This window comes from Miscanthus floridulus, chromosome 2, assembly GCF_019320115.1.
Source record: "Miscanthus floridulus cultivar M001 chromosome 2, ASM1932011v1, whole genome shotgun sequence".
NCBI classification, from domain to species: Eukaryota; Viridiplantae; Streptophyta; class Magnoliopsida; order Poales; family Poaceae; genus Miscanthus; species Miscanthus floridulus.
The window spans coordinates 154,333,081-154,405,169 of NC_089581.1; the positions used below are offsets into that span (position 1 = coordinate 154,333,081).

The window sequence follows — 72,089 nt, forward strand, 5'->3', positions numbered from 1 at the left end:
GACGCCCTCTCTTTCCAAAGTGCACTTAAGTGAGAAAGCGACGGCCATAAGTCGTGATCGGGAGTGAGGCGACAAGTTCGAACTCGCTCCGCGGCGCCATGCGCCATCCCCAGCGGCCCAGCGACGTGTCCCGGACGTGGATCGGACATGTTCCAGCGAGACGAGGAAAAGACTCGCGGGCGGGGGAAAGAAGTGTCGCTGTCGGCGAAGACTTGGGCCGCGGATCTAAGTCGGTCTCCGGCCGGGTCAGCTCCATCACTTCTTTAATTAATCCAGAAGGTAAGCCTGTTCGCTTGCTCGTAAATGATCGTAAATTTTTAGTCGGGAACAGTATTTTTCTCTCACACCAAACCAGCCAGCAGTAAATAATCCACGATACGATACGACCTCCCGAACAGACTGGTTGAGTTGTAGTTGTAGGCGCTGTGCTGTAGTGCTCTCCCCCGCGCGCCTGCATGCGGCTGAAGAACCGGCCAGCGCCCCGCTGCCGGCGCGTACATGGCTGCTCGCCTGCTACTGATTCGGCCAAAGCGTGGGCCGACTTCGCCTCTCCCTCTAGACTAGACCCAGGCAGCCGCCCACTCGCACTGCCAAAAGTGCCGACTGCACGTCGTCTCGTCTGCCTTTCTCCTTATCCTGCGTTGCTTGCTTGCTTAACTCTTTGCTGTTACAAACGCGTTGTGCCCACGTAAGAATTCCTGACTCATCTCATACGTATCATCTCACGCCATCTTCTTATCGAACTGGTATTAAACATGAGCTGCAGATGTTGTTGTTTCTGAGGTCAACCGCATACATACAAAGAATTGCTTGTTTGTTACTAGTTTCTTTAGTTTCGTACTACGTACAAGGGACTGCTTCTCGGCCATGCCGGCCAGGACATGGCTCGCCGACCTGCGCTCGAGGCTCGGCGTCGGCCCCAGGGACGACGTCGACGGGCTTGGCATCCTGGCCTTCGAGGCAGCAGCCACCATGTCGCGGCTCGTGTCGCTCCACCGGACGGTGTCCGACGTCGAGGTCAGGAGGCTCCGCGCCGACGTCTTGCGCGCCGAGGGCGTCGCGCGGCTAACGTCCGCGGACCAGGCTCTCCTGCTCCGTCTCGCGTGCGGCGAGCTCCTGGCGGACCTCGACCGCGCCGCCGACAGCGTGGCGCGCTTCGGTGCGCGGTGCTGCGCCGGCGCCGGCCACATGCCGCTCCTGCGGGACTTCGACCGGATCTACGCCGACGCGAAGCGGGGCCGACTCGCGCAGCTGGACGCCACGGTCGGGTTCTCCAGGGGCGCTACGAAGCGGTTCAAGGAGATGGAGCGGCATGTGGTCGTGGCGGCGAAGCTGTACGCGGAGATGGACGCGCTCAGCGAGCTGGAGGCGTCCGAGCGGCGGATGGAGCAGTGGAAGCAGCACAGCGGGCCCATCCCGGCGCAGTCGTCGGGGACGGGCAAGAGGTCAGCGGCCGAATCCGGAGAGAAGCTGATGAGCAAGCTCAGGGCACAGCGGCAGAAGGTGCGACGGCTCATGGAGGGATCACTCTGGAACGTCGCCGCCGGCAAGGCGGCGAGGCTCATGGCCAAGTCGGTCCTCGCCGTGCTCGCACGCATCTCCCTTGCCTTTGGCGCGTCCGTTCCAGGCCTTCCACCTTGGACGGTAGGACGCGCGTGGGCGCTCGGTCATCACTCGTCCGGCCCGTTACACCGGTCGGCGACGCCCGCGGCGCTCCGGCACTCGGCTCCCATCTTCGGCCAGAAAGACGCCACCCCTCCACTGTTAGAATCGATCAAGCCATCAGTGAGCACGGTCGGTGGCTCGAGCATGGAGCTGCGATACGCGAACGTGATCTTGGCTGCCGAGACGTTGCTCGCGGCGCTGAGGCCGCCGGCGGCAGGTGACAGCGAGGAAGTGCAGGAAGGGATGATCGACCTGTCGAAGAGAGACGCGCTGTACAAGATGCTACCCGTCAGCATTCGCGAGGCCATGAACGCGAAGCTGAGAGAGAGCTGGAAAGGGCAACCGGTGGACGGGCTGGCTGCGGCGGAATCGAGGGATGCGGTGGAGCGTCTGCTGCGGTGGTTGAGCCCGTTGGCGCACGACACTGTGCGGTGGAACGACGAGCGGAGTATGGAGCGGGCGCAGCGGTTCAGCATGCAGCCGCGCGCGCTGATGGTGCAGACGCTGCACTTCGCCGACCGGCAGAAGACGGATGCTGCTATCGTTGATGTCCTCATCGACCTCAGCTGCATATGCTGGTACGACGATGAGCGGCGGCGGCTGGAGTCTCATGACTGGGACGACGAGTAGCAGCTACAGATTTTGGAGCTGTGATTGTATCGTGTGTGAATATCATGGTATGTAACTGCGAGTCATGTGTACGTAGAGCAACTTAAGAGCCTTTCTATACAATCAAACTTTAGCCATTTAGATAATGAAAAACACCCTCTAACGACTTTCCTATAAGCTACTCCATCTGTTTCAAATTATAAGTCGTTCAGACTTTTGTAGGTACAGAATATATTATGGTTTTCGTAGCTTGTATTCTGTACCTAAAAAACCAGAGTAACTTATAATTTGAAAGGGCGGAGGTACATATGCCATATATTTTACACATTGTTGTATTCTACTTGAACTATAGAATGAGATTTTCTTTTCAACAATACGCATTTTGACTTCTCGTTTCACAACACATGATCAAGCTTCATAAGAGGGGAATTTGATATCGGTCAACAATGTCTGTTTTGATATTTCAAACTTATACTTGTCAATTGATTCAAGGTGAACTCCCAGATCAATCATTAATCATCCCCAAGTCATACTTCAAAGATTATCCATCACAATACATGCCTTGACTTGTCTTTACTTGAATCAATGATATCCGGGGCGGATCCAGAAATGGGCCAAGATGAGGCTAAATAATAGAAGGAGGCTTCAAGTTGGGCTTCGATGCGGCTGTTGGGCTGAGCTGAAGGCGAGCTGGGCTGACTTGCTCCTTGTATGCTCCATACGATAAATATATGCCGACAGAGTGAAAACGCATATATACATAAGTACATGTCCCTTTATCCTTTCACGTACTTTGGCTTGCCATTCTTCACGATATCAATCACATATGGAATGTGGTACTTGTTTGCTAATCATTTGAGCTTTGAGCCATAATGATTTATTCAATAATGCATTCTCAAATTCATATAATACAATCAAACTCACCTCAACGCTTAACAAACTTGTTAGATCTTTAATCATGTTGTTATACGATTCACCAAAACCCACTAAAGAGCTGCTAGTTGCACTTTCAATATGTTCTCTAGGATTCAAACCCAGAACCCCCTCCCCCCTCCCACACACTACACACACCCTCACACGAGCCATCCTTACCATCCCACTACACAATTATTGCTAATAATAACATGGCAGACATTCCTTTTGAACCATCACTATTTTAATGGTATCAAAGCCGGGTTGCCAGTGTGCAGATCTAGTATGGGGTAGAGAATTGAAAAGAAATCGAAGAGACAGAGGGTCATCGAATCCCTAACCCTAGTTTTGATCCGAATTTTCTAACCCTAACCGGGTAAAAGAAAATGAAAAGAGATCAGGGGGTGGCGGGCGTCACTCAACTGCCGGTCACCACCGCCACCGCATGGGGAAAGGTGTCGCACCGCCTTCTTCGCCGACGGGCGGCAAGAAAAGAACAGAAAACCCTAACCCTAACTTGATTTAACCCTAACCCTAATCCCCAATCGGATGAAATCCGAGAAGAAAATCCAAAAGCAGATGAAGGAAAGGAGAAAGGGGAAGAGGGGAAGGGGCCTACCTCGCCGTGCACGCGCAGCTGCCTCGCCAGCGCGTGGGAAGACGGTCGAGCCGTGCGAGCTCCGGCCAAGGGCGCCGCTGCTAGTCCGCTTGACGGCGGCGCGCTCACCCACGTGGGGAGCACGCGTGCCGGCGAGGGGGCTGGCAACGACGCCATAGTCGCTTTCGTTTTTGCTCGGTTACTCGCTGCGACTGCGCTGAGGAGAGAACAGAGCGAGGCGAAGAGAGAGAAAGAACATAAGAGAATGGCTAGGGTTTCAACAGGTCACCGCGGCGTCGGCTCTTATATCCCCGATCCACGCGCGCGGCCGTCCGATGCGATCTGACGGCCCGGATTCATTGGACCGACTTTCGGCCTAGGCGGGCGAGCGCGGCGGCCCACTTTCGTGGCCCAGGCCCAGGTTGCGGCCTGGGCGCGGGGGAGGTGCTGTGAGCGAGCGCGGCTACGCGCTAGGCCGTGGGCCGCGTTTCTGCTCTGCTGGGCCGAAATGGCCAGAAACACAGTGAAACAGAATTTTCTTTCGTTTTATTTTTCCAGAAACTTTTTGATACATATTTGATGAATTTTAATTGAATTTTGATGTCCAACTCTGCACAATTTTGATCCAATGATAATTTTGTTCAGAGAAAAGTACAGTACTATAAAGTTTCTGAAAAAATAATAATGAGAATATTTACGCTTTCCGTTACGTATTTAAAGTTGTTATTTTCATTATTAAATTCGAACCAACGAGAGAATTTAATTTAAAAAAATAGATATGTTTTTAGTTTATTATAATATTATTATTATTCTAACCAACGTTGATTAATGGCAATATTATGATGTTATTTATGAGTTTTGTCATGTATTAATTCTATTTCTGTCCAACGATGATGTAGAATTAGTGTATAGGACAATTGTATGTTTTAATTTTGATCAACGTTGTAATCAAGGCATGCAATTGTTGTTATTATTTATGTTCTCACTCTATATGAATAATGTTTTCAGGCGGATACAGCTTGATGGGTTGTATCAAAGAGATCCCCACTCTTAAAGGTGACAACTATACGGAATGGAAGAAAAAGATTGACCTGACCTTCATCTTGGCTGAGGTGGACTGGGTAGTCACCTCACCGTATCCCACTGAGCCTGTGGCACCGGTGAGGGAGACAAACGAGGCTGATGCTGCTTGGACAACTAGAGAGAGGGATTTTGAATCCCAAAAGATGTCCTATGACCTTGAGCATAGGAAGTAGGTCACTGCCAACAAGAAATGTTTGGCTGTGATAAAGAACATGATTGAGCCTACAATTATGGGCTCAATCCCAGAGTGTGACGGTCACCGAGTACCTCGATAGAATAAAGAGTCAGTTCACTGGCTCTTCAAAGATATATGCTACCCAGCTGATAAAGCAGCTGGTGACAGAGAGTTACTCTAGAAATGGTGGCATAAGAGAGCACATACTAAGGATGGGCAATTTGGTATCCAAGCTAAAATCAATGGATCTGGCTCTCAAGAAAGAGTTCCTTATCCATCTGATTTTTGCTTCCCTGCCAAAGGAATTGAACACTTTTGTTGTCAACTACAATATACAGCCCGAGAAGTGAGACTTAGAGAGGCTAATGGCTATGTGTGTGCAAGAGGAGGAGAGAATGAAAGCTGCCAATGTGGCACTATCAATTATGTGAAAGACAACAAGAAAAAGAATAATAATGCTACTCCTCCTCAAAGTCAAAGGAAAATGGTTCTATGCTGCATCAGCCTCAGCAGAATAAGTTCACAGTAGAGAAAGACCAATGTCTCTATTGCAAGAAGACGTGACATTATAAGAAAGATTATCCCGATTACTTAAAGATGATCATGGCAAAGAAATACGAGAACATTATTACATTCATAAATGAATCTCTGTATGTACAGTATTCGAAATCCACTTGGTGAATTTACTTAGGTGCAACTGTTTATGTTGCTAATTCTTTACAGAGATTCCGTTCGACGAGGACTACACAAAGAAGATAAAGACACGTTAAAGTTGCAAATGGAGTCCAAGCAGATGTTGAAGCCGTTGGTGATATTTCTCTAGAGCTTGTTGATGGCTTCACACTTTTACTTAGAGATGTACTTTATGTTCTCTCTTTACAGAAAAACTTGATTAGTGTTTCATGCTTGGACAATGATGGATATGATTGTCATTTTGGAAATGGCAAATGTAAGATAACATTTAATAATGCATGTGTTGGTCTTGCTATCTTACAAAATGAGCTTTATTTGTTATCACTACGTGATGATGTGAATGTTGTATGCGATGATGGGAACGTTACGTGCGACAATAAGAATATATCCTCATCTGTGAATGTAAACAGAAAACGAAAGAGAGCTCACGATGCGTTGTCGAAATTATGGCACTATCGTTTAGGCCATATTTCGAGGAGAAGAATAGAAAGACTAGTTAAGAATGATATTCTTCTTCCATTAGAGTTCTTAGATTTAGAACAATGCAGAGAATGCATAAAAGGAAAATATGTAAAGAAAATTAAAAAAGATGTCAAACGAAGCGCAGGAATTTTACAGATTATTCACACAGACATCTGTGGTCTGTTTTCTGTAAAGAGTGTGGATGGTTATGATTCGTTCATAACATTCATAAATGATTGCTCCCGTTATGGCTACATTTATCCAATCAAAGAAAAAACAGAAGTATTGGATAAATTTAATATATTTAAGGCAGAAGTTGAAAACCAACACAATTTAAAGATTAAGATAGTCAGGTCTGACCGTGGGGGGAGTACTACGGTCGGCATACCTCATATGGCCAAGTTCCTGGACCTTTTGCAAGGTTCTTACAGGAGAATGGCATAGTAGCCTAGTATTCTACACCGGGCGAACCTCAGCAGAATGGAGTAGCTGAAAGACGTAATCGTACCCTAATGGTTATGGTGCGCAGTATGATAAGTTACTCCACCTTACCGTTGAGCATGTGGATGGAGGCGTTAAAACCCGCCATTCATATTCTCAATAGAGTACAAGTAAGTCGGTACCTAAAACTAAACCACTTACGTGTGTGGAGGAGTCCTACTGAGGCTAAAGTATTTAACCCAAATATTGGAAAGCTAGATCCCAAAATAATAAGTTGTGATTTCATTGGCTATCCAGAAAAGTCAAAATGTTTTCGTTTCTACTATCCAGACAGACATACAAAGTTTATGGAAACGAGACACGCTGTCTTCCTAGAGGATTAAATGATGAGGGGGAGCATGGTAGCTTCAGAAATTGACCTTGAAGAGAAACGGGTGTATGCGCCCACTCTGATGATTCATGAACCATTTTTCTCACTACCGGCTGTCACTGCACCGACAGTGCAAGATACTATGGTGCCAGCAACTGTTGTTATTCCGCATGTGGCAACAATAAATGACGATGAGGAACCTATTCTTTAGGATCCTATAGAACCTATTGCCACATATGAGGGGGGCAACAACAGCCTCAAACAGAAGATGTGCCAAATGTGGAGGCCCCTAGAAGGTCTCAAAGAGTTAGAAAATCAGTTATTCCTGCTAACTATGAAGTATACAATACTGAGAAATTTCAAATGGAGGATGATCCCACCTCATTTGAAGAAGCCATGAGAAGTGATCATTCATCAAAGTAGCTTGAGGCCATGGAAGATGAAATAAAATCTATGAATGCCAATAAAGTTTGGGACTTGGAAATAATTCCTAAAGGAGCCAAAATAGTAGGCTGTAAACGGGTCTACAAAACAAAACTTGACTCTCAAGGGAATATAGAGAGATATAAAGCGTGACTTGTGGCAAAAGACTTTACGCAAAGAGAAGGGATTGATTACAATAAGACCTTTTTCTCCAGTCTCATGTAAGGATTCTTTTAGAATCATAATGACATTAGTGGCACATTACGATTTAGAATTACATCAGATGAATGTAAAGACGTCATTTCTCAACGGGGACTTGGAGGAAAATGTTTACATGGCACAACCGAAAGGTTTTATCATGGAAGGAAAAGAATGAATGGGATGCCGCCTAAAGAAATCTATTTATGGATTAAAACAAGCTTCAAGACAGTGGTACTTGAAGTTTGATCAGACAATAAGGAATTTTGGGTTTAAAGAGAATATAGAGGACAATTGTGTCTATGCAAAGTTTAAGAATGGGAAGTTTATCTTCCTTGTCCTGTATGTGGATGATATCTTACTTACTAGTAGTGATGTTAGTCTACTACTGGAGACAAAGAAGTTTTTGTCCTCACAATTTGATATGAAAGATCTTGGTGAAGCTTTGTTCATTCTAGGAATCGAGATTCACCGAGATAGAAGTAAAGTGGTATTAGGACTGTCACAAAAGGCATACATAGAAAAGATCTTAAAGAAATTCAATATGCACAAATGTAGTCCCTCACCTGCTCCTATAGTCAAGGGCGACAGATATGGGGATTTTCAATGCCCCAGGAATCAGTATGAGATTGATCAAATGAAAATGGTTCCATATGCTTCAGTGTCGGAAGCTTGCAATATGCTCAAGTATGTACGCGCTCTGACTTGGTATTTGTTATCGGATTACTTGGTAGATTCCAGATCAATCCTGGAACAGAACACTAGAAATTAGTAAAGAAAGTCTTGCGTTATTTGCAAGGAACGAAAAGCCTCATGATGATATATAGAAGATCAGATTCACTCCATATAGTGGGATATTCAGATTCTGATTATGCGGGAGATGATAGAAAATCCATATCTGGATATGTATTCACTCTCACAGGGGGATCCATTTCATAGAAAAGCTCAAAGCAAACCGTCACTACATCGTCCACAATGTATGCCGAGTTTGTAGCGTGTCATGAGGCAACAGGGTAGGTGAACTGGCTAAAGAAGTTCATACCCGGTTTGAAGGTGGATGACGACATCTATAGACCACTTAAGTTATACTGTGATATTAATCCGGCAGTACAGTATGCCCACAACAATAAGTCAAGTGGTGCTGCCAAACACATTGACATAAAGTATTATGTTGTGAAAGATAAAGTCCGGGATCATGTCATAAGTCTTGAGCATATAAGTACCGAAAAGATGCTCGTGGATCCGCTTACAAAATGCTTATGACCCAACATGTTCAGAGAACATGTAGCCGGCATGGGTTTAAGGGAAAGCCTATAATTCCTGGACAAAAGAAGACCCAAAGTTAAGTATCTATTTCAGAACAGAGTTGTGTGTTGTAGTTGTTAAATCTATCGGCAATTGACCGTGACGATGAAACATGCTCTATGCGCTAATCTATAATGGAATGAATAAAAGTAAATTATATGAAATTGAAAGATGATAGGAGATCAAGGGGAAGATTGTTAGATTAATCTCTAATCCCAAACTGGACCCAACAGCCTAGTTGGGCCTTTGATCCGCGCCCTGATCGGGGTCGCCCAGCCCACTATGGCTAGAGGGCTCTGTCACACTGCGCTATATATAGAGGTGGGGGCCGACGGCTCTGAGTACGAGGTTCGCCTGAGCCGAGCTCCCCACCGAAACCTAAACCCTAATCCCGATCAAAGAGGGGCGCAGCCAGTGACGGGAAGCCACCAGCCGCGCCGCCCCGTTCCACCGATGTCGACGACTTCATCGCCCTCTTCCCCGAATATCGCTGCCCGTGCACAGACTTCACCGACTCCATGGCGGGCGTGAGCGGATCCTCCTCCAAGGGCACAGACGGTCAGCCCTTTCCATCCCTTCCTCTCCCTCTAGATCTAGTAATTTAAAGTTTTAGGGTGTGTTCATCATGTTTATAGTAAGATGTACTCGCTAGATCTACAACTAAGGTCATGTTCTTCTATACACATCCAACACTTAAAAAACTCCAAGAGGTGGTAGTGATGTCATGTTCATGACTTCATTGGTGAGATGCCAAAACTCAGATGCCATGCGAGTGCAACATGCGACCGTTTGTCGTTCTCTTTCGTACGTATTTTAATTTCTCGAATGTCTCCCAAGAGAGACATATTTTAATTTCTAACTACACAGATGTCATCTACAACGTTCATACTTCCAACTTTACTAAAGTTCTGTATATACGTTCTATAGTGTTTTCGTTCAATAAAAATTCGCAAACATCCATACTTGATAATTTTATACGTCACGAACGGCCTTTCGTTAAGCATTTCTGTTAATCGTTTTAAGTTACCTAAATTGATTCACACACTATATTACATACATTGGCACATAACCATGATGCTCATAACATGTTTTAGCAAAAGATTGCACAGTGTAACACCGAGGGTGTTACACCCATGACCGAGCGCCGCCGCCGCGGGGACGCGCCCTACTCCCGCGCCTGTGCCGCCACCGCCGTGCGGCCTCAGCCCCTCGCTCGCACCTGCGCTACCGCGCGCTCTTTGCCCTAAGCTGCCGCTACTGTTGGCTCTGGAGACGAGAAGATGAGAAGAAAGGAAGGAGGCAGGAGGAGTGACGGAGTGAGAACATATAGAAAGTTAGGATTTGGCTCTTATATACGTTGCTCATTGTGATCCAACGGCTATGGTGCATCTGGGACAATCTAATGCTAGAAAATGACCGGGCCGCATCGTGCCGGCCCATTTTCCGTGCTGTGCCCGGGTCAGCACTGCGGGCCGAGCCTACGGCCTAGGCACGGCACTACTACCGGGCCATGCTAGGCATAGGCACGATAGGTCGGGCCAGGCCATGCTCGGGCCGTACTTTGTAGTGCCATGCCTATGCCGGCCTAGCGGGCCTAGCCTGTTTGGCCATCGATGAGTGGATGCCTGTTGTTCGGTTTGCTCCGGGCTCCCACGGGATAAACGTGAAGGGGACGCAGCATCCAACACTTAAAAACTCCAAGAGATGGCAGTCGTGTCATGTTTATGACTTAATGGTGAGATGCCAAAACTCAAATGCCATGCGAGTGCAACATGCGAGCGTTTGGCATATATGAGGAAGAAAAACATTAACTGAAGGTGGTTCCTAGTGTAGCCATGGACACTTACCGTGAATTCACCGTGCGTACGTACACGTGAAATCATCACGTGTTAAGACGAACCAGTCGTGGATTAATGACCTTTTTGGACGGTGGATAGTGGATGCCATGCCATGTGTTCGGTTTGCTTCGGGCTCTCCCGCGGGATAAACGTGAAGGGAAGGCAGCATCCAACACTTAAAAAACTCCAAGAGGTGGCAGTGATGTCATGTTCATGACTTCATTGGTGAGATGCCAAAACTCAGATGCCATGCGAGTGCAACATGCGACCGTTTGTCGTTCTCTTTCGTACGTATTTTAATTTCTCGGATGTCTCCCAAGAGACACGTATTTTAATTTCTTACTACACTGATGTCGCTTTGCACCTTCTTCAGAAGCACTAACATTGCACGGCGCTACTGAGCTACTGAGTCACAACGCTCGTCGTTATATACACTCTCCTACTACAAATACAAAGCTAACCGCTGTTTCCCAGGCAACAAACACAACACAATCGTCACCACCAGGAGGACTACATTCACTAGTCACTACCCTATCTCTTCCACCTCTTGCGCTGCTCTGCGTTTCCGGCATCGTTTGCTCTGCGCTTACGGCGGAATGGGTGACAGCATGTCAGTACCGGGCTTGTGGGCAGTGGTAGCCGCCGTGGTCATCGTGGTCATCGACGCTCTCGTGCGTAGGGCTCACCGGTGGGCCTGGGAGGCTTCGCTCGGTGCCAGCAGGCGGGCACAGCTGCCTCCGGGGGACATGGGGTGGCCCGTCGTCGGCGCAATGTGGGCATTCCTCTGGGCCTTCAAGTCCGGCAAACCGGACTCCTTCATCGGCTCCTTCATCCGACGGTTAGCTGCCGCCTTCTCCCGATAACATCTTCGGTTAATTACCTTGCCTCTAGGTGGTGTTACCGTGTTATCAATCAGCTATGATAACGTCTCAAAAAAAAATACGTTAAAGCTCTATATATTGTGAATTCGTAGAGGATTTACAAAAGATGTACCATCATGTGAAAATTGACTTGCAGTTAAAGCTATATACAAGGGAAATAAAAATTATATATTGTGTTTGGGTTAGTAAACTTGGTTTTGGTCAAATCCAGAACTAAACATAGGCTCTTATTCTAATGTATCAACTTATCTGCTTTTTCATAAGCAACTTTAGCTCTACCATGGGCCATCTGGACTTGAATCAGAGACCTCGCCTATGAAGTAAATCATCGCCCCTATGATCTAACCAATTAAGAGAGAATCAATAATAAACTCTTTTTAAGAAGCAATTTATCCTTTCGGAACGCATCATACAACTCCCGATGTATTATTCTCTTTTAAGCGTGCTTCCCTTCCCTTTCTCCCCTTATCATGGCAAGTCCTTGAAAATAATTTGGATGCGCCGAAAAATGGAGAGGTTAAGAGACCCTCCATAAGAGGAGCCAGAGCCACATATATTCATTTAGGCACAAGTGGAAACCCTGTCAAACTGACCTTTAGCGCTCGTGAGATTATGCACGTGTTCTGATATGGACAAGCAAGTAGACCATCACTTTGGTGTTGCGGCATGCAGGTTTGGGTGCACCGGCGTGTACAGGACCTTCATGTTCAGCAAACCGACGATCCTGGTGGTCACCCCGGACGCGTGCAAACGGGTGCTGATGGACGACGACAGCTTCGTGGTAGGGTGGCCCAAGGCCACTATGGCGCTCATCGGCCCAAAGTCCTTCCTCACCTCACCCTACGAGGAGCACCGGAGGCTGCGGAAGCTCACGGCCGCGCCCATCAACGGCTTCGACGCGCTCAGCACGTACCTGGGCTTCATCGACCGCACTGTCGTGTCCACGCTGCGTGGATGGTCTGACGCCGGCGAGATCGAGTTCCTGACGGAGCTGCGGCGAATGACGTTCAAGATCATCGTGCAGATATTCTTGACCGCAGCCGATGACGCCACGATGCTGGCGCTGGAGAGGAGCTACACCGACATCAACTACGGGATCAGAGCCATGGCCATTAACCTTCCCGGCTTTGCCTTCCACAAGGCTTTCAAGGTCATATGCTCATGCATGCATGCCCGATCGATCTTGCACACAAAATGGATGGACTTCAATTAACACACCTAGCTGGACAATTTCAGGCTCGCAAGAAGCTGGTGTCGGTGTTGCAAGGTGTCCTGAACAAGAGGAGGGCGGCGAAACGGCACCCCAGGTCGAGCATGGACATGATGGACCGCCTGATTGAGGTGGAGGACGAGCACGGGAGGAGGCTGGATGACGAGGAGATCATCGACATCCTCGTCATGTACCTGAACGCGGGTCATGAGTCGTCCGGCCACATCTCCATGTGGGCTACGGTGTTTCTGCAGGAAAACCCAGAGATATTTGCAAAGGCAAAGGTATACCTTACATACAGACTATATATGAACTCACGGTTAATTAGTTAATTGCTACACGTAGAGCTAGCTACGTTTTCCTTTCCGCTAAGTGCGTAATCACTTTTTTTTGTCAAAAAATGATGGCAGAGTAAAACTTTTGAATATCCAGATCATCCACTACAGGAATCGGCCTCTTTGCCGACTGCCGAAAGCAGTCGGCAAAGGCTGAAAAACGGTCGGCAAAGGCTTTGCCGACCGTTTTTCGCCTAGGCAGTCGGCAAAGGGGTGCCGGGAGAGAAGATGTCGGGAAAGAATTCTTTTCCGACTGCCTTCCGGACAGCAGTCGGTAAAGGCTTCCCCGACGGCCGTATAACCAGTCGGTAAAGACTCCGTCGCCGTCCCGTCCCGTCTCCTTTGCCGACCGCCTTCCTGGCAGTCGGCAAAGGCTTTCCCGACTGCCAGGAGAAAAGCAGTCGGCAAAGGCTTTCCCGACTGCCAGGAGAAAAGCAGTCGACAAAGGATTTCCCGACTGCCAGGGGAAAATCAGTCGGGAAAGCCTTTGCCGACTGCTTTTCTCCTGGCAGTCGAAAAAGGCTTTCCCGACTGCTTTTCTCCTGGCAGTCGGCAAAGGCTTTGCCGACTGCCAGGAAGGCGGTCGGCAAAGCTGGAAATTTTTTTTTTCTCTTTTCTCTCCTGTTTTTTCATATACATATCACACTTTAAAGTACACAGATCACACATTTATATATATAAGCCAAATGCACGCATATATAACACGAATTCACATATAGATCACATCCAAGCATCCATAAGCATTAATATCCATACAGTCCACAGATCATCGAAACATAAAAAACAAGTGCGCAAGTCCAACATCAAACCAAAAGAACTTCACTCCTCGTGCGACCCACGGTCCCTATGCTCATCCTGAACTGAAGGCCACGAAGACCATGAGGACTGGCCTTGCTGGAGCGGCGCCGACGTGTAGCGGTGCTCCCACCCGGTGTGCGCGTGGTGGGTATGTGGCAGAGGGTAGCTCACCGCCGCTCCGGTCCCGTACTGTGGAGGCCGAGGAAGACCGCCACCCGGAGGCCCGAAGTATGTCGGAGGCGAAACAACCTGCCACCCAGGAGAACGTCCATCTGGAGGAGTCGGGTTCGAACCCGCTGACATTGACTGCACAAAGTAGACATGATCTCATTAGTAGCTACACAGACCTCGTGAAAACAATGGAGACCAATATATATACTCACCGTACTCCCCGTAGGGTCAATAGGTGCTGGACCGAACATCGTGGCGGGTAAAGGAGGCATGACAGCACCAGGGATCTGAATGCTCTGAATGTAGCTGGCAAAGTCCTGCCTCCAGCGCAAAGCCTCCTGCCGATGGGCCTCCTCTCTGGCCGCTATCTCCCGCCGATGGGCCTCCTCTCGGGCCTCTGTCGCGGCCCGCAGCTCGGCCAGCTCGGACTGCAATGTCACACCCAGGTAATTAGGTACATATGTAAAACCAATTAACGAGGAATGGAACTGAAGGTACCTGAACCGCTGCCAACGTGGACGGCTGCCGACGGCGTATGGGGACGTCGGAGGTCGTGCTGGTGGACCTACGAATCTGACGAAGGCTAGGAACGTTGGTCGGATCGATTGCATTGTTGGCAATCGAGTACTGGCCGTGCGGTTTCCCTCCTCCCGTCCTCATCACGAGGTCTGTGTCCAGGGGCTGCTGGGTTGGATCGTAGTCCGGACCATAGCGCTGGCGAGCCGCCTCGGTGTACCGGGCCATCTTTTCATAGACGTTCGGGTTGGTGTACGCCTCGGGCCCATCTGCCGAGCTGAAGACGTTGTTCGGATCAGACGCTTTGCCCTTGTTCGACAAAGCGTAGCCCTCGTACAAGTTGATGACCTGCCCGTCATGGTAGCGGGACTGCAAGGAACACACAAGGACGATTACACGTAATGAGATAGAATAAATAAATAAATAAATAAATAAATCGACAGAAGCTTACCCATGCGTCACAGTACTGTCCGAGGGAGCGGCTCCCTTGGTGGTGTGCCGGCCCTTGCCTCATCTTGGCACGTTCACTTCGACTGCGACGCTCCTCATACGACTCCGGCGTTCTCCAGGCGTCCACAATGGCCTCCCAGCAGTCCATGTATGTTTTGCACCATTCAGCAGGAAACTACATGACATGGCAGAAGATGAATCAGTAGTAACGTCTTCTACTTCATTTGCATGGAAGGAATCATAAGCAATGTTCCTTAATTACCTGCATGTAGATGTCCTTGGCAACGTCGGTCTCAGGGTAGTGGAGCATCTTCTTGGCGTCCGCGGGTGGCAGCCTCTCAAGCTTCACGTCAGCGTAGTAGGTGACGAGGACTTGGACGTGCGCCTCGTAGTACATGTCCTTCACCCGCGCCATGGCGGCCCGGTCCTGCACCACCGACGCCCGGTCCTCATACCCCTCGTCACATGTGAACCAGTCCTACATGTTTCATTAGTTCAAAAACGTCCAGCGAATGTGTATCGACAAAGCAGTGCAATAAGAACTCACCCAAAACTCCATCTTGATCTTTGTCGCGATGGGGACCTCGTGTGCGTCCTTGACTTTGTAGAAGTCCGACCAATGCCAAGGCACCACCTTGGTCCCGTCGTCGAGTTCGATAAGGCCAGGGTAGTGCTTCTTAATCAGGAGGCCCAGCATGCCATTCGGACTGCGTGCACCACCCCCGCTCACAATCTGCCAGCCTCTGCACAAGTCAGTAAGAAGAATTGTTAGTCTGAAGTTTTAATGTTAAACATGTCATATGAATAAGTCGTAAAAACATAAATGGTTACTTACTTAGAACCTTCAGGTCGAATCACAGGACGGTGCTCCAAGGCGATCGTCGCTCTAGGGAGACGTGTGATCCCACGCTGGTAGACCTTGCGCGAACCTGAGGAAGTCGAATCCCCTGGTGTCTCCTCCTCCCCCTCCTCCTCCTCCCCCTCCTCCTCCTCGCTGTCGTCTCCGGTCTCCTGCACGTCGTCTGAGGGAAAGAGCTGCTGCCTCGCTGTCCTATGACGTGACCGAGTCTCCTCTGACGTCGGCACCTCCAACGCCTCGTCATCGATGCCTGTCGGTGTCGGGGCCCGTGCGTAGATCGACTTTGTGTTTCGCCGCGGTCTACTTCCGCCCGGCATTTTGTCCTATGCTTGCAAAAACAAAGACAGAGATTAAACCAATTAGCACATGAATTAGAATAATAACAAAGTAATAATAACAAAGTAATAATTGCAAAAACAAAGTAATAATTAAACAATATAGTATATACATGAATTAGAATGCATCTCCACGAACGATAGTGGTTGGCTCCACGTCATCGCTATCATCATCATCATCATCATCATCATCGCTATCACTCCACTGGAAATCCTTGCGTGCCTGAGCTGTACTGTCCTCAACACCTAGTTCGCGACAAGCCCTCCATTTCTCTAGCATGATTATGTCTTCAGGATCTTGCACTACTTCACCCTCATCCTCATCAACCTCGTTGTCTACTTCCATGTCCATCAGCGATTCAATGTCTATCGACAAATGGCCATTTAGGCCCTCAGGAATATAGAACTCTCCGTTATCTGCCGTTGGGTCAAAGTTGTAATCATCATCAGTTGGGACAGGCAATTTACCGCGTGGCGATACCGAGTGCACAAGGAACCAACCCTTAAGCCTCTTATCGTCCTGGCACGCCCATGGGAGATAGTAAACTTGCGTGGCCTGTTGAGCCACAATGTAGACATCTTCACCAGCATAGACGGAATCCTGTCGAATTTCAACTTGCCCAATATCATCTTGTCTTCTAACTTCATTAGGATCGAACCAATGACATTTGAATACCACTGGTTTAAGTTCTTTCATGCCCTCAAAGTGGAGCTCATATATTTCTTCGACTATGCCATAATAGTCGAGATTGTCGTTGCCGGACGTACGAACTCCTGAGCATGTGGTCTTTCGGGTGGGCCGACTATCCTCATAGCTCCTCGTGCGAAAGCGATAGCCATTCACATCATAAACGGTGAATGTTTCCACCCTAGATGTAAAGCCCTGTGCAACCTGTTTCAATTCATCACTCATTTCTTTATCCGTGCGTGCCTGCAAGTTGAGACCAGATGGATCGCTACATTACTCGCTCCTAGGAACAAAGTGGAATCTCAAAGTTCAAAAGAGGTAAGTTGTGTCGTACCTTCGTATGGAACCAAGAGATAAAATCGGGATTGTTATTTTTGAGAAGACCGTCTTCTTCTTCGTTGGTAGGAGGTCTATTCCTTTTCCAGAATTGACAAATATACTCCCTGAAAAAACAAGAGAGAGGATGTCGGCACGATAGGTGGAGGATATTGACTGCATATGTAACTAGCTCATTGAGAACTTATGTTCGATAAGGAACCACTTCATCAAGGTTCAATAACACGTACATCATGATAGTGTGAAACTCATGTTGTTGTAACGTCTTGCAGGTAGCTGTGCTTCCCCTTCCGAGTTGCCCTTTGAAAAGGCTGAGGGTAGATAAACTCCACTCTTCGTTGTAACGAGGGGTTGTGTTCTTAGCGTAGTATGCCTTTGTGAAATTGGACACCTCCTCCACTCTGAATGCCTCTGCCACAGAAGCCTCAATTTTGGCTTTGTTTTTACACTTTTTACGAAGAGTCTTCAAACACCTCTCGATTGTATAGCACCAACGAGCCCACACAGGCCCCCCCAGAAGTGCCTCACGCGGCAGGTGCAAAATCAGATGTTGCATCGGCAGGAAGAAGCCAGGAGGAAAGATCATCTCCAACTTGCATATCAACTGAGGTGCAGCATGCTCCAGCTCAAGAATCACTTCCCGAGATATCTCACGGGCACAAAGCTGGCGGAAGAAATAGCTCAACTCTGCCAAAACGCGCCACACTGGCTCTGGGAGGTATCCACGGGTCATCGCAGGAAGGAGCCGCTCAATCCATATGTGGAAGTCATGACTCTTCATCCCTAAGACTTTCATAGTCTTCAAGTTCACTCCCCTACTCAGGTTCGCCGCATACCCATCAGGAAACATTAACGTCTTGATCCACTCAAGCACTTTCTTCCTGTCGCTCCTTTTTATGATGTAATCGGCCGGGCCCCTTCTCCAATTCTTGCCTTCAACAGGTGTCTTCATCACGTACTTTGGTCTATCGCAGATCTCCTCCACGTCTAGTCGAGCTTTAATGTTGTCCTTCGACTTCCCCTTTATATCCATGATTGTAGCCCAGAGTGCCTCGGCGACATTCTTCTCTGTGTGCATTACATCGATGTTGTGTGGAAGAAGAAGGTCCTTGAAGTAGGGGAGCCTATGCAAGCCTGATACATGGGTCCACATGTGTGTCTCACCATATCCTTTGAAACCACCATTGTCTGGATCAATTTCCAAAGCCTCCAACTGGGCAAGGATCTGTGCACCGCTCATAATCTCAGGTTTGGGGTCGGTGACTTCAACACCTTTTGTGAAGTGCTTGGTGTCTCGTCTAAACTCATGGTTGTCATCTAGGAATTGACGATGTTTGTCAAAAGACGAATACTTGCCACCCTTCTTGAGCCAGGTGAACATCACGGTTGCCTTGCATGTTGGGCAAGGGAACTTCCCGTGAACACACCACCCACTGAATATGCCATACGCCAAGAAGTCGTGCAACGAATACTGGTACCACACATGCATTATGAAGTTCCTCTTTGAAGCTCGATCGTATGTACGGACTCCCTTCTCCCAAGCACGTAGCAATTCATCCCATAGTGGCTGCATGAACACACCCATATTGTTGCCCGGATGTCCAGGTATTATCAGCGACAAGAAGACGTTCTTTGGATCAAACATAACGCCGGGGGGGAGATTGAGGGGTATCACAAACACGGGCCAACAAGTGTACGGTGCCGCCATCATTCCATACGGGTTGAACCCATCAGTTGCGAATGCTACACGTACATTCCGAGCCTCCTCTGCTTTCCTCGGATGTTGGGCATCGAAGTACTTCCATGCATCACCATCCGATGGGTGTACCATGTTGCCACTGTATCGTTTGCCATTCTTGTGCCATCTCATTTGTTTCGCGGACTCCTCCGTCATGTACAGCCGTTGCAGCCTCGGTATGACAGGAAGGTACCGTAGGACCTTCTCTGGGATCGGCGACTGTTTCTTCGTGCCATCACTACGCTCTACCTCCACAAACCTAGAGGCTTTGCACTTTGGACAGTGTGTTGCGCTCTCAAGGTCTTCCCCCCTAAATAGGACGCACCCATTAGGACAAGCATGGATCGACTCATAGTCCATCTTAAGTGCACGAAGGAGCTTCTGTGACGTGTACTCATTCTTCGGCAGCTCGTGACCCTCCGGAAGCATTTCCCCAAATATTTGCAACATGAGATTAAAGCCTTCCCGACTCATGTTCAACTGCGACTTCAACCCCATTAGACGTCCCATGCATTCCAGTTGCGATAGTGTTGTATACTTGTGAAGTGGCTTCTTTGCCGACTCCATCATTTCATAGAACGCCTTTGCGGTTTCCTCTGGATCCTCCTCCACCAATCTTTCATTGCCACGTGCCTCGTTGAAGTCTACAATCATGTCATCCACCCCGGCATCGCCATCAAACTTCTTGAGCTCTGCTCTCACCTCCTCTCTAATACGGGCTTTTTCACCATGGAAGATCCACGTCTTGTAATCTTCCACATAGCCGTTTCTGTACAGATCTTTCCAAATCTCATCCTTTATTTTTCTTTTTGAGTTCTTACAACTCCTACAGGGACACGGCATCCGAATCGACCCTCTAGCAGCCGGGCCAAATGCTTGGTCTAGGAAATTAGAGGTCCCCCTAACCCAATCCTCGTCCTTTCTTGCAAAGCCCGTGTACATCCAATCACGGTTAGCCATCCTCTGTAATACATATGCATAAGCAAGTAGTAAAACCAGGCATTGCATCTACATGGCGTTCCTACCTGCTAATAGGTGAAGGATAGGTCCTAATCCCACCCGCGGATGCGTAGATGGGTTAGCTTCCATGCATGCCCACGTCTGAATCGGAATTTTGGCAGCACCTCCCCGCTGTTCTCCAGATACACGTCCCCGTAGGGAGTGTGTGTATCCGGAGAACAACCAGGAGGTGCAACCGAAACTACAACTCAGACATGAGCAAGACATGGAAGCTAACCCATCTACGCATCCGTGGGCTGTCCAAAAAACGTGGACAATCCGAAACAGATACGGTTGGAAGTACTACTTCCAACTGTATCAATTTCGGACGGGAGACACCTAACTTGGTGACGCGACCTAGACCATGATACGGGAAGAGGGGTTATACCTAAGGTGCCGAGGTGACGCTGTGCAGGCCGACGACCAAGGCACGGGGCTACTTCGGATCCGCGCTTTTCTGAAACACAACAAAACAATATAAGTACAAATTTTCGGCAGAACCTCCCTTGTACGGAGAGGTTTCCAGAACCTGCAAAAAGAATTCAACATCACATACACGGCTCGATGGCCGACATCACATACACGGCTCGATGGCCGACATCACATACACGGCTCGATGGCCGACATCACATACACGGCTCGATGGCCGACATCACATACACGTTGACTGAACACATTCCTCACACAGCTCGTTGACTGAACACTTGTTTTCGTCTCAAAATTCAGCACGGTTCTAAGAGGGTGGGGGGCGCTAAATAATAGAAGGCTAAAAATGCAACTAGCCGTATACTAATAGATATTAACAAATAACATAAATGATGATATCTATTCAAAGTGCTCTTATGCCCTACAAGCTACAATATGACTGAATCACTAAATATTCAAAATCGAAAATAGAAGCTGATCTGGATCTCAGTAAAACAGTAGGCAGTAGCTCACCGAGATGTGCAGCTGCAGCAGAGATGACAGATGCAGGACTGCAGGAGCCAGGAGCAGGGGGGGCAGCCGGCCAGTCGGGAGCAGGAGCCTGGGCGTGGCCGCCGGCCAGGCCACGGCGGAGGGCAGCCGGCGGGAGGCGGCTTGCCGGCTTGGCCGCTTGGGGAGGAGACCAAGAGAAGGCAAGGAGGAGAACGGGCGGCGCCGCAGCGGGCAGCGACAGGGAGAGCCCGGAGGACGAGCACCGGAGGCCGGACGGAGTAGCTGGGAGGGGAGATGGCCGGCGGGAGGGGGGGTCTGGCCGGGCGCAGGGGGGACGAGGCCGGGGCAGGGCGGCGCTGCCGGCCGTGGCTGGCCACGGCGGGGCGGGGCAGCGCGCTGCGCGCGGCAGCGGCCGGCGGCGGCCGGCGTGGCGGGCCGGCGCGGCCGGGGAACGCGGCGGGGCGGGGCAGCGGCTGCCTGCGGCCGCGCGCGGGCGCCGGGGCGCGGCGGATCTGGCCGCGGCCGGCCGCGGCGGGGCGGCGCAGGGCGGGCGCGCGGCCACGCGGGGGCCGGCGGCGGCGCGGTGAAGGCGGGGGTCGCGGGGGCGGGCGCGCGGGTCGCGGGGGTGGGCGGGGGTGTGAGTGGATAGGGTTATCCCTTCCTTTTTTTTTATTTTTTTAAAACAACAGAGCCTTTCCCGACTGCCGTAAAGCGGCAGTCGGCAAAGGCTTTACCGACTGCATACAGTCGGCAAATCCTTTGCCGACTGCCTCCCCACGGCAGTCGGCAAAGATTTTTTTTTTTGGTTTTTTGGTTCCAATTTTTTCCTGTGGGCTAAACATATTGTTTCAAGTACCATGTACAAATTTGGGACCTTTTGATGATATTTTGCTATATTTTATACAATTATTTTATTTCCTTGCATTTTCTCGCATAGTCCAAATTTAAACTGCAGGTGCATAAAATAATCAAACGCAGCCATTCGAAAAATAATATTCATGTTGAAGAGTGTATTTTTAGACCATGTACATGAGCCCACCCAAAAATTAGAAGGTCTTGTCCACGCGAGATGACAATCCCGGTGCGGTAGAAGTATTTTTCAATTATAAAAAATTCAAACGTAGTCTGAAAATCACGAAACTTGGCAAGACATCATGATATCGTATGTGGAGACTATGGTAAAAAATTGAAAATGTTTCGAATAAGTTTCGTCGTCTGATGTCCAAAACTCTGATATCTCACATGTGATCACATATGATATCACATGTGAGATATGGGAGTTTTGGACATCAGATGACGCAACTTGCTCCAAACATCGTCAAATTTTTACCATGGTATCCGCATATGATAACATGACACATCGCCAAGTTTCGTGATTTTCAGACTTCGTTTGGATTTTTTATAATTAAAAAATACTAATACCGCATCGGGATGGTCATCTGTCGTGGACAAGACCTTCAATTTTTTGAGTGGGTTCATGTACATGGCCTAAAAATACACTCTTCAACATGAATATTATTTTTCGAACGGCTGCGTTTCATTATTTCATGCACCTGCAGTTCAAATTTGGACTATGCGAGAAAATGCAAGGAAATAAAATAATTGAATGAAATATAGCAAAATATCATAAAAAGGTCCCAAATTTGAACATGAGATTTCAAACAATATGTACTGCCCACAGAAAAAAACTGGGATAAAAAATAATAATAATAATAAAATCTTTGCCGACTGCCGTGGTACGGCAGTCGGCAAAGACTTACTCTTTGCCGACTGCCTAACATGGCAGTCGGGAAAGAGCTTCTTTGCCGACTACCTTTCCTTGGCAGTCGGCAAAGAGGGCAGGCCTTTGCCGACTGCTAACGGAGGGCAGTCGGCAAAGCCGACGGCCCGGAATTCCGTCCCGTCCGACCACTTTTGCCGACGGTCTGTCTTTGCCGACTGTCTTTTGCAGTCGGCAAAGACCTCTTTACCGACTGCCAGCCTTTGCCGACTGCCTTGGAGAGGCTTTGCCGACTGCCAGGCTCTTTTTCGACTGCCAGAGAAAAACAGTCGGCAAAGAGCCCCTTTGCCGACTGCCTGGAGAAAGGCAGTCGGGAAAGAGACTGGCAGTCGGCAAAGCCTGATTTTCCTGTAGTGATCATGCCTGTTTTGCCATGAATATTTCAATATACCATTCATTATTATTGCTACATTTTATCAGGCCGAGCAAGAGGAGATCATGCGAAGCATTCCATCGTCCCAGAAGGGGCTAAGCCTGAGGGATTTTAGGAAGATGGAGTACCTCTCACAGGCACGACTTCTCAAAAGCTCAACATATTAAAAAATTAAGATAATCATATGTATAACATTGTAACAAATAGACCTCTCTTTTTCTTTCTAAAGGTCGTTGATGAGACGCTGCGCCTGGTGAACATCTCGTTCGTCTCGTTCCGTGAAGCGACTAAAGACGTCTTTGTGAATGGTGTGCTTAATTTATCCAGAAACCATCTCCCTCTTTCTCCAGTGATAACTTCTTCCTGAATTGCATAAACTCAATCAGCATCTGAACAAGCCACGCGTGCCATAGGTTATCTGATACCGAAGGGTTGGAAGGTTCAGTTGTGGTACAGAAGTGTACACATGGACCCTGAAGTTTATCCTGACTCCAAAAAGTTCAACCCATCAAGATGGGAGGTACGTAGAAATGAATTCAATTTGCTGAGGTTTTGCCGCTCTGGATAATCCTAGAAGCATCAAATGGCATGCTAAATGTACAGTTTCCAATGAACTGTTTTCAGGGTTATGCACAGAGAGCCGGCACATTCCTTCCTTTTGGACTTGGTACCAGACTCTGCCCTGGGAACGATCTTGCAAAGCTGGAGATCTCCGTCTTCCTACACCATTTCCTCCTTGGTTACAAGTACGCTCTTTAGACTCAAACCATTTCGAGAGAAAAAAGACTCAAACTATAATTAGAATTATCTTTTTTTTCTTGTTTCTTCATGTACAATTTGAGATTTAAGTTCAAGTTTTTTAGGTGATAGAGGATGTGTTTTTTTTATGTTTGAAAATATACCAAAAATTTCGAAATTTTGTATCTGTATAGTTAATTTAATATTAGCTTCTCCTACCCTATGCAATATAGTCCGATAAAATCTTAATCTATTTTCTACAATTGGAAATCATGTCGTCTAACGAAACCTGTTAATTTGTACATGAAGAAAAAAAACATATCTTAGAGCATCTCCGATAGTTAAAAAAAACAGTTGGTAAATCAACGAGTTTTCCAAGTGGCTAAAGAAATATTGAGAGCATATTTGTTGAGTTTCTCCAATAATTTCTAAAATCTTACTTCTAACATATAGAAGACAATTTTACATCATGGATCCTAGACTATTTTCTAAATCACCATAACTATTTTAATACTTTCTTTCTCTCTTGTATATTTGCATTGAGAACCCTATCCTACTTTTTATTCTTTCGCACACATCATTGGCCCATCAATAGTCATGCCTACATTTCAGCACAATCAGGTCTATTTTCCCAAGTGAGGAAAGATTGAGAGGTGAGGTTGGAAGTGGTTGGAGAGCAGTTTTTTTAATCTTGCCAAAAAAATCAAGATTGGCAGTGGGTTTTGGAAATGCTCTTACTATGGATAGCTTGGACCAGTAAAGAAAATAGCACTGGGATAGTAAATAGAACCCAAATTTTGTTCAGAGGATAGTAAATCTTTTTCCTGTCAATAGAGGTTTAAGGAAAGATCGATATTCTTTTTAAAAAAAAATTATATCCAGATAATTAAATTAACTCTTTTATTCTGGTCTCCACAGGCTCACGAGGACAAATCCCAACTGCAAGATACAGTACCTTCCTCACACTAGGCCGGTGGATAATTGCTTGGCGAAGATCACTAGAGTTTGCGATGAACAATAAGGCGGACTCAGACAAACTATTTCTCCTGGAACCCAGTAAACAACACTTGTTAATGTTTGTCGATGAAACACTTTTTTATTGGCATGCTTTGCTATGGTGTGAGCCTCCTGTGACAAGTTTCTATGTCAGTTGCCTTCTCCTGAACTCATGTCCTTGCTTTGCCTCATAATCACAAATAAGCCTCCAACTTATAAGTGATTGTAACATCAGAAATTGAGAAGCCAATGAACTAGTATTTACATCTTCTTAGGTTTGTTTGGTTTGAGTATGTTTGGTTTGATGCTAAAGTTGGTCAAAACAAATTTGGCTGCCCAAAAAACATGACTGACGTTTGATTCTAACCCACTATGTGACCGGCCCATTCGGCTCCCGCTACCAAGTGCCAACACAGGATCTAATGTGGGCAAGCTGTGACCCCGATTTAGCTCGGCTAGCCAATCCGAGATGACATGGCATGCACTCGTTATTTTGCATGTGGTTTGAAGTTTTTGAATTACCAAACTTAAGAAATGTTCTAATATTTACTAAACCATATATTTATTTTATATACTTTTTCACCACGTTATTCTTCATCGAAGAAAATGTAATTGTTAAATGATGCGGTTCAGGCTTCGTGTTATCTGTTGTATTTGGTTGTTACGGTGATGAAGGTTGTTAGCATATCTAGTGACTTCTATAGAAAGTAGATCAAGGATGTAATTTGTTGTTCATTTGTTTGCTTGTAAGCCAAGATTGTAACGCCACGCTGGCGCTGTTCCCAGCCTATATAACACGAAGCCGTGAGCTTGAGAAGGCATCACGTTACCCTAATCTTCTCATGGTATTCGGAGCTACTCGATTCTGTGCCCGTCTACGCGATGGTGTCTTCCTCCGCGCCGCCTGCTGCTCACTCAATCGGCTATCCGCCGACAGAGAAGCTGGGGCGCAACAACTTCGAGATGTGGAAGGCGCAGGTCCTCTCTGCGATCAACGGTGCATAGGTGGCGTACACGATCAGCCCCACCTTCATGCCGCCATCCAAGGAGATCCCCAAGTCCACCAACAAGCCGACGGAGGCGATCCCCAACCCGAAGTACGCCACCTGGTTCGCCAAGGACTAGCGGGTGCTTAACTACCTCCTTTCATCGCTATCACAAGAGATTATGTCCCAGGTCACAACTACTGCAACGACGGCTGCAACCTGGGCTGCGATCGAGGGCATGTTCGCTGCCCAGTCGCGTGCATGCGTGATTAACACACGCATGGCACTTGCTACGGCCCAGAAAGGGACCTCAATGGTGGTCGAGTACTTTACTCGGATGAAGGCCCTCGTGGATGAGATGGCATCCGTGGGGAAGAAGCTCGACGATGAGGAGATTGCCTCATACATAATGGCAGGTCTTGACATCAACTTCAACCCACTGGCATCTGCTATTGCTGCAAGGGTTGATCCCATTACCCTAGGGGAGCTCTTCACCTAGATGACAAGCTTTGAGCGACACATGGATCTGCTCCATGGCTCGGGCTCTGGCTCAGGCTCTTCTACAAACATGGGCTCGCGTGGAGGAGGCCGTGGTGGAGTCAATGGTGGCCGTGGCCATGGTCGCGGGGGCTTTAACGCTCCCGGTGGCCGTGGTCGTGGGCGCCCAGGAGGCCACGGCTCCAACTTTGAGGCTAGTGTCTTCTTCTAGATCAATGGCAAGGAGGGACACCCTGCTGTCCGCAGCTTCAAACGCTTTAATGCGACCTTCACCAGCGCCTAGGAGAAGAACAAGTCGGCCTCCACTACAACGACCTCGTATGGCGTGGATACCAATTGGTACGTCGACACCAGGGCGACTGACCACATCACCAGTGAGTTGGAGAAACTCACAGTGAGGGATAAGTACCACGGCAATGAGCAGGTGCACACGGCTAGTGGTTCAGGTATGAAAATTAGCCATGTTGGTCGTGGTTTGTTTCATACCCATGATCACAATCTTATTCTTGATAAAGCTTTGCATGTTCCACAAGCAAATAAAAACTTAGCATCTGCTCACCGTCTTGCTGCTAATAATCATGTCTACTTGAATTCTATCCTGACCATTTTCTTATCAAGGATCGGGCCATGAAGAAGGTCCTACATCAAGGCCGATGTGAAGGCAGCCTATAATCCTTGGTGTCTAGTTCCACATCAAATAAAGCCATCCACTCCACCATCAAGGTTTTAGAGTCTCGATGGCATGCACGCCTTGGTCATCCGTCATCGTCTGTCGTTCAGCAGATTCTCCAAAAGCATCGTTTAGCGTTTGTTCCTGAGTCGAATAAAGGGATTGTCTGTGACGCTTGCCAACAAGGCAAGAGTCACCAATTGCCATACCCCAAGTCATCAAGTGTATCATCTAGTCCTCTAGAGTTAATCTTTTATGATGTTTGGGGGCAGCTCCCATGTCTCTTGGCAGAAACAATTTCTATGTCAGTTTTATCGATGATTTTAGTAAATTTACTTGGGTGTATCCGCTGAAACATAAATCTAAAGTGTTTAAGTGTTTCCATGAATTTCAAAACATGGTAGAGTGCCTCTTTGATAAGAAAATCCTTGCTGTGCAAACAGATTGGGGAGGGAAGTATCAAAAACTTAATACTTTTTTTAGCGTGTTGGTATTATTCATCAGATTTCCTGTCCCTATGCTCATCAACAAAATGGCTCTGCTAAACGCAAGCACTGCCATATAGTTAAAACAGGGTTAACTCTGCTAGCATAAGCTTCCATGCCTCTTAAGTTTTGGGATGAGGCATTCCACACTACTACCTTTCTCATTAATTGTATACCTAGCAAAGTAATAGATAATCAAACTCCTCGTGAACGTTTGTTTCACCAACAACCTGATTACTCTACTCTCTGCACGTTTGGTTGTGCTTGCTGGCCCAACCTACGCCCTTACAATAATAGAAAACTCCAATACCGATCCAAGCAATGTGTGTACCTTGGTTATAGTCACATGCACAAAGGATTTAAGTGTCTTGATATTGCTGTAGGACGAGTTTACATCTCTAGGGATGTCATTTTTTATGAAACTATCTATCCCTTTGCTAATCTTCATTCCAATGCTGGCGCCTGCCTTCGCTCTAAGATATCTCTTCTTCTTGATCATCTTCTTCCTTCCTATGGTCATGGGGATGCAACAAATTATGATTCTTCATGTGCTAACCCTACTAATGTGTTTGTGGAAGAAGATTTGCCTCTAGGAAATTTATTTGGCGCTACAAATCTAGTCCAAAATAGTGGTGGTTCACGTTTTCTAGCCTCTGTCTTCGGATCAGGAATAGGCACGCACTCCTAGGATGATGCGGCGGCGCGGCGGCAGGATTCCTCGTACGGATCGCTTTTGAATCCTATGTCGGATCCTCTAGGCATCGTGGCTCCGCCTTCAGCCTCTCCACGGGTGCCACCTAGTGCTCCCTCGTCGTTACGTGGTGGTGGTGCTCCGAGGCATGGGGGGCAGCGCCTGTGTCGGCCTCGATGAGAGCAGGCGGCAGTGGATCTTCTACGCCACCCAGATCTCCATGCCGTCATCGTCAGTTGGGGGAGCTGGATCTTCTATGCCACCCAGATCCTCTGCATCATCGCCAGCAACGACTGCTGTTCCACCGTCGCCACCACTAGAGCGACCTCAAACTCGTCTGCAGCAAGGTATTTGCAAGCCTAAGACCTACACTGATGGGACAATCAGGTATGGTCATTTGCTATTGCTTCTGAAGAGCCTACAAGCCTACATGATGCACTCTCTAATCCTCATTGGAAAATGCTATGGATCATGAGTATTCTGCCTTGATGAAAAACAAAACATGGCATCTTGTTCCTCCTCGGCAAGGGCAAAATGTTATAGATTGTAAATGGGTCTACAAGGTCAAAAGGAAACCTGACGACACTATAGATAGATATAAGGCACGACTAGTTGCTAAAGTGTCAACAGAATATCATCGACAGTCCTTCGAGGGGTATCCCACGAAGGTAGATTGATCGGCAGAGGTACGTGTAATCAAGAACAGGAGGACAACAGAGACATAAGAGTTAGAAATGTTCAGGCCATTAGCACGACGTAATCCCCTACTCCTGTGGTTTGTTGGTTTGTATTGGCTATCATATGATATTGCATGTGTTTTGAGGGGGTCCCCTACCCGCCTTATATAGCCGAGGGATAGGGTTACAAGTCGGTTAGATCTAGGAGATAACCGGTAAGTAATAACAGGTTATAGGAATCATGGGATCGAGCATATCCAAACAAATCTTGTAGCATCTTTAGGATATCGCCCTTGATGTCTTACGGTACACGTTGAGCAACACCGTGCACCGTAAGTCTTTGTCTTATGGGCTAGACCGCCCCTGACAGCGTAGCCCATATAGTCTACCATGGGTATCCGGGGTTGTACCCCCCACAGCTAGTCCTCGAGCGCCTTATATCCGTTGTGCAACGCCATCTTGAGCTTATCCGAGCAGGTGTAAATAAAGCCGAGCAGTTAGACTCATAGTCCGACCATCCTAATGAATCATCGAGCAGTTGTAGACCGTAACCGACCAGCTTAACTGTCCAGCCGAGCCCGGGCTTACCCAAGTAAGGCTTGCCAGAAGGATGTAAGGAGCTCAAGTTCAAAATAAAAAATTTCCTCGCTGTGAACCAAGTGTGTCCACTTAGAGTCTGACCACGAAAAAGATCTTCTTCAACTTTGGGAGGCACAGAGTCTTCCAATGAACAGATTAAAGAAAAAACACACTCACTAGAAGGTGAAGTGTGTCCACTTAGTCCCCGAGCCTGACAGTAGGTGACGTAGTCATGTGGTGCCAAGGTCCAGAAAGTAGAAGAAAAACATAAAACCAGCTGAATGGGCAACCAGTCCATGGGCTGAACCCTGAAATGAAAAGTGCACATTCACCGCAAGGTGAAGTGTGCCCACTTAGTCCCTGAGCCTGACAGTAGGTGAAGTAGTCACGTGGTACCAGGGTCCAAAGTAGTAGTCTTCAGGTGCTGGGCCAGTCCCCAATGTCACTAAAAACTAGTATAGAAATAAATACAGTCATCTCGAGATGACGTGTACACATGTAGTCCCTGAGCCTTGGAGATTTTGAAGATATCTTGTAGCAGGGTCAAGGAATTTTTAATGAAAGCTTGCCAACGTTATCTACCATGTACTTCATAAGACCCCAGATGTGCTACCCAAGATCAGCACCCTGATCCAAACAGCATAGAGCAACTTGATAGCACACTAATAAGACGTAGTAAGATCTGACCACCAAGGGAGTTCCCAGCTTAGCTGGAGATGCTTACACGAAAAATTCGAACAACGATGAGTCTCCAGCATAGCTGGCGAGCCCCCAGCGTAGCTGACGATGAAGCCCATGCGATGAGCAGTCCAACCAACTGGTTGCGGTGAAGTGAACGCCCAGTAGGAGTGAGTGCCAAGTAGTTCGACCAGTTGGTTGGCGATGAAGTCCGTCCGATAGGTGGACCGACCACCCGGACGACGATCATCATGTCTAGTCCTTGAGCGTAAGCTCGTTGACCGAACCATGCCCCTACGAAACAAATGTATAGAATGGGTAGTACATGATGAAAAAATAAAATATATATGAACTCCGAAGAAGAATCAGCAATGGTGATAAAATAGCGTATGCAGCTCGGCAATCAGTTGGTGTGAACACGTAGTGTTATTCTGAAGATGTATTTATATTTAATATAAATCGCCCGATCAGTTAGTGTATAGCTGAGTCTCCAGTCCTAGCGAGCCTGTTAACCATTGTCGACACGGAAATTTCGTCCCATGCCAAGGGCACACGAACAAGCTGGAAGGGTCCGCTCGATGGAGCTGGAGATCCGCCTAGCTTTAGCGTAGGGGTGGTCGATCCTGCGCACTCCTCCCGAGACGTGCCAGTCAATTTGATCCTGCAATTGACAAGGGGAGAAAGTTTATCAGTAATTTAGGGCGAAACATCTCAGTGTTGCCAGACAGTCCTGAATGTGTGGCTCTGAGAGCCGATATGAAAGGAGATCGACTAAATAGTCGATTCCAGCATATTCATAAGAATAAATTATTTAGAGCTCATGGGGTTGTGTAAGAAGAATCGATTATCATTCAGAATGAATATTATTATTTAGACAAATATCGGTCAATGGCAATAAGATGTCAACAGTAATTAGTTTATACTGAGCCAATGACTGCGAGTAACCGAACCCCTTTATAAAAAAAATAGTTCATCATCATTCAACCATTTAATAGAGATAAATCTAATGAACATATTAGATATCATCTATCGCTATGACTAGTGGGGCATGAGGCAGAATCATGCAGGCCGTAGAAACAACAATAGATTCAACGACCCTAACTTATTACTAATATCAGTGGGGCATGAGGCAAAATCATGCAGGTCGTAATACAATAATAAGATCATGGGCCTAACACATCTTTCAACTTATCGCTACTTCGACGTAAATTATTCGTGAAAGCACTCGATATTGGTTAAAACAACCGATTTAGGTATAGCGCACAGTTAAGATCATGCCCTCTCAGAAACAGATCTACTAAATAACGATCCCCACTCCACGGTGCTAATAGTGGGATGTGAGGCAGAATCACACAGGCCATGATAACGGGTAATGGAACGGTTTTCACTAGCCAATAGATCTACTCAAGATCAGACATGTCTTAACCGCACGCTATGCACGATTAAGATTGATATAAAACAGTCGATAAAACATAACTCATCGTTTAAAATGCAGATTAGATCAAATTTGGATTAACAAACGATTGGTTAAACAAGATATAAGGCTGATCTAGATCAATCCCAATCGGGCGAAGTGATATTGCTGTAATTAAATAAATAATGGAAGCAACAAGTAATATCATTAACTTAATAAATCTATCCGAAGGAACGCCACCATTAGATAGAGCCGATAACTTGACCTTAATCTAGTTCGAGCAGTGGAGGTCGATCGGATCGATGCGGCCTTACTTGAACGAGACAAGAGTCGATAACTAACTTATACCAGAGTCGCAGTAGAAGTCGACCGGATCGATGCAGCCGTACAAATAGAGGTATAAGCCATGACGGTACTTACAGACAGGCAGTGGAGGTTGACCGGATCAATGCAACCGTACTTGCTGAAGAACTCACCGAGATCTACTCTATTCCTATTCCTAAGGGGTGGCTAGAGCCGAAAAAAGTAAGTAACTTGTATTTGATTGATTATGTGTCTGATACAATAGCCAGGGGTTTATATTTATACCCTGGGCTGATAAGAGTCCTAAACGAACACGGCTAGATAACAAAAAGAAATACCAAGATATATGGACTCTAATTTCCCTTATGTAGAATCCTTGCTGATGAAGCTTCCTTGTTTGATACATGTCCTTGATTCTTTTATCCTAATGTGTACTTGGACGTCATGTCTCTCTTAAATAAATTAAATAATATTTCTTGGACGGCTCATAAATATCCCTTAATTAGGAAACTTTCTTGCTTTTGACATCATCGGCTGATCTCTTCCTTTCTAGGATAAGTTTACCAAATTTTGGTGTAAACACAGGCCCCCCTAGTTCGAAGTATGAGTTTTCATGCTTCGAACTATTTTGATCCGATGGTCTTCTTTTCTCTAGCCGATGACATTTGATCGCAATCACTAAAAGCTGACTCATCCTTGTGTGGAAGGTTTTTAATGAGACTAATATATAGCTCTGGTAGGAAATTCAACATCATTAAGGAGACAAGCTATTGATTTTGAATTTTTGTAAGAAAATTTCCCAAGTACTTTGAAAAAAGAAGCAAGGTTTCTTTCATCATACCATATCTCATTCATCAACTACTTAGATAGCATGTTTTCCCTAAGATAGATTGTTCACAAGTGACAGAAAAAGCATGAAATAAAGAATATGCGTACCTCCGCTTTGAACCAATGAATGCCTTTGCTCGAACTTTCTCCTAGTATGTACATATCAGCTAGACTTCGTCGCCCTTATGATCTCTGCATTCTCAATCAAACATATGATATGGCATGACTACACGTACTTCCAAGATCTGACTCATCCTTTTTGTGCCCACATACATCATGTATATATATGCATGGAAATCTGACTTGCATGCACTACATAAAGGGCTCTATCGGCTTGATGTCTTGATCTTCCAATCCTGAGCCGATTGCGAGCAATCTTTTATTTATTGCTTCTGACTTTTAATAAGACGATTGTTAGTTTCAGAAGTCCCGCAATCAGACTAAGTTGAGAACACAGAAAGAGCACTGTGAAAAATTCGCTTGCTAAAGCCACAAACTGCAACAAAGGTCAGGACTGGCCAAGAGGCTTCCTACATTGGCCGCTGAGCGCACTGAAGGTACGTCATGGTAGTGCAAACGTCTTTGTTGTCATCGGACATGTCCTTTCGCTAGCTCCTATCTTATCGCCCATGGAACGGCGGTTAGTCATGTTGGCATGGGTCTTCATGCTGAGTCGTCTGAAGGGCGCGGCGGTAAATGTTGAGGATCGGCCGAGGAGCTTGGCCACTGTGGCGGTCGGCTCAAACAATATGCTGATGTCAACATTGTTGCACTGCTCCGAGAAGGAAATGGATGCGTTGGACACGGCGCAGCTGCGGTCACTCGCCATATCAACGAGACTCCATGTGGACAACAATGAGTACCATTTGTCATGTTATGGCCCATACTCTTCCACGTCCTTTGCCCATCCATCAGTTATGCATCCATGAGAGAATATAGTCGATGTAGAGGAGGAGGTCCACAACCTTGTTTGCCAGCATCACTTCCTTGTCATCGTCGTCAACCGCGAGTTCCTTGATCTTGTTCCATGGTAACTTGTTGCTGCTGCCACTAACCTTGCATCGCCACATGTACATAGCAGTCTCTACCCGATCGGCCATTGCCAGCAAGTCATGCTCCGACGAGATGTTGAGCGTGTCAAGCAAGAATTTCAGTGAGAACTTGTCGGCGCCTAGCATGACGTGATACACTAGGTCCTCATGCTTGTTTATCCACACTTGGGGAACAAATGGTTCATAGGCTTGGGGGTAGCCGATTTTACTTCATTAGAAGATGGCGTCCAGGACACAGGGCATCGGCAGCCATCACTAGTCCTCACTCCGGTGATCTGACCTCCTGAATGACAATGGTGTCCTCAGCGACGACGATGAAGTAATCAAGCCAAATGACCTTATCCTGATATCCTTATTGATAGCTAATCTCCACCGTCTTCTGCATGTCGATAATAATTTTCAGCCAATGGTCTCCTATCGGCTGTTAGGTTGTCAACCTTTTCCATATCTCTGATACAACCTCTCATGATGACTTTTCCTTCTTATCGAAAAATATACTTGGTCGAACAGTCGATGATAATAACTCGTGGAGGAAAACTCAATGTGACCTCGATAATCGAACTAGTGACGGTCATCGGCTATTGGCTCTATGTGATTATTCTTGAAATTCCACTGTTGTACCAGAAACTGATATCTCACTAGTCTTACACCCTTGTCGATCGGCTGTAGACTCCGTTAGTTTGAAGGGTAAGGTCTTGAACCAACAGTCGATTCTACCTCAAGAGAGGTGATTGGTCTTTGTCGGCTTAGAGAGTAAATGCTTCATCGAGAAGACCTTCCTCGCATGGCAACTTAAAGAAACAATAATTTCTTACCTCCTGGTCTGCTCTTCAATAAAGGCCACTGACAGTAAAATGCCTTCATGCGTATGTAAAATAGCCGATCTCAATTAATCCATGTTATGTACACATTCACGAATAGTAAGCCAATGTAAAAATAGTCGATCTCCATATATTAGAATAATCATTATTAATTTGATCTTCTCTTGCTTGCATCGCTTGGCATAACAATGATATACTCTAAGCATCTTATCGGCTATTGACTTGATACCTTTGTTCTTGGCTACCACAATATTTAAACAAACTCTGAGAACCTTTCGATACTCGAAGCTGATTTTCTGTATGGTGATAATAACTTTCGGCCAATGGTTATTGCTCAAAATCACTCGACCGACGGTGGGGTAATTTAAAGAAATATTTCCTTAACCTATCAGCCATTTATAATAGCATGCAAACCTAACCTACGAAAAACCTGAGTTCGGACTCCACTTCTTTTTTAGACGCACACATGCAAATTTTCCTTTTATTTATTTCTTCATATATGCATCCCGTGTCACAAACTCACAATATATTTAGAGTCCTGATTCTTGGCCATCATATCGATACTTGCATATGTGATAGTCCTTGCTAGATTCCTGTTTGCACTCTGATCCCTCCCTTTTTGTTTTAGCAGCAAATTTAGTCGATTATGGCTGCATCGGCTCTACATAGCCGATTGTACGTTCAGAACACCATCTGCGTATCTGAGCTCTTCACGTCGCATGCGGTTGTCCACTACTGATGTACCTTTGCTGGAGATAGCTCTACTTGAGTCGGTCACATCATGTCTACCAGGTCAAATGGTTTCATCACCTGATGCATCAGCTTGAACGTGTGCAGCTCCCTGGACCAGACTACCTCGGCATACTTTATGACCTACTTGTCGAGCTCTAACAGCTCATGGCGGTCTTGGTTGTCATTGCCGAAGGAGTTGGGATTGGCAGTAGCCAGGTTGAGGCCATGCGACATCCTTTGTACCACGCCAGCGCTTCTCGTTCATCCTCGCTGTAGTTGGTGATCATGGTACTCAAGATCATGCTCGACCCAAATTCGTCGGTATGATGTCTGACGCACTCAGAGCTATATCCATCATGTCGTTCACTGCGATGTTGATGTCCGTCTTCCTCAGCGTCGACGTGTTGTTCACGCTATCACTGGTATGCCGTAGATGTGTCTAGCCACTTCATGATCTCGTACCTACACTTTAGGAACATCTCGGTGGATCCATCCATCTTGTTGATTGGACCATCCATCGCCGGCCTTGTTCTTCGTGATGTCGTGTCGCAGTGGATCGAATAGTGGCAGGAGGCCGATGAACTGCCATGGTTCGTAAGCACTTTCCTTTTCCCATCCAATGTAGCTGTGGATCTTTTCCTCGACACTCTTGTTCATCCGGCACGGCTGATGATTTGCTCAAGGTCCACATTATTCTCCTTTTGAACTTCGTTACATGACCATGCTTCATCGGCTATTAGCTTCCCAATAAAATAACTCCATTCAGCTAATACTCCATCAGTTATTTAGTTTTTACAGCCGATGAGCTATACTCATTTTATGCAAGCTGATAGGCAACCTAGAGGCCACTTAGGATTTCATGCGAGCTGATGAGTCGATAGAATTTATCCATGATCTTCCAAGCCAATATCATTATTCTGGAATATAATCATCAGCTGTTTTACCCTTGTAACATGAACCTTCAGAAACACCTATAGTTAGATGCGTCCATAGCCGATGAATTTACTTCTATCAGAAGCTGATTCTAGATGTATATGACCATGTCAATAGAGTCTACTCCTATTCTGATCTGATTCCATAGGAAGTTTGCTGAAGAACCTGAGGAACTACTGGTGTGATCTTGGAGCTGCCCGCACTCTTCATCCACCGTGATTGATGTGCATGAGTTCAGGCCTAACAGCCCCCCCCCCGATGCATAGTCGATGTGGGGAATCAAGACACCAGGCGTGTTTATCTCTAGGATCTTCTCGGCGTTGGCTCCTGTGACGAGCTGATTGTATTGTTGGTGACATCAGGCTTGGCAAGGAAGCTAGAAAAGAAGTCATCAGGGGTGGCCGCTTTCGCCTTGTATGGGACTCGTTCATCCTGATCTTGTCTTGTATTTTCTTGCATAGCTGACTATATCGGTTGTTTCATAGGCTGATGTCCCAACAACTTTCATGATATATTTTATATTCTTTTTGATCACCGAATCATCAATGTCGTATATATATATATATTCCAATTTCCTGGTTGGTGATTCGTTTCTTCCTGGTTCTTATACCAAGAGCCGATGAAGGTTTAATGCATCGACTCTTGAGTAGGTATTGATCTATCATCGTCTTGGTAGAAGATGCCGACTTGTCAAAGTAACTGGTTGCTATCTGTCAAGAGATCCTTGGCAAGGGCCAAGAACTAAAGAATCTTTCTGAAGCTATCTTATAGAACTTGCACCGATCAATGTTGCTTGATAAAATGTCCAATCGACTATTAGCCTAATCTTCGCATTTTGAGCTAATGAGTATCTTTGTATCTTCGATGCATATGTCAAACTTACCTGATGGTGTCCTACATTTGTTTCCATCACTGTGCCAACGGTGGCATGGCCTGTAGTTCTTTCATGAGTCTGATCAATTAGGGATCCTCAGTACTTTAGTAAGTCCATCTACTACTTGATCTACTGATGTCCTTGGTGGCGTTGTGGCAGCAGCTGAAGTAAATAAACCACCATGTGTTGGCAATGTGTCAACTTCTGATACATCATCAGGACTTGCTGGCACGTATGTGACAAGAATTGAACTTCTCTCATGCTGATCAATTGGGAAGCCAAAGACGGTAATCTAGTGCAGCAGCTTTTCATCCAAATGCATGTCAGTGTCATGCAAATTTTCATCCGTACTTGCCTTAGCCCTTCCATCATCAGCTTTATTTAGCCGATTAACTGTAGACATGTATATGCTTCCCTTTAAACTACTTCTCCTTCTTAAATGTTGCACCTCTATGATCAAGCCAGTCAAATAATCCATGGTATGTGTTACTCGTCTAGCCTATCCCTTGTTTATTTTACGATGATGAATTAACTCATAGCATCTTGTTGATGGCCGAATAAATGTTAACATCAGCCTCTGACTTCTGATCAAACGATTGTCGTCCCACTGGCCGTGCCAGAAATGTGTGTCGACACAGAAATTTCATCCTATGCCGAGGGCACACGAGCAAGCCGGAAGGGTCCGCTCGATGGAGCTGGAGATCCGCCTAGCTTCAGCGCAGGGGTGATCGATCCTGCGCAGTCCTTCTGAGACATGCCAGTCAATTTGACCCTGCAATTGACAAGGTGAGAATGTTTATCAGTGATTTAGGGCGAAACATGCCGGTGTTGCCTAGACAGTCCTGAATGTGCGACTCTGAGAGCCGATATGAAAGGAGATCAACTAAATAGTCGATTCCAGCATATTCATAAGAATAAATTATTTAGAGCTCATGTGGTTGTGTAAGAAGAATCAGTTATCATTAAGGATGAATATCATTATTTAGATAAATATCGGTCAATGACAATAAGATGTCAACAGTAATTAGTTTATACTGAGCCAATGACTATGAGTAACCGAACCCCTTTATAAAAAAATAGTTCATCATCATTCAACCATTTAATAGAGATAAATCTAATGAACATATTAGATATCATCTATCGCTATGACCAGTGGGGCATGAGGCAGAATCATGCAGGCCGTAGAAACAACAATAGATTCGACGACCCTAACTTATTACTAATATCAGTGGGGCATGAGGCAGAATCATGTAGGCTGTAATACAATAATAAGATCATGGGGCTAACACATCTTTCAACCTATTGCTACTTCAACGGTCTCATGACATAAACTGTTCGTGAAAGCACTCGATATCGACTAAAACAACTGATTCAGGCATAGCGCATAATTAAGATCATACCCTCTCATAAATAGATCAACCAAATAACGATCACTACTCCACAGTGCTAACAGTGGGGTGTGAGGTAGAATCACACAGGCCATGACAACGGGCTATGGAACGGTTTTCGCTAGCCAATAGATCTACTTAAGATCAGACACGTCTTAATCGCATGCTATGCACGATTAAGATTGATATAAAACAGCCGATAAAATATAACTCATCGTTTAAAGTGCAGATTATATTAAATTTAGATTAACAAACGATGGGTTAAACAAGATATAAGGCCGATCTAGATCAATCCCAATCGGGCAAAGTGATATTGCTGTAATTAAATAAATAATGAAAGCAATAAGCAATATTAGTAACTTAATGAATCTATCCGAAGGAACACCACCGTTAGATAGAACTGATAACTTGACCTTAATCTAGTTCGAGCAGTGGAGGTCGATAGGATCAATGCAGCTTTACTTGAACTAGATAAGAGTCGATAACTAACTTATACCAGAGTCATAGTAGAGGTCGACCGGATCGATGCAGCCGTACAGATAGAGGTATAAGCCAAGACGGTACTTACAGACAAGCAGTGAAGGTCGATCGGATCGATGCAGCCATACTTGCTGAAGAACTCATCGAGATCTACTCTATTCCTACTCCTAAGGAGTGGCCGGAGCCAAAAAAAGTAAGTAACTTGTATTTGATTGATTGTGTGTCTGATACAATAGCCAAGGGTTTATATTTATACCCTGAGCTGATAAGAGTCCTAAACGAATATGACTAGATAACAAAAAGAAATACCAAGATACATGGACTCTAATTTCCCTTATGTAGAATCCTTGCTGATGAAGCTTCCTTGTTTGATACATGTCCTTGGTTCTTTTATCCTAATATGCACCTGGACGTCATGTCTCTCTTAAATAAATTAAATAATATTTCTTGGCTGGCTCATAAATATCCCTTAATTATGAAACTTTCTCGCTTTTGACATCATCGGCTAATCTCTTCCTTTCTAGGATAAGCTTATCAAATTTTAGTGTAAACAACCATAATGCAGAGCGCAGAGCCCGTGTGCATGTAGGAAGAGCAGGGTGTCGCTAAGAAGCCGCTGCCGACCACCCCTAAAGCAGAGGGTAGGCGCTCGTGCACGTGTAGGGAGAAGCCAGAGACAGGGTCATCTCTGGGAACATCCGAGCATCAACATGGCTGTTCAGGGATTTGCCTTAGGCTTAGTTGTATGTCATCATTAAGATGGTATACATGAAAAAAATCATTTGGAGAACAAACATGGACAAAACAGCTCGGAGAAACATCATGGAGATATATGAAGGTTGGGGAATATTTAGAAAAATGTTAAAGCATGACTTAGCTTAAGACATAACATCTGATCGGTGGCGTATGTCGTTATCTGGTCGGCGTGTACGAAATTGCCCGGCCCGCGAGCTTTCCGAACTGTCATCATGGCGGCGGTCACGGTTGTCATCATTGCGACAAGGTAGGCGATCGGAGTGAGTAGTCCGGGTGATGTTGTCCTTGAAAGCATCTAGGCCCCTAAGTGGATTTCGGTGATTAATGACAATACAAGATTACTATGACTAACGTGTGTTTTGCAGAGGCAATTAAGTTAGGTCATGGTAATGGAGATTGATTGGGCAATTGAGGTTGTCATGCCCCTACGATGGAAATCATTTCGGTTTTCAAAGTATGGACGACAAGGTTAAGGATAACTAGTTCTAAGTGTCAATTGAAGTTGGAGAGACACTTAGAGTAGTTTAGAACTTTGTTTTTCCTTTGGCCGTACTATGAAGGGGGTATGAACGGGTAGCTTGACCTAGTTGAGTCTAGTGAGTTAGGTGTGGTGCACACTTGTTAAAACTAGCTCTAGGTAGCTCCTATGAATGCCTAAGATCCTTTGGAGCAAACTTCATTCACATATGATCGAGAGTTGGAAGTGAATGGAGGGTCAAATACTGACCGGACACTAGCTCCGGTGCGACCGGACACTGGCCGCAGGGTCCGATCAGTTCATTTGACTGAGGCGAACAAGTCTGGAGTGACCAGACGCTGGAAGGTCATGTGACCGGACACTGAGGGACAGCGTCCGGTCGACTCCAGTAAGGGTCCAGACTTGAGAAAGTGTGACCGGACGCGTCCGGTCAGTTGTGACCGGACCCTGAGTATCCAGCGTCCGGTCATTTACAGTAAGCATCCAAGAGCGACCGGACGCGTCCGGTTGGTACTGACCGAACCCTGACTGCGTCCGGTCATCACGTGAAAACTGTTGCGCGGGTTGAACTGACCGGAGCGTCCGGTCAAAACGATCGGAGCGTCCGGTCACCCCGCAGAAGCTCATAACGGTTCGTTTTTCAGGCTGCCTTATAAATAGGAGCTCCACTCATGAGTGGAGTTACTTTTACTCATTCCAACAGCTGAGAAACACGTTTGTGAGTGCCAAGAAGAGCAAGGTCCTAGTGAGGTGTTTGTGATTTGAGAATCCAAGAGTGAAACCTCATTAGTGAATCAAGAGTAGACAAGTGTGCATCCATCTTCTCATTAGGCTTCGCGTGGTCAAGTGAGAGTTCGTGCTTGTTACTCTTGGTGATCGCCATCACTTAGACGGCTTGGTGGTGATTGGGAGCTTGGTGATCACCCGGCGGAGCTTGTGGGTGACCCAACTCAAGTTGTGAGCGGTTTTGGGTGATTCGCCGCGATGGAGTGTCGAAGAATCAACCCGTAGAGAGCACTTGATCCTTGCGCGGATCAAGGGGGAGCTACACCCTTGCGCGGGTGCTCCAATGAGGACTAGTGGGGAGTGGCGACTCTCCGATACCTCGGCAAAACATCACCGTGTTCCTTTCTCTCTCTATTTACTTTGAGCACTTACTTTGAGTATTTACTTTGAGCAATTCAATACTTGTTTTACATCCATAGAATTGCTTGCTAGAGTAAGTTTGGAACATAGGTTACGAGGTTGTTGTGCATTAGTTTGATATAAACACTTTTCTAAGCACAAGGGGTTAATTGGGCTATCCGTAGGATTTGATTATTGCAAGAAAATTTAGAATTAGCCCAATTCACCCCCTCTTGGGCATCTTGATCCTTTCAATTGGTATCAGAGCCTCGTGCTCATGTTTTTAAGCCTAACCGCTTAGAGCAAGATGTCTCACGGGGATGGACCTCCTCCTATCTTCGAGGGGGATGATTTTTCATATTGGAAAATTCGCATGGAGGCTTACCTAGAAGCTCTAGATGTTGGAATTCTTAGAGCCACCTCTCAAGGGTTCCCAACACCTAAGAATGCTGCACAACTTCAAGGCGATGAAGTAAACTATGAAAAATGGAATGCAAAGGCTCGCAACACCATCTTTAGAGGCCTTTGCAAAGATGTGTTCAATCGTGTAAGGAACCACAAAGACGGCCATGCACTATGGTCGGACGTTTGTGCGCTCCATGAGGGAACTAAGAGTGAGCGTGAGGAACGCTATCATCTTGTGATTAAAAAGCTAAATTCTTTTGAGATGCTTCCCAAAGAAAGTGCTAATGCAATGTATTCTTGTTTGAATGTTCTTGTAGAGGAAGTCAATGGACTTGGACTTACTCAAATGTCACCATCCGACGTTGTGAGAAAGATCTTGAGTGTCCTCCCCATTGACAAATATGGGCACATTGTGACCGTGCTACATTAAGGTGATCTTTCCGCCGCTACACCGACACAAATCTTGGGAAAGATCAATGCTCATGAGATGTACATGCACATCACGCCACAAGATGGCTCATCTTCTACAAAGAAGAAAGAGAAGGACTTAGCATTCAAAGCTAGCCAAGATAAGGGCAAGGCAAGACTTGAGTATGAGAGCTCAAGTGATGAAGATGATGAAGAAAGTCTTGCTCTCATGGTGAAAAAGACCGCCAAGATGCTAAAGTAGCTAAACAAGAGTGGCATCAAGTTTGACGGCAAGAAGAAGAAGTTCTTCACTAGCTCAAGAAGAAAGCTAATCTCCGAGATGGATTGCTATAATTGTGGCGAACTTGGCCACCTAGCTCATCAATGCACAAAGCCCAAGAAAGACAAGTTCAAGAACAAGGGCAAGAAAGATGATTCAAGTGATGAAGATGAAAAGAAAAAGAACAAGCCATACAAGAAGAGAGATGGCAAAAAGAGAGACTTCTACAAGAAGAAGAAGAGTGGCAAGGCCTATATTGTCGGTGATTGGCTCACGGACATTGATTCATCAAGTGGATCATCCGATGATGAGAGTGACAATGAGAAGGTGGCCGCCATTGCTATTAATCTTGCATCCTCACCGCCACCATCGCCATCATCCTCTATACACCTATGTCTTATGGCCAAGGGTGAACGCAAGGTAACTAAGAGTGATGATAGTAGTGATGATGAGCAAGCTAGTGATGATGATAGTGATAGCGATGATGATTCACCCACATATGATGATCTTGTCAAAATATTAAAAAAAATACACTAAGATCATTAGAAAGAGTAGAGCTACAAATGAAAAACTTGATGCTAAAAATGATTCACTCTTAGCTAAGTGTGATACATTAGAAAAGGCTAATGATGAGCTAAAAGAAACAAATGATTCTATATCATCCAAACTCAAGGAGCTCAAATCTTCTAAGAAAGAGCTTAAAGATAAACATGATAAACTTGAGTGGGTGCACAATGAGCTTATCATTAGTCACAATAAGCTAAAAGATGAATATACAACTCTAAAGATCAATTATGATACCCTTGTTATTGCATAAGAATTCTTACCAAATGAGCCACATGTTGCTACTAACCATGTTGTTAAGATTGATATAGCTACCTCATGCGATGATTTAATTGATGAGAGCATTGAGCATGGATCTAGTAGCAAAGGCAAGCAAGTGGTTGAGTGCAATGACTATGATGAGTATGTCAAGCTCAAGAGTGACCATGAAAAGCTCATGAAAGATCTTGAAGAGATGAAAAGTCACAACACCATTGTGCTAGAAACTCTTGATCATGACAAAGAGTTGATCCTTGAGAATGAGAAGCTCAAAGAAGAAAACAAGAAACTCAAGGAAGAGAAGAACAATGATATTCTCAAGGAAGAGAACAAGAAGCTCAAGATGGAGAAAGAGCATCTCAAGGTGGGATTGAGCAAGTTTGCTAGAGGCAAGCATCTCCAAAGTGAGCTACTCATGAATACCGTCATGAAGATGGATAGAAGTGGCATTGGTTATATGGCAAGTGTAGAGAAGAAGAAGGCTCAAGCTCAACACCAACAATCAAAGCCAAAGCTAAAGCCAAAGAGATATTTTGAGTGTGGACAAGAAGGCCACTTTGCTCATGAGTGTCAAACTCCACCACCACAACCCTTGCCCAAGCATGCTAGACCCTTTGCTTTCAATGCTCACTACATACTTAGAAAAGATTCTAGTGGAAAGATGAAAGTCATATTCTTAGGACCCCCCAACAAGAGTAGGCCTAAGAAGATTTGGGTGGCTAAGTCACTTGTTGAGAAGGTGAAGGGCCCTCAACAAGTTTGGATCCCTAAAGCTTAAATCTCTTGTGTGTAGGTGAACTACAAGACTGGTGGAAGTCATTGGGTTATTGATAGTGGTTGCACTCAACATATGACCGGTGATCCTCGTATGTTCACCTCACTAGATGAAGAGGTAGATGGACAAGAGAAAATAACATTTGGAGATAATTCAAAGGGCAAGGTTAAAGGATTGGGCAAAGTGGCAATATCAAATGATCATTCCATCTTCAATGTGCTCTATGTTGCCTCATTGAGTTTCAACTTGCTATCCGTTGGGCAATTGTGTGATCTTGGCTTCCAATGCTTATTCACTGAGAAGGAAGTTGTTGTATCCAAAGTAGATGACAAACAAGTGATATTCAATAGATTTAGATACAACAATTTATATCTAGTTGACTTCACCTCCGAAGATGCAAACTTGAAGACTTGCCTATTCACCAAAACAACACTTGGGTGGCTATGGCATAGAAGACTTGCTCATGTTGGGATGAGCTCACTTAAGAAGCTTATGAAGAATGATTTGGTGAGAGGGTTGAAGGATGTGAAGTTTGAGAAGGACAAGCTTTGTAGTGCATGTCAAGCCGGCAAGCAAGTTGCAAACACTCATCCAACCAAAGCTTTCATGTCAACCACAAGAGTGCTAGAACTCCTACACATGGATTTATTTGGACCAACAACATACAAGAGTTTGGGAGGAAATCTCTATTGTCTTGTGATTGTGGATGACTATTCAAGGTATACATAGGTGTTCTTCCTTCATGACAAATCCGAAGTTGCATCTTGTTTCAAGAAGTTTGCCAAGAGAGCTCAAAATGAATTTGAAGTGAAGCTCAAGAAGATAAGAAGTGACAATGGCAAAGAATTTGACAACACAAACATAGAAGCTTATTGTGATGAAGTTGGAATCAAACATGAAGTCTCCGCAACCTATACTCCTCAACAAAATGGTGTAGTTGAGAGGAAGAACCTGACTTTGATCACTCTTGCAAGGACAATGCTAGATGAGTACAACACCCCCGAAGCTTTATGGGCGGAAGCAATCAACACCGCATGTTATGCATCCAACCGCCTATTTCTTCAAAAGTTCCTTGTCAAGACACCGTATGAGTTGCTCAATGGGAAGAAGCCGGACGTCTCCTTCTTTAGGGTGTTTGGTTGCAAGTGCTACATCTACAAGAAGCGACAACACCTAGGGAAATTTCAAAGACGTTGTGATATAGGTTTTCTTGTTGGTTACTCATTGAAGTCCAAAGCATATAGAGTATTTAATCATGCCACCGGCTTGGTTGAAGAAACATATGATGTGGAATTTGATGAATCTAACGGCTCCCAAGGAGCACATGAGAATCTTGATGATATAGGTGATGAACCATTGAGGGAGGCTATGAAGAACATTCCGGTGGGAGACATCAAGCCAAAAGATGATGAAGATGATGTACAAGTCATTAACCAACCTTCTTCATCAAATGTACCACAAGATGGTGAAAAAGATGGGAGAGTGGAAAATGAAGATACTCATATCTCTCATGAGCAAATGGTGGTACAAGCACAAGATGTTGATGCTCCACAACCTCCTCCTCAAGTGGTCAATAGAAGAAACACACCTCTCCTACAAGATCATCCACAAGATCTCATTATAGGGAGTCCATCAAAGGGTGTAATGACTCGATCTCAAAAACTTACTTCATTTATTGCTCATCACTCTTTTGTCTCTTGCTATGAGCCTACCAAGGTAGAAGAAGCTCTTAAAGATCCGGATTGGATCAATGCCATGCATGAAGAGTTGAACAACTTCACTCGCAATGAAGTTTGGAATCTTGAAGAGCGACCAAAAGGTGCAAGAGTCATTGGAACAAAGTGGGTGTTTCGCAACAAGCAAGATGATCAAGGTGTTGTTGTAAGGAACAAGGCAAGACTAGTTGCAAAGGGGTTCTCTCAAGTTGAAGGTTTAGATTTTGGAGAGACCTTTGCACCGGTTGCAAGATTAGAAGCCATCCGTATCCTTCTTGCATATGCATCACATCATGAAATGAAACTATATCAAATGGATGTGAAAAGTGCATTTTTAAATGGCTTTATAAATGAACTAGTCTATGTTGATCAACCTCCCGGGTTTGAAGACCCTAGATATCCTAATCATGTTTATAGGTTGTCCAAGGCATTATATGGGCTTAAGCAAGCCCCAAGAGCTTGGTATGAGCGACTTCGGGACTTCCTCATTGAGAAGGGCTTCACCATTGGGAAGGTTGACACCACACTATTCACCAAGAAGCTTGATGGGCATATCTTCATTTGTCAAGTATATGTTGATGATATCATCTTTGGATCATCAAATAAAGACTCATGCAAAGAATTTGGTGAATTGATGTCGAAGGAGTTCGAGATGTCAATGATTGGTGAGCTTACATTCTTTCTTGGTTTTCAAGTCAAGCAAATGAAAGAAGGCATCTTCATCTCTCAAGAGAAATACATAAAAGATCTTCTCAAGAGATTCAAGATGGATGAATGTAAGCCAATTAAGACACCAATGCCTACAAATAGACATCTCGACCTAGATGAGGGAGGTAACCCGGTTGATCAAACTCTCTACCGTTCTATGATTGGTAGCTTGTTATATTTAACCGCATCTAGGCCCGACATCATGTTTAGTGTGTGTATGTGTGCTAGATTTCAAGCTAGTCCTAAGGAAACACATTTAATTGCCGTAAAAAGAATCCTTAGGTATCTTAAGCACACACCAAGCATTGGTCTTTGGTATTCCAAAGGAGCTTTATTTGAATTAATTGGCTATTCCGATTCGGATTACGCCGGATGCAAAGTTGATAGAAAAAGCACATCCGGAGGGTGCCATTTGCTTGGTAGATCACTTGTGTCTTGGTCCTCCAAGAAACAAAATAGTGTGGCTCTATCCACCGCCGAAGCGGAATACATTGTCGCGGGTGCTTGTTGCGCACAAATATTATACATGAAACAAACTTTGCTAGACTATGGAGTAGTTCTAGAAAAAGTACCTCTTTTGTGCGACAATGAAAGTGCGGTAAAACTTGCAAATAATCCGGTTCAACACTCTCGCACCAAGCATATAGATATCCGTCATCACTTTCTAAGAGATCATGTGGCTAAAAATGATATATCACTAGAAGGTGTAAGATCCGAAGATCAATTAGCGGATATCTTCACAAAACCGCTAGATGAGGCTACATTTTGTAGATTGCGGAATGAGCTCAATGTACTTGATTTTGGTAACTTCACTTAAAATCGAGCTTGTGTTGTCCCTTGCATTCATTGTAATATACAACATGTTTAATTTGTGGCAATGCACATAGGGCTTGTCTAACATGGTTAAGATAACCGCCGAAAAGCGTGTGAAGAAGCTTAACCTTGGATCAAACTTGACAAGCAACTAGATTTACTTACAAGCATTACATATGCATGAATGTTGTCTTTGTCGTTTTGTTCCATTTGCCCTCTTGTTGCCTATTTTCTTAAAAAGAATTATAGCCTAAGGCAAAATATTTTGAAAAATATGAGGGTTTTGAGAGAGGTCACTCACATCAGTCCCAATTGGTGTTTATTTGGATCTTATTCAAGTTGGGACTTGATTGGGAACAGGCAGTGCGAAGGGAGTTTGAAGATTTGCTGAAAAAGGTGCACCGGACGCTGTACCGGACGCTGCTGTCTAGCGTCCGGTCAGTTCACAGGAGGTGAACTACTGCCAAAGGAGTGACCGGACGCTGCGTCTGTGCGTCCGGTCAGGAAGGGTTCTACGTCCGGTCGATCGAAGAGTGCACAAGTTGTACTGACCGGACCCTGCCTACGTCCGGTCATGGACCACCGGACGCGTCTGGTCCCGATTCCAGAGGATTTGGACCTCTCTGGAATCGACCGGACGCTGGGTGGTAGCGTCCGGTCGCTACCACCAGAGCGTCCGGTCAGTGGATCTCGCGTGTTTTCAGGACTCTTTTCCGGTTCCTTTTCTATCGCGTTTGGGGGACTACTTAACCGTACCACCGCATAATTTTTTTTCAGATCCCATCGTGACCTTGCCTCCGAGCCCTAGCCTGCGCCGCCGCCATCTTGCCGCCGTAGCCAAGCGTGCCGCCGTGCTCCTGCCTCGCCATGCCGTCCCACTGCGCCCGAGCCTCCCCACGCGCCCCCACGCCAGCACGGCCCGCACCTCCCTTGCCCGCGCTCGCCCGGCCCCCTCGCCAGCCATGCACCACCAGAGCTCGCCGCGCCGCCGTGACTCCCCGCGCACCACCGTGCCTCCGGTCTTCCAGGGTCATCAAGAATCGTCGTACCCTAGTCCTACCTCCTACATCGTTGGTAAGACCAAATTTTTCAATCTCGATCTGTTATGACCTAGATCAAGTTGCAGTCATTGATTCCCCATTGCATTCAGGCTGTTTGACCTAACCCTAGCCGGTTCTGAGTTCCCCGCGCGACATCTCATCTTTTCTTGGTTCGCGGATTGTCAGGTAGAAAGCCATTCGATTCAAGTTCGCATCTACATTGCTTTCTCTATTAGGGTTTCGCATCTATTAGACATATTGTATTTATTTGTATATCCATCTACTCTATCGTGTAGCAAGTTGGTTCTATTGTGGTTCTTGTGGCAGTTGGCAGTCAACTCGGAGCCAAGCTCGTGAGTAAGGATCGAGGCCAAGCCTCGAGAGGTTCAGTTTGTCTGTTGATCCCCATCAGCGTCAGTTCACCATCTTGTCTGTTCAGATGGTCCGCACCAAGAATGTTGGTGGTGGCCCAGGTGATGATGATCGGAGGCCCCCGCCTCGCCAGCCAGCCGGATCGAAGGGCAAGTCAACCAAGCAGGTGACATCCAAGAAGCAGAAGTACCCCAACGCAGAGACAGCAAGAGCAGTAGCTGTTGCAGAGGATGCAGAGCGTGCCGAGAGAGGTGGTGCCCGCAGCGGAGTTGTCATTGCAGATCAGCTGGTTTCACCAGCACTGAGAGCTGCGATTGAGGATGTTGAGCGTCGTCACGGTAGTCCAGCTGGGACTGCCACATTTGCAGGACGACGGGTTGCCATTGAGGAGGGTCCGTCAGCACAGCAGCAGCCCCCACCAACAGAGCCTCAGCCAGCCCAGGAGACTCAGGAGGGTCAGGAGACCAAGCCGGCACCTCAGCTACGCCGCTCGAGTCGTACCAGTGCTACAGTTCCACCGAGGCCAGTTACATAGCGCAGAGGTTCACGTCCTCCGCCTAGACCTCAGGGTCCGCCTCCAGTGGTTCACCTCGACTTGAGGGCCGCCACCGCCAAACAGGTTCAGCAGCTGCGATTTGTTGAGTTTGAGGTTTGGTTTCCTCCAAGGAGGGATGAGAAAGCAGCTGAGGGTTTCTACACGTCACTGCAGGAGGATTTCTACAATGCTTATCTCAACAGTGGGGCAGTGTTCAGATCTCAGAGAGTCTGTCAGATAGAGTCTATTATGGCAGCAGCCGGAGAGAGCATTCGGCCATACTTGTCATATTTGCCAGGACTGATAGATTTGATTGGATGGACGAGGATATATGTACCATCTTGGGTTCGTCAGTTTTATGCTTCACTCTTCATCGATCCACATCACAGGTTTATTCACTTTGCTTTCAGAGGCAAAGACTACAGAGTGACGAGTGGCAGGGTCAGAGAAATACTGAGGCTACAGGAGCAGCCTATCAAGATGCATGAGATCTGTTATGGACAGCAGGAGCCTCCCAGGCGTCCTCATGGAGGGTTGGTGCCTCCTACAGATTTAGTGCGACATTGCTTCAAGGAGCCTTTTGGAGAGGGGTCGAGGAGGAACCCCAGTGACTTGACTCCTACAGCGAGAGTGCTAGAGGCCATTATCAGGAGGACACTGCTTCCCAGGTTGGGATATAGAGAGGGTCTGACTCACTTACAGCTCTGGCTTCTTAATGCCCTGATGCAGCAGACAGTATTTGATATCTAGGATCTCCTTCTTTCAGAGATGGAGGACACTATAGCTAAGGGATTCAAGGGTCGCAGGCAGCTTCCTTATGCGCACTGGATCACATTTCTTATCCGCAGAGTAGTGCTTGATAAGCCCCCTGGTATGATGGATGAGTATACAGGTGCCACCATAGAGTTCCCAGCTTACAACCTGTCACAGAGGATCAGACACACCACTCCTCAGGCACCCAGACAGCCTAGCCGTCGTCCCGACGTGCCAGAGTCCACAGCTCAGCAGGATGAGATCATCAGAGGGATTGCAGCCACTGAGGAGGAGCTAGAGGCACAACAGGAGGTGAGCGAGTACAGTGACAGCTCTGACGACGACTACCAGCCTATACCTCAGATGCTGCCATGCAGACACGATGCAGAGGCTGGTAGCTCCAGTTCTGCTCCACCAGCTCCGCAGACAGACCCTGCTCTCATTGCTATTCTTAAGCGGATGCAGCAGGATCAGACACGACAGGCACAGGAGACAGCTGCCAACTTCGCATAGTTTTAGGCTCGTTAGGACAAGTTCCAGCGGCAGTAGCAGCTCCTTCAGCACCAGCAGTTACTTATGCAGCAGCAGCTCATGGGATTCATGCAGCATGTAGTGACAGCCATTGGGGTCCCACTGCCACAGCCTTCACCCCAGCTTGCACAGCCTCCTACCACTTCGACGACTCCAGCAGTACAGCCCAGTGGGCTCTAGAGTCAGGGACAGCCTCCAGCTCAGTTTGCTTCACCTCCTATACAGGTGTCCCAGTGGTTAGCCTCACCCGTAGTAGCCCCACAGTTCACTCTATTTCAAACGGGTTTCACACCAGAGCAGTCCTCCTCGCTATTCGTGCCTGAGACGTCAGTCTCTAGGAGTCTTGGAGCATCCTTCAGCGAGTTGACTGGCATGCCTACTCCGCCTCATATGCATACCGCCGGTCCGTCTACAGCAGCTCCAGTCGCAGTGACTACTCAGAGGCTCCCCTCGTCTGTCGCCTCGTCCGATCCTACGACAGACATACTTGCAGCTTCACAGGCAGCACCAGCCCCAGCTCAGACCCAGACCACTTCAGCGACACTTCCTGCCACAGAGGGTCAGTTAGTTTAGAGCTCAGGGTCAGATGATGATGGTGCCCAGTTCTAGCTTGCCCCATGTTCTTCAGCGCCCGGCTCGTCCGCTGCAGCCCCGCCCTAGGTTTTGGTGTTTGACGCCAAAGGGGGAGAGGGTGTTCGAGTATGTAGTCTCAGGGGGAGCTACATTTAGGGGGAGCTCATTATATAGTATTAGCTTATTATATACATTTGGAGTTTAATTTGTGTGATACACTATTACTTATGCATTCGTGTGTTTACTTTCATGCATTCTATTATATATATGTGATAGTGCTATCTACGTGATTGTGATATTTGACATGTGTGATTTCTACTTTGCATTATCTATATGTCATATCACTTGTGTTATGCTCATTTGCTTTTGCTTCCGCGTTTATACTTCGAAGCAAATGAGCTTTGTTACTTGTACTCATGCTTAATTCATATTTTTTGAGTACACTGTGTTGGCTTGGGTCATATAAGCTTGCCTAACTCTTTTGTTCTTATCGACAAAAGCTTATATGAACCAAGCCCTTCAAAAACCTCACTCTTTAGCATACTCGAGGTGGTATTGTCATCAATCACCAAAAAGGGGGAGATTGAAAGCATCTAGGCCCCTGAGTGGATTTCGGTGATTAAAGACAATACAAGATTACTATGACTAACGTGTGTTTTGCAGAGGCAATTAAGTTAGGTCATGGTAATGGAGATTGATTGGGCAATTGAGGTTGTCATGCCCCTACGATGGAAATCGTTTCGGTTTTCAAAGGATGGACGACAAGGTTAAGGATAACTAGTTCTAAGTGTCAATTGAAGTTGGAGAGACACTTAGAGTAGTTTAGGACTTTGTTTTTCCTTTGGCCGTACTATGAAGGGGGGTATGAACGGGTAGCTTGACCTAGTTGAGTCTAGTGAGTTAGGTGTGATGCACACTTGTTAAAACTAGCTCTAGGTAGCTCCTATGAATGCCTAAGATCCTTTGGAGCAAACTTCATTCACATATGATCGAGAGTTGGAAGTGAATGGAGGGTCAAATACTGACTGGACGCTGGCTCCGGTGCGACCGGACGCTGGCCGCAGGGTCCGGTCAGTTCATTTGACTGAGGCGAACAAGTCTGGAGTGACCGGACGCTGGAAGGTCGTGTGACCGGACGCTGAGGGACAGCATCCGGTCGACTCCAGTAAGGGTCCAGACTTGAGAAAGTGTGACCAGACGCGTCCGGTTAGTTGTGACCGGACCCTGAGTATCCAGCGTCCGGTCATTTACAGTAAGCATCCAAGAGCGACCGGACGCGTCCGGTCGGTACTGACCGGACCCTGACTGCGTCCGGTCATCACGTGAAAACTATTGTGCGGGTTGAACTGACCGGAGCGTCCGGTCAAAACGATCGGAGCGTCCGGTCACCTCGCAGAAGCTCATAACGGTTCGTTTTTCAGGCTGCCTTATAAATAGGAGCTCCACTCGTGAGTGGAGTTACTTTTGCTCATTCCAACAGCTGAGAAACACGTTTGTGAGTGCCAAGAAGAGCAAGGTCCTAGTGAGGTGTTTGTGATTTGAGAATCCAAGAGTGAAACCTCATTAGTGAATCAAGAGTAGACAAGTGTGCATCCATCTTCTCATTAGGCTTCGCGTGGTCAAGTGAGAGTTCGTGCTTGTTACTCTTGGTGATCGCCATCACCTAGACGGCTTGGTGGTGATTGGGAGCTTGGTGATCACCCGGCGGAGCTTGTGGGTGACCCAACTCAAGTTGTGAGCGGTTTTGGGTGATTCGCCGCGACGGAGTGTCGAAGAATCAACCCGTAGAGAGCACTTGATCCTTGCGCGGATCAAGGGGGAGCTACACCCTTGCGCGGGTGCTCCAACGAGGACTAGTGGGGAGTGGCGACTCTCCGATACCTCAGCAAAACATCGCCGCGTTCCTTTCTCTCTCTATTTACTTTGAGCACTTACTTTGAGTATTTACTTTGAGCAATTCAATACTTGTTTTACATCCATAGAATTGCTTGCTAGAGTAAGTTTGGAACATAGGTTGCGAGGTTGTTGTGCATTAGTTTGATATAAACACTTTTCTAAGCACAAGGGGTTAATTGGGCTATCCGTAGGATTTGATTATTGCAAGAAAATTTAGAATTAACCCAATTCACCCCCCTCTTGGGCATCTTGATCCTTTCAGTCCTTATGTTACTGGTCGGCGACACGGGTCACTTGATGGCTCGGACGGTTTGTTTGACAGCTCGAACGGGTACACGGAGTCATAGGCGAACGGACGTAATCAGAGCCTGACGGAGTCAATCCGCATAGGGAGGCAAAGTCCTTGAGCATGTCCAATCAAGGTGTGGGCACAGTCCAAGATCTTCCTTGCATGCCTGAGATATGTGAGGTTGCCAGCATCTTTGGTGGAAACACTTCTCCACATCACGTTATTGTCGGCCGTCTTTCCTGGTTGCTAGTTGTCGTGATCCACGGAAACGATCTTGCGTATCCGATCATAAATCACGAGCAACAACAAGATGTGATTAGGTTTCTCCCAACCGAATCATGTAGACATACGGATGTATCTAGAAGTATAATAACAGTATTTAATTAGGAAGCGACTTGACTTAGCTTTCTTAGATTGCTTGACTTCGATCTTGTTGTTGAGTGTTGCGTCTGTTGGAGGCGCATGGTTGGCATTTCTATTGACGCAAGCTACGCGGTCCTCATCGGTTTCTCCATCCCGTAGAAGGCTGTTGATGCTGACATTAAAAATCCCACCTCCTCAGAAGGGTGGAAAAGGAGGTTGGACGACAGCGGTTTTGGCGACAATCTCCGTAGAGCCCTGAGACTCAGAGTCTGGATTTTCCTCCAGGATGGGTGTGGAGGGATTCTTTGGGACGTTGGCCGATTTGCAGCATATTGACACTCGGCAAGAGCTGATCGGCGATCGGGTCGGTGAGAGGATAGATGTCTCCAATCTGGTCGGCGAATTTGTCCCTTAGGGCATCCTGATGGATGGTGACCGTATCCCCTAGAGTTTCTCGATCGGCTTCTGATAGATCAGAACTGGAAGGTGGTCGACGCCGAACTGGAGTGGTCAGAGCCAATTCCGTGAGGGAGAGGCAGTCGACGAGCTTCTGGCCGACCTGATCGATAGATGCGATCAGATTATCGTTGCTGACCTGCTTCCTCGAGTAGCAAGGCAGTAGGCGGTGAGTTGTTGGTGAAGACGACCTTAGAGGCGGTTCTAAGATCGAATCTACTATTGCAGGCGTTGGTGTGGTTGGCGCAGAATCAATCTGCACCAGCTTGAAGATCTCTCTGTCTCCTTCAGCATTGATGACCCAAGAGATCAATCTGACCGTAAAGATCTGGTCGGGCTCTAGAGAGGACGAAGAGCTTGAAAAGTGTACCATCTTGTTCATCATGGAAACAGCACGCACACCCCTACCTGGCGTGCCAACTGTCGACATAATATCGTCGGCAGTCCTCCGAGGGGCATCCCACGAAGGTAGATTGATCGACAGATGTGCGTGTAATCAAGAACAGAAGGGCAATAGAGACACAAGAGTTCGATAGGTTCGGACCGTCAGCACGACGTAATACACTACTCCTATGGTTTGTTGTTTTGTATTAGCTATCGTATGATATTGCGTATGTTTTGAGGGGGTCCCCTACCTACTTTATATAGCTAGGGGATAGGGTTACAAGTTGGTTAGATCTAGGAGATAACCGGTAAGTAATAACAGGTTACAGAAATCACGGGATCGAGCATATCCTAACAAATCTCATAGCATCTTCAGGATATCGCCCTTGATGTCTTACGGTAGACGCCGAGCAGCACCGTGCACCGTAAGTCTTCATCTTGTGGGCTAGACCGCCCCTGGCAGCGCAACCCAGGTAGTCTGCCGTGGGTATCCGGGGTCGTACCCCCCACATAAAGGGTTTAAGCAAAGATATGTGATTAATTATGAGGATACTTTTAGTCCAGTAGTTAAGGTTGCTACAATTCGTCTTGTCTTGTCTCTAGCAGTGTCACAAGGCTGGTATCTTCATCAATTAGATGTTCATAATGCCTTCTTGCATGGTATACTTGAGGAGGATGTCTTTATGCATACCTCACTATTTATGCAAGCTTGATAAGGCATTGTATGGTCTCAAACAAGCTCCTCGTGCGTGGTATGCACAGTTGAGTCAGAAGCTAGAGCTACTCGGTTTTATTCCATCTAAAGCTGATACATCTTTATTTTTCTACAAGTTTGGTAGATATACAATTTATATGTTGGTATATGTTGATGACATAATCATTGCTAGCTCCTCACAAGAAGCAGTGACAACTCTTCTTCATGATTTTGAGAAGGACTTTGCTATTAAAGATCTTGGTGAGTTACATTATTTTCTAGGCATTGAAGTTAAGAAGGCACATGGAGAACTCCTTACACAAGAGAGGTATGCTACTGATTTGTTGAAAAGAGTAAATATGAGTTCATGCAGTTCAGTTAATACACCCCTGCTAGTGTCAGAAAAGCTATCTGTTACAAGTGGACACTTGCTAGGGCCTAAGGATTCTACAAGATATAGGAGTATAGTTGGTGCTCTACAATATTTAACATTGACTCGCCCTGATATTTTTTTTCTCGGTTAACAAAGTTTGTCAGTTTCTTCACTCTCCTACCACAGTACATTGGGAGGCCGTCAAACGCATCTTGAGATATTTGAAGGGCACTTTGGATTTAGGACTACGGGTTGGTAAGTCTAAAACCGTGTTGGTTAGTGCTTTCTCAGATGTCGATTGGGCGGGGTGTCTAGATGATCGACGGTCTATAGGAGGGTTTGCTGTCTATTTAGGTGCCAATCTGATCTCTTGGAGTGCAAGGAAACAAGCTACTATCTATAGATCAAGTAGAGAAGCTAAATACAAGTCCATGGCAAATGCTACAACATAAGTTATGTGGGTGCGAAAATTGCTTGATGAGAGTTGGGAGTTTCTCGTCCTATGGCTTCCTGTCTATGGTGCGACAATATAGGTGCTACTTACCTATCAGCTAACCTAGTTTTCCATGTCAGGACTAAGCACATTGAAATTGATTTTTTATTTTGTCAGAGAACACGTGGCTGCTAAGCAACTTGATATTTGATTCGTCAACTCTAGAGATCAGATTGCAGACGGTTTTACTAAAGCGCTTTCGGTGCACAAACTAAAAAAATTTAGAAGCAATCTCAATCTCACCGATGAGTTGTGATTGAGGGAGGGTGTTAAATGACGCAGTTCAGGCTTCGTGTTATCAGTTGTATTGGTTGTTACGATGATGAAGGTTGTTAGCATATCTAGTGACTTATATAGGAAGTAGATAATGATGTAATATGTTGTTCATTTCTTTGCTTGTAAGCCAAGATTGTAACGCCACGCTAGGGGCTGTTCCTAGCCTATATAACATGAAGCCGCGAGCCTGAGAAGGCATCACGTTGCCCTAATCTTCTCAGTAATGATAAGTAGAAGCTACGTGTCATAGTCACAACTCAAGAAAAATTAGACCTGACTACCATTAAAACACCGATTTTTCCATATATTGCCGACATTTTGCAGGATGATCACAAACCAAACAATATAATTTTGGATTAAAAAAACAATATAATTTTGTAACGCAATTTTGGCAGTATACCCATATCGGGCCATGAAAAAAAACACGCCCTCGTCCTAAACGGATCTCAAGTTCACGAGACAACGATCACAAACTGCCCAAACAGCAAACGGGCTAGGAACTAGAAAAGGCCACAACATCGGGCCTTGGCCCACGAAGAGGAAGCCTGCCTAATAGACCTCACGTCGTCACGTAGTCACGTGCCGGCCCCCGCTTCAGCCCCACTCCTCGTCTCGTCGCCTACCCTTCCCAGTCCCAAGCCGCATTAGCGGACGCCATCTAACCCTAGCCACTGCGGCCCCGTCTCTTCCCTCGGCGGCGGCGGCATCGGCGTCAGCGAAGATGTCGGGCGGCTTCTTCCGGGTAAGTCACAGAGCTCGTTTCCCCGATCTACCTAGCGCGCGCTTCGTCTGGTCGCCGTTGTTCTCGTCGGATCTGTTACTGAGAGAGGCCGTGCCGTGTTTTTTTTTTCGCAGGGGACGTCCGCTGACCAGGACACGCGCTTCTCCAACAAGCAAGCCAAGCTACTCAAGACGCAGAAGTTCGCACCCGAGCTTGACCATCTGGTTAGCTCGTTCTTTCACTCGTACCCTTCGTTTCTCAATTATGCTGTAATGAGCGCAGAATACTTTAGGGATATGTAGCTGTTGTCTGCAAGGGCTTCCTCTGATTTGGTGATTTTGTGTTTGGGGTTGGTGATAGGTGGATATGTCAAAGGTCAAGATGGACGTGATGAAGCCCTGGATTGCCAAGCGGGTCACTGAGCTCCTTGGGTTCGAGGATGAGGTTCTCATCAACTTCATCTATGGCCTCCTCGAGGAGAAGGTATTTATTCAAGTCCAGCAATGTTGCTTGTTAATACTGTCCTTATTGAATTCTGCATGCATATTGCCTGGCAGGTATCAAATTTGATTGAATTTAGTTCTTTGAAATTGAAAAGCGGTAAGAAACCTGGTACACGTAGGGCATGCCGAGATAGGGCTGCTCTAGTCTAATCAGCTTGACTACTGTAGCTCAGAAACTACAGAGCAGCCATTTTGTGGTCTAGCTCAGGAATTAGAACTGAAATACGGCTTGGTATTATGTTTTAGTTAAGGAGTTAAATCAAACCTGAGAATCTTACCAATCATGTGAAGATAACACTGTCGAATTTCTGGTCTCACTAAGTTCCAACTATGACTTAGTTGTCTTGTAGCCACACAATGCCCCATGTTGTGTCTTGGAACAGTTGCTCGTGCCTGATGACAAATCTATCTTTCTGTTGGGAGGTTGTGTATTTCTGACTGGTCTGGGAGTCCAATGTTGCTCAGCTGTAGAATTGGATTTTTGTTAATGTTATCTGACGTCAAGTGAAGGGCAGGCCTCGTGCAAGCGGTAGAGTCTTACCGCCTATGACCGGAAGGTCCCGGGTTCGAGTCGCGGTCTCCTCGCATTGCACAGGCGAGGGTAAGGCTTGCCACTAACACCCTTCCCCAGACCCTGCACAGAGCGGGAGCTCTCTGCACTGGGTACGCCCTTTTTTATCTGACGTCAAGTAGATATAGCTGGATTGTTTCTTCAAATTTTTAACATTAATTTCCTGTATCAAAGATGGTAGCTGATGGCCATGAGGTGTGTTTATGCCTTTGTTTTTTTAATGGCAGGAAGCAGATGGAAAGAAGATTCAGATCCAGCTGACAGGGTTCATGGAGAAGAACACAGTGAAGTTCATGAAGGAGCTCTGGAGCCTCCTCCTCAGTGCACAGCAGAATGCCAGTGGGGTGCCTCAACAGTTTCTTGATGAAAAGGAGGCTGAGATACAGCAGAAAAAGGTTTGTTTCAATAAAAACATACTAGTTTACCATCACCATATGGCTGGTCCAACATTGAATATGCTATTCTTGACTAATTCAGATAATTATGATGGGAGTTTATGGCTTTTCGGTCCTTGTGCACTGTGTGACCAATAATGATAGTTCATTCATATGATAGGTTTTATATTTTTATGGACCATTTTTGTGTCAAAACTCTGTGGAGGAGTAGAACATTTTTTCTCCATTCCTTACATGTGATTGTAAAGACAATCAGTTAGCTCGTATTTAGTGTTTTACTGTTTTTTTGTTGTTGTTTGGTGAAACCAGAACATTTTTCATACATCGTCGAGAAATGTTAGTTATATTTCATTTTAAGAAATGTGAAAGCCTTCTACTTAACGCAGGCAGAGGATGATAGGATTGCACAGGAGATCCAAAAGAAGCGAGAGAAAGAGGGAAGGGACTCCGAACTGGAAAAGAACAAAATTACGGTGAGATATCCCTTTCTGCCAAATTTTTGTATCATTGATTTTAGGTTATCAGTTATGTTGTGACACCTTGTGTTTCTGATGACATTCAGATAGCTTCTCCGATTATTTGGGTTCATATCGTTATTTACTTCAACTACTGTAGGATGGGGATGCTGGTAACTCAAGATCCTATGGTGATCCAGTTGGCTCTGCTTTAAATAGTACAGATTTCAATGCCGACGAAGAAAAAGACAATGATTTCAAGCGCAGCTTAAGACCAAAGAACAGGTCCGTTATCAGTTTCCCATAGAACCTTGTAGGCTTTCACTATGACTTAGATGCATGCTTTACCTTGGATGCTATTGCTATGTGCCCATATTAAGGTGAACCAGATCCTTTTCTATCTGTATATTAACCTTTGCGTTATGAATATCTATTTTCCTTGAAATGCCCATCTGTGTGTTTTGCCTGTTGTCTTGTTCAGCTTATATCTGATTTATATGTAACAAACAGCCACCGCCAATAAATTTTTAGTCCGCTTCTTTAAGTAAACCTTTTTAGGAATGCATCAGCAATTTTTTTAGAACAGTAAAATAGCAAATTGGTATTAAATAAACATACTCAATTAGAATGCCTGGATCTGGAATCTTTCTAATCTGTCATGATATTTTGGATAAAAAATGGTAAGTATCTCAACGATGTCTTCTTCTTGAGTAGCCTGATTACTAGGTGGTAGTCATCCTAGTTCTCCTTTTCTCTGTGGACCAGAAGTCCATAATAGATGACCAATCTTTATGACCTTTGGAAATTCTTCATCTTGAATCAGTGAATAATTGTGGGCGTTGGGCCCTGATTTCGCAAATCGTAAGGATGCCACAAAAATGCTGCTTGTAGTTAAGGATATTCACATGCCAAATGCAGGATTCGTGCAATCGGTTTACCAGTGTTAAGTATGAACTGGATTTCTATGACCTTATCATGGTGTTTGATTTGATTGATGTGTTACTTATAAGGTGGATATTTCTTATATCAGTATTCTAAAAAGATGCTATATAATGATGCTTGTCCCTTTATTAAGTTCACGCCTTTTGTATTTAAAAAAAATGAAAGTTGAGATATGTCAACTTCAGTTCTACTGAAGTGTTCAACCTAATTATTCTGTGGAGAGTAAACAATTTTATATGCAATTAACAGAGGCAAGCTACTCATGGGAACCTTATAGATTCTTCTTTTCCAGGGGAAGTCGCAGATCCAGGAGCATATCTTTGTCGCCACGTGGTAGGCAAAGATCTATTTCTCCCAGAAATAATTCTCGTTCTCCTCCTAGGCGTTCCCGCTCTATTGATAGACACCGTAGGTCATCACGGCGTTCAACTTCACCTAGACGTTCTGTTTCTCCCCGAAGGCATTCTCCAAGAAGCACACCTTCAATTTCTAGAAGGAGATCACCTTACTCAAGGAGAGGGTCACCTTCCTTGTCAAGATATCCATCCCCATCTTCACGCCGGAGGTCTCCTCTTCGCAGAAAGTCACCATCATCTGGGCCACGAAGGTCACCTTCTCCTCGCCATCGTCGTTCACCAGCTCGTGCACCAAGGAGATCACCATCTCCTACAAGTCGAAGGTCTCCTGTTCGACGCAGATTCTCACCAGGTAGACGTCCATCTCCATCCCCAGCAAGGCGCAGGCCAAGGTCCCCATCTCCAGGAAAGCGCAGGCCAAGGTCTCCATCTCCAGGAAGGCGCGGGCCAAGGTCCCCATCTCCAGGAAGGCGCAGGCCACGGTCCCCATCACCAAGATGGCGCAGGCCACGGTCCCCGTCCCCAGGATGGCGCAGGCCACGGTCCCCGTCCCCAGGAAGGCGCAGGCCACGGTCCCCGTCCCCAGGAAGGCGCAGGCCACGGTCCCCATCCCCAGGAAGCCGCAAACCATGGTCTCCATCTCCAATAAGACGTCGGTCCCCGTCTCCAAAACGCCGGAGGAGATCACCAAGTTCACCGAAGACTCGTTCTGCAAATCGTCGTTCGTCTCCACAGGGAAGGAGGTAAGGTGTGGCCAGATTTATTTTCCACCTGTCTGTGGAATCAGCCACCGATTGTGATATACCAATTCTTGCAGGAATATCAGTCTGAACACTAGCAGGAGTCCTAATCGTTCTCGCAGGAGTTTAAGTAGAGACATCGAGAAAGAAACAAATGGCACCCCTTTCATGAAAGACAGAGGATTGCACCCAAGGTAATATGCATGGTTTTATTTAGAGACAAGCTTCCCTTACGGCCAATATGACCTATGGAACGAAAAATAGTATTGTAGATATGTTCTTTACCTGTATCCAGAAAACTATCAACTTACAACCTCTTTTTTTTTATCATAGGGGCCAAGAACAAAAATCAGATGATGATAATGATAGGGATGGTGCAAGGATTGGTGGTCATCATTTCCCAGATTCTGAGCATAGATTGTCAAAATCCTTGAGGTCTCCTAACTATGAAGAAAGGAACTCCACACGTGATAGGTGTGTATTTCCACAATGTGTTGTACATGCTTTTGTCCATATTCTTTTCCCCACAGATTAGAGAACATATTTTTGATGCAGAGGCTCATATTCTATTTGGCAGCTCTTTCATGAACTCAGGCAAACCTGTACCTAGTCAGGGCAGCACAGATACAAGTGGAGATGAGGAAGGCAGTCGTGCTAGGTTGGTGCCATATTTTCCTATATTGCACTTGCAAACTTTTATAGCATTTCTGAATATATTGTTTCTCTTTTGTTGTTTGTTTGTTGTTTCAGAGAGAATGCCCGGAAAGCAAATTCAGCTCGTAGGAAAACAAAGGATTTCTCGGCAGGCCTGCAACTTAAGAAAATCGGTGCTGGTGACTCAAGCCCTAGAGAAAAATCTCCATTCAGTTTACGACAGAGGTTGGATTCATTTTCTTAAACGCTTTTAGTTTTTTAGACAAAATTGGATGGTTGCTAGATTTGAATGCGCTCCTTGCTCACTGGATAACACTACTTCCCTGCTACTGTACAGTACAGCACCTTCATGCGTTTTTTTTTCATTGAAAATTGAATTGAATACTAGTAGATAAATTTCAGATGTGGATGTATGCTTTGATATAGTTATTTTCAACCATTTCGAGTAGAAGGGCATTTGTCTGAAAAGTTTTATACTGACCAAGTAAACACCTATTATTTTGGTAGCGGTGGCAATTTTTATGGCTATATAATTCACTTAGTAACTATGATGATGTCAGTTATAATTTGTGTGATCTAGTTGAACACATTTGCATCTCTATCAGAAAGCATCATCTCGCTGCAGCACAATGTGCATCCTCTCAGCAATTGTATGATATTGTTTTCTGTTCTCCAGTGGCAAGGGTGTCCCGAAGAAACACCCTGATCAACTGTCAGAATCATCAGAAGACGAGCTTGTTGGTAGAAGAACAAAGCGTCAAACTGATTCTCCTGAAGACCCTCGTGGGAAACAGCGTTCCCCTACTAGAATTGAAAATGATGAGTCAAAGGATGGTAGAAACAGTGAGCATGTCATGAGAGGTTTGCATGATGAGTCTGATGATGCTATTGATGCAAAGAAATATTTATCTAAAGTCAATGAGGACTCCCACTCAGAAGATGGAAGTCCTTTGAAAAAAACTAAGAAAAGAACGTATGGTAATAGCCACATTGATTCTGGTAGTTCAGGGTCTGAAGAACCTGACAAACATAGATCCCACTCTGAGAAGCGAAGGCACAAGAAAGCTCATAAGCATAGGAAACAGTATGATGGTAGTTCTGAGTCTGATTCTGAGCCAGATGGCAAAGAGGCAAAGAGGAGAAGGAAGGAAGAGAAGAGGCTAAGAAAAGAGGAAAGACGTCGAAGACGTGAAGAGCGACACCGCAGAAGGGCGGAACGCCATGCCAGCAAACAAAAATTAAAGAACACTGATACTGCTACTGTGCCTTCAGACTCTGAGAAGGATCGGGATTCTGATTCAGATGTTGCTGTTAGGAAAAGAGGTTCTCATGCTGGCAGAGAAGAGTCTGATCAGAAGAAACTAGAAATTGAACTTCGTGAGAAGGCCCTTGAATCTCTTAGAGCAAAGAAAGCCATCAACTAGTCTGAGAAATTCCTTGCGACACATTTGAATTTTTATTTTCAAGAGTTTATCTCAATGTTATGGAAGTGTGCTTATATGATACCTATTTAATGTTCTGTGTGTTTACGTGGCAGTTGATCTGAGGATTCCTGAGCTGTTTCCTTGATGCAGCTGCATTCAGGCTTAGCAGCCAGTTATCTGGTAATGTTTGCTTCTACAGATTTGTACGAACCATAACCCTGAAAAGGATATGTTTATGTTATGTGTGCATTTCCTTCCCTTTTTTTCATTAGTGTGAACTTATATTCTGAAAAGTTTCTTTACTAGTGTATGATGTTGTGTTGTCGTGCACGCTGTTAAAATATAACCTTGCACAATTATCTTTACACCTACTCATTTATTTGAAAAGTAACAACAATTAAGACCCAGTACTGAATTTGAATGTGGGCATAGTTGCCATGCGCTTGCTGTGCAATGGTACCTGCTTATTTAATTTTTCCACTTTTGTGGACACTTTGCTGCTGTATACTGTGTCACTTTGTTGATTTGAATTTGGGTTATTGGCAGATTAGCACCATGTGCACAAGCTTTTTATGTTCTTCAGGATGATATGATCAACGCCTCAACAAAAAAAGTTGGCAACATATTGATTGGAAAATCTGCTAAAGCATTCCTTCTTACCAGTTGTTTGGTCAGTGCTGCTTAGTTTCAGGTTTGTGCAGCAGTCAATATATCTGATTACAAGGTTCTTATCAGCAAAATATTCCAAGCAGTTAATAATTTGCAATGCCTAGGGTGCTAGACTGCTAGTCATGATTATTTTTCAGTAACTTATTTCTAATGTTGACTGAAGAAAAAGAGACCCTGTGCCACATTCTTTCACACATATTGAATCAGCAAACCAGCTGGTGATTTGAGTTACAATTAGTATTTGCAGAAATCATCTTCCACCTAAGATGAAAGGCTACAGTTGTAACATCAGAGGATTTTAATGGGCTCTAGGTTTAGTCCACAAACTTAGGCTATACTTGCTGTTTCAATGATACTCTAACCAGTGTTGAGAAGGAAAAGAAACAGTGGGAATTCCCTGTTCTCCTTGGGTCAGTGTCCTGTGTTGAATTAGGTTACGCATGCAATTTTTATTGATTTTGGTAATTCTGTGTTCTTATTTGTTATAGTAATTGTATACCCAATTGAGATAATTTGAAATATCCCAAAGTGAGAATAAATATGACCTCATAGGAGCAGCTGCCAGGCCTGCCGAAAAATTTCTAATTTGGTGTGAAATGACAAATTGTAAGTCGTCACACACGTTTGATGACAATGCCGCTAGCACGGTGGTGGTTTCATAGTGTGTCATGAGAACCGGGCAAAGGGATAGTTGAGCAACTCAAGCGAATTGCTCTACCTGACTAATAAAGATAGAAGGGAGAAGGTTGTGAAGGTGGCCTCGGTATCCACACATCTGGTTGGAGGACCGACCTGAATTTTTACAAGTGTAGGCTAGTCCTGGAGAGCCTGTTAAGGGCGCTAGCTCTAGCTCATACCCCGGGGTGATCATCACCACCTGCACCTCACATCTCAGCACAGTGGAGCTGGTCTTGGAGAGCCTGTTAAGGGCGCTAACTCTAGCTCATAACCCAGGGTGATCATCACCACCTGCACCTCACATCTCAGCATTGGAACGTCTAACCCGCATGCTGTCCAAGTCCTCGCCTTACCACCTTGGAATGTTTCATCTCCAGTGTTCCTCAGTAATGTTATCGTACCGTCTATTTCTGGCATGGAACCAGCGTAACTGTCCATATAGTGCAAGCATCTTCCCACAGTACTCGAAAGCCTTTTGTACACCTAGCATTAGTGCTGAAAGTCTACCAGCTCCTGTCTTCGGGGGTTTCTCATGAGCGAGTGGGAGCTTTCAATTCTGGATCAACAAGGCCAAGTAGCCATTGCCCGTCTCAAGAGATTATACAAGTGCTTCATTTTGCTTTAAACCTACATTCCCTACAGAAGCACTCTGACTACAGAGCAATCAATAAAACGGGTATGCGACAGAATGAATATAGGTTGTTTTTGAAGGTTTCTAAGCAAAGGATTTCGAGGAACTACATCTGAAGCTTGTGCTGTTGACCTGATGTCGTGCCCTTATCTATTCAGAAGATGTCTATCGAAATTTTGAATGTCACTGCATATTCTATTTCGATGGATAATGCAAAACTGAGTTGAATAAATAAGGTCGATTGATGACATAAAGTGGATGCTAATGCACTTCTTTTTTGTTAAAACGTGAATGTAAATGAACAAGATTTGGGAGAACTATCCTTTTATTGATCTCTGAAATATATTTATACAAGTGAAGGGGTGTCACGAAGAGTCACGACTGTTCCTAAAAGACATGCCCTTTGGGACTACAACTAACTGTCTAATCTTATCCATTAACCCTTGATGGATGAGATCAATCGTGAAGAGACGTCTGTTCGTCTGTAGACATCCGTTCGCGTATAGTTGTCGTTTCACAACATTTTCTATATAACTGAGTTGGATGCTTGGATGCTTTCACTTGCTCATTGTGTCTGGGTCACTTCATCCTTGATGTTTGGGATGTAACATGCTACTGACACGCTTTACACTGTGTCTTGCATAGACTTGCATATCTAAGTAACTTTGAGGTGCTGTGACCTTATCTTGGGTTGTGTGAACAAAATATTTAGTTGCTTTGGTTGGTTGTGGACAATCTGCTTCTGAAACTTCCCGAATTGGATCTCTTCTTTCTTTTCACACGGGCAACAATTGGGAATAAAACAGACCATGAACATGAGTTTAAAATGTAAAAAAAAGGTCTGCTATTTTTTGTTACCTAAATTCAGTTTATGGGGCAAAAGAATTATTTGATGAGACACTGTAAATTTCTGGCGTGCTGTCACGTTAACTCACTGGAGGGCAATTGGAACTTAAGGCCTGTTCGCTTGAACTTATCAGCCGACTTATCAACTAGAATCTATAGTATTTTTCTCTCACAACAAATCAGTTAAGATCGGCTTATCAGCCGGCTTTAATACCAGCCGAACAGTAGCGACCAGTGGAATCTAAGTTATATCATGGGCTAATTAGGTTTAAAAAATTATCTTAAAATTATTCATAATTTGTGCAATTAGTTATTTTTTAGTCTATATTTAATACATCCGATTGGATAGGGATTAAACTTTAGGGGAGGAACTAAACAAGGTCAAAGTATGCCTGCTGCACATGTCATCGCATGAGATTGCTCCTTTAGGAAATGATTCTTTACATTGAGTTTAAGTTAATAGTGCAATCCTATGCAGAATCCAACTTTTTTATATATAAGTTCAGTGTTCCAATTTATCTGTATGACCAGTTTCTATGTATTTACATTATACATCACTTTATGGATGCCAAATGTTTCCCTTCAACGGTTCAACCTATCTATTTGCCCATTTACCAAAGGTGTATTCGTGCATGGTCGTCCTTCTCAAATTCTTGTTTGGTCCTTGTCAAAGTTGTTTTTGTTCTTGTTTGGCCCTTGTCAAAGTTACATGTGTTTTTCATTGACTCGCAATGTTAACAATGATGTAAGCGGGATTTAGTAGTTTATATTAAGTCTCACATTTCAGCAGATCTTAGTATATACCTTTGGACATTCCTCTTTTAATGCGCAAGACTGTTGTAACTGGTGCTGTTTGTATGGCTAAGTCAAAGCTTGTATGGCTTTTGTGATCTCAACGTAACACTAGACTGTTTTTGCATATGACTAGCATGGTCGGAGTCGTTTAGTTTGCGTTGTCTTTTGGCGCGCTGGATTAGGCCGGGTCATTAAACTAAAGCCATCGAGTTTACTTCATATGCTTGGACGCAGACCATGTATGGTTTTTTTTTATCTATTTAAAAATGTGTGTTTTTGGTTCTTCTCCCTTGGTGTTTCCACTTCTTTCGATGCGCATGTATTCATTTAAATCCACGTGTGTTGAATTGGATTTGAATTGGATTTGAGGTTAATTAAAGTGAATAGATGTGTATCTAAATAAGGCATAGATATGACTTCAGTTTTTCCTGAAGCGAAAAGGTGAGAAGTGTCACGTGGATAGGCTCGGTGTTAGTTAGTGAAGCGTGACGATCTGTACGCGACGCGATCTCGTTTCGTTCGTGCATTTTGAGGTGTTGTTTCCGAGATATCAGTATAATCGCAGAGGCTTTGCTTTCTCTATATGCCCATGTGCCATGGCTTCGCCATTGTATCATTAAAACCGCTCTTCGTCATTGCAAATCTACAGTTGCGCACTTGATCCACTTGCCGTTCCAATTCCAACAGATGGATTAGTACCGGTGCTTTGCTCTTTGCTTTCCATTGTCCTTGTACTGCACCAGTGTTAACACGCTTGCGCTCTCTGCGTCGCCGCCGGCGCTCCACACAGCCCTCGCCAAAGTCCCAGCTCCGCCCGCAGTTCCCAGACGCGGGCTCGCTAGTGCCACACGTGCCGCGTCATGCCGTGCTATGCGCGGCCACGTTCTTCTGCAGTACCGCAAGTTGGTTGGACTTTTTTCTTTTCTTTTTCGGATCATCATGCCCTGTTTCGGAAGTGATAGCCGGTTGGACGGAGCAGCGGCACGGTGCAGATGCATGCACCGGGACAGCAAGTCGCACTCGCATGGGATGGAACCGGGCTAATCGCTCTCACAGTGCCCGGGACGTCGACCCATCATCATCCCGGCGTAGCTGTTCAGAACCGTGAACCGAACGTCGCGAGCAACTCGCCCGCGGACCGGCAGACGCCTGGCTCGGTCACTATTCATTCCTGCCTGCATTGACACGGTCACACGGACCCGAACCGTGTATTTTCTTCTGATTACGAGATTATTTGCGTGCGTTCCCTTCCCTGCCAAAGAGAAACAGTCCGGCGTGGGGAGGGGGAGGTTGGGTTGTGCCTGTGCGCGGCCATGCTATGCCGACCCCGCGCGCGTCGCGTCCCCTCCCCGTGCCAGAACTGCCAGAGCGCCCTACGGCAGGTGGGCGACGCGTGCAGGCACGTGGCGCCGTCCCCTCGCCCCGCTAGGCGCTAGCCAAAGCCAACGGTCGGCTCGGAACGGCACAAGGCGGCCCCGCGCCTCGGTCACTGATGACGCCCGTGCAGCAGTCGCGCACCTTCTCCTCCGTGGGTCGCAGATTCGCAACGGCAGCCGGCACTCCGGCAGCGGCAGGTGCGTGCCGCGTACGCTAGTCGTGGATCCATGGAGACTGGAGGCGTGCGTCGCGCGGCGCAGCCGCAGCGGTGGTCTTGGGGGTGAAGTTGGCGACGTCAAATCGGTAGAAACGTCAAGCCTAATCCGGGGGCGATCGAGTCGAGCCGGGGAGGGAGAGGGTTTATTTACTTCCTCAACGGGCTAGGCAAAGCGGGACGCGCGCACAGTCGTGGAGGGCCCCGGCGGCGCGGCCGCCGTGCGGAACAACGTCTGGGGTCCGATGTGAATGCCTGCACTGCAATGGCCCAACCACCTCTAGCTGTTTCCTTGTCAACAACACGGGACAGGCATCGCCAACTTGGATCACACTTCGGAAATCAAATCAGACACATCGATCGCCCATCCATTCGGAGTACCATGCCAGAGTCACACCCACACCCACCCCTACCAGAGAGCTGAGGTGAGGTGAGTGAGGGAGCAAGAGTTGGGTAAACGGGATATGCCTTCATCACCCCTCCACGAAACCACACACAGCGCAGCAGCAACCAGCAACCAGCAACCAGCAACCAGCTTCGAAACGAACGTTGGTTCCCACCGTGTGTGTGTCTGTCTAGTTTAGCGTGAGACGCCGTGAGAGCGTGTGAGGAGACGGTGGATGGACATATATGGCATGTTCTCCGAGCATCCAAAGATGGGCGAAGAACAGGAGCGATCGGATCCCTTTCGCCTCGTGTGGGTTTCCAACATGTACTAGGCAGCAGGCAGGGACACGCGCACCCCAGTCACACACCCATCACTTCATTTCGTTTCGTTTCACCTCGCCCGGGCCCGGCTAGTGTCCGGTGGGGGCCAGGGCCACAGTGCCGCCGTGCCCCGGCCCTTAGCTTTTAACCAAGTCCATCGGCGCTGACAGCAGGTAAGGTAAATCCAGCTAGCTAGCTGCTACTGCTCCGTGATGAGATTAGCATTTCTTCCTGTCCGGGCCGAGTGAGCTGATTTGGGAAAAGGGGCAAGGAACGAATGGGGCGAGCAGAGCAGTAGTGGGGGGAAGAAGAAGCTCTTGACGGGACGGTGCTTTTCTTGGGGGGCAGACAAGAATGCAACGTTTGATTCGGAGCGGCTGGAATTTTGCTGACCCGCGAATTTCGGTCATGTTTTCAGACTGTGCTGGGAGTATCACAAAAATGGTAAATTGAGTTGTACTACAGCACTGTTGATCGCTGTACTTATGTCATAACACTAGGCCAATTCTTTTGCATACTGCGCCTGCCAGTAGTTTTTTGTTCTCCAGGTTCTTCTCGTACGCATATATTGAATCAAAACAACACAGGTTTGGAGTACCCATACATGGGCGATGGGTTTCTGACACTTATTTCGTTTGTATATGCTCCCTTCTTTTTCCACCCCTCCATTCCTTGTTAGCAGTGATGTGGTATGTCAATCCCATATTTATCACCACATTTGATGAATAATCCCTGCCCTAACCTTCACCGCATCTACCCAACACATGCAACTCGATCGACTCGTCCTATGAATTTTCTCCACCACTGGTTGGACAATCACATATATAGATATATACCACTTGTGTAGATGGCTTTAACACATGTCAAAAAAGTATCAAGCGCCTATGTACCTGTTCACGGTTCATGGCGGCGAAGAACACACCAGGGTGTGAAAAATAGAACCATAGAGGTAACAAGGCAAATACTCCCTCCAATAATTCATATATAACGTTAGGACACAGCTAAATTAGTGCAAATTTGTACTAGTTTTACTTGGGCTAATGTCATGTATATTAATGACCAGAGACAGTATATATGAAATGGATGTATCATCGGCGAGAAGGTAGATTGATCTAAGAAATCAAAATGGAGCGTCAAGATAAGCAGATATCCTCACAGTAAAGTTGAAATCCATGAATTCTTCATTGAAATGATCATAATCATACTTAAGAAAAAAAGGAATATAATGAAATATGAGAAACCAACAAAAAACATATAATGGGGTCATCAGTTCATGACAATATGACACTTAATTTCTTGTAGGATATATGGATCCGTTTGGATCAGCTGAATTTTTTATAAGATGAAATAGTTGGAGCTAAATAGCTTTTTTATAAGCCGAGTAGTTGAATAGTTTAATTTGAGCTATAAGGTAGGCTATAAGCTAACTGGACTATTTGGATCAACAGTATTTTTTTTCTTCGTGACGGTGCTTTAGCACATTTTTCATTAAGCAGAAAAAAGGAGTTTTGTCACGGTCAATGTCGAGTTACGGTAATCCAAAGATTACCAAAACCCACACCCTTCACCCTCACCAGACTCGCACGTTGTTGTAATTACACAATAAACATAACTACTGAGCGATAGTGGTGCTGGTGGCAAAGGGGCTAGTTGGCCTCCTCGTCCAACCCGATCATATCCAAGTTCATGGCCACTGGGTCGAACTCCCCACCAAAAAGAAGCTGCAGCGCCTCCTGGGTGGAGTCAGACAGCGGTGCCCTGAAGGTAGCCTTGTACTTGCGCACCGTCTCGCAGTCGACATTGGGCAAAGGTGCCACCATTCCCAATTTCTGCATGAGAACACACTGAGCTTGCTTGGTGGAGTCTGCCTCACGCGGCTTGGCAGCAATGCGGTCACTGCGCCGCAGCGACGTAACAGGGGCCAGCGTTCGAGGCCTGCGCAACCTCGGCGGCCCGCGAATGAGGGGCGTCTGCAAAGGAAGGCAAATGCGCTCCTCCAAACTCTCTTGATTCGATATCGTGGCCGTTGCGTGAGGCACTCCGCCATCAACAGCCAGCATGGCTGAACCGCCTCCGTCTTCCCGTGGTGGCGTGACTTGCAGCATCTCCAACTCAGGCGACAATGGGAGCGACTCCGTCGTTAGGGAGGCGGCCGCCGGAGTAGTGGGGCACCAAGGCGTCGTTGGTCCCACTAGCCGGCTCACGACGAGCGAGGCGGTGAGCTCCTCCAGCATCGAGTCAACCCACGCAGGAGACCCTACACCCGCGTAGGGCTCCAAGACCGGCAGGTCCGGCTAGGGGAAACAGGAAGTAGCAGAGGCAGAGGCTTCGCCCGGCGCCGTCGGAGCGGCCCGTGTCGACCCCCCGAGATGCCTTCGTCGTCGGTGTCGCTGGCCGCCGCTGGCAGGAACGACGCAGTCCGGCACGGTCTCACAAGCGCCATGCGAAGCACCATGGTCCGCCGGCCGACCATCGGGTTTGCTGGCACCGTGGGCAAGCGGTCGTGGTCGGTCGCCTGTACGAGTAGCTGTAGGAGGCTTTTGCTGTCGCTGGCTACCACAGTCCGCTGGCCGAGCATCGGAGTTGCTGGCACGAACCGGGCGCGGCCGATGACCCACAGCGCCGACATCACTCGAGCTCTCAGAGCCCACGTGCCGCTTGCAGTCCCTGGCCAGGTGCTAGAACTCATGGTAGAGCAGGCACCTCTGCGGCAGACGGCAGGTGGCAACCCAGTGGATGTATGACAGGCAGTTGAGGCACCTGTCGCGTAGCGTGTCTGGGATGCGGCGATGTCGATGTGGCCGAGGTGCTCTCGCGACAGAGGCGTTCCGCTAGCCAACAGGGCAGTTGAAGCAGAGCCCAACCAACTCCGGCGGCACCGGGCGCGAGACCGCCGGAGCACGACGTTGTTGCCGCCTCCAGCGGCGCCTGTTCTCGATAAGATGGAACCCATCCGCATCCGCTGGAGATGCCATGCGCGGTGGGTGCGATGAGGATACTGTGGGGTGGGCCGAGCGCTGGGCATGACGTGGTGGCCCATCGGCGTCAGGTGCGGTGGACCTACGGCGAGGACCCAGCCGCTGGTGCACCAAAATCCGCTCCACAACCCGGGTCT

General features: G+C 46.2%; 2 protein-coding genes and 1 non-coding gene across 6 annotated transcripts; all 3 read left to right on the top strand.

Moving 5' to 3' along the window:
- The first annotated feature begins 408 nt into the window (after positions 1–408).
- LOC136537289 (ent-kaurenoic acid oxidase 1-like) lies at positions 409–24,918 on the top strand. The gene is made up of 9 exons (XM_066529315.1): positions 409–1,546; positions 11,406–11,610; positions 12,326–12,803; positions 12,890–13,147; positions 23,207–23,296; positions 23,389–23,467; positions 23,573–23,679; positions 23,784–23,905; positions 24,816–24,918. Exons 1-9 carry the CDS (start codon positions 868–870, stop codon positions 24,916–24,918), a joined length of 2,121 nt encoding a protein of 706 aa, XP_066385412.1. The 5' UTR covers positions 409–867.
- Positions 24,919–26,255: 1,337 nt separating this feature from the next.
- LOC136541069 (small nucleolar RNA Z247) lies at positions 26,256–26,394 on the top strand. The gene has a single exon (XR_010780173.1). It is a non-coding gene; the product is annotated as a small nucleolar RNA Z247 (small nucleolar RNA).
- Positions 26,395–56,883: 30,489 nt separating this feature from the next.
- On the top strand, positions 56,884–64,127 carry LOC136533766 (uncharacterized). 4 transcript variants are annotated; one of them, XR_010778558.1, is made up of 14 exons: positions 56,884–57,037; positions 57,151–57,240; positions 57,377–57,499; positions 58,318–58,485; positions 58,872–58,958; positions 59,101–59,225; positions 60,175–60,981; positions 61,056–61,172; positions 61,312–61,452; positions 61,556–61,636; positions 61,729–61,857; positions 62,309–63,236; positions 63,603–63,747; positions 63,830–64,127. XR_010778558.1 is itself a non-coding variant. In XM_066526315.1 (12 exons), exons 1-12 carry the CDS (start codon positions 57,017–57,019, stop codon positions 63,054–63,056), a joined length of 2,637 nt encoding a protein of 878 aa, XP_066382412.1. In that variant the 5' UTR covers positions 56,884–57,016; the 3' UTR covers positions 63,057–63,324. The 4 variants fall into 4 exon arrangements, 1 of the variants encoding a protein (XP_066382412.1); XR_010778557.1 differs by having other exon boundaries at positions 63,973–64,127; XR_010778556.1 differs by having other exon boundaries at positions 63,603–64,127.
- The last annotated feature ends 7,962 nt before the right edge of the window (positions 64,128–72,089 follow it).

What these genes read in the sequence shown, in the direction of transcription:
- LOC136537289 (XM_066529315.1), top strand. Translation starts at nt 868, where the DNA reads ATGCCGGCCAGGACATGGCTCGCCGACCTGCGCTCGAGGCTCGGCGTC. An exon ending in ACTCTGGAACGTCGCCGCCG is followed by an intron (nt 1,547 to 11,405) that starts GCAAGGCGGCGA and finishes GCTTGTGGGCAG; the next exon opens with TGGTAGCCGCCGTGGTCATC. An exon ending in CCTTCCACAAGGCTTTCAAG is followed by an intron (nt 12,804 to 12,889) that starts GTCATATGCTCA and finishes GGACAATTTCAG; the next exon opens with GCTCGCAAGAAGCTGGTGTC.
- LOC136533766 (XM_066526315.1), top strand. Translation starts at nt 57,017, where the DNA reads ATGTCGGGCGGCTTCTTCCGG. An exon ending in CTGAGATACAGCAGAAAAAG is followed by an intron (nt 58,486 to 58,871) that starts GTTTGTTTCAAT and finishes TACTTAACGCAG; the next exon opens with GCAGAGGATGATAGGATTGC. An exon ending in CCATTCAGTTTACGACAGAG is followed by an intron (nt 61,858 to 62,308) that starts GTTGGATTCATT and finishes TCTGTTCTCCAG; the next exon opens with TGGCAAGGGTGTCCCGAAGA.